Source organism: Vigna unguiculata, chromosome 5, assembly GCF_004118075.2.
Source record: "Vigna unguiculata cultivar IT97K-499-35 chromosome 5, ASM411807v1, whole genome shotgun sequence".
In the NCBI taxonomy this organism is placed as follows: domain Eukaryota; kingdom Viridiplantae; phylum Streptophyta; class Magnoliopsida; order Fabales; family Fabaceae; genus Vigna; species Vigna unguiculata.
Genome location: NC_040283.1, coordinates 3,013,993 through 3,074,940, shown reverse-complemented (window position 1 = coordinate 3,074,940; position 60,948 = coordinate 3,013,993). Strand labels below are relative to the sequence as shown.

General features: G+C 33.7%; 10 protein-coding genes across 15 annotated transcripts; 4 read left to right on the top strand and 6 right to left on the bottom strand.

The window, feature by feature from the left end:
* Positions 1 to 912: 912 nt before the first annotated feature.
* LOC114183164 (protein IMPAIRED IN BABA-INDUCED STERILITY 1-like) lies at positions 913 to 7,362 on the bottom strand. 4 transcript variants are annotated; one of them, XM_028070079.1, is made up of 9 exons: positions 6,549 to 7,358; positions 5,168 to 5,452; positions 4,745 to 5,062; positions 4,284 to 4,511; positions 3,966 to 4,063; positions 3,449 to 3,560; positions 2,857 to 3,366; positions 2,123 to 2,255; positions 913 to 1,343 (listed from the first exon to the last, which is right to left on the bottom strand). In XM_028070079.1, exons 1-9 carry the CDS (start codon positions 6,867 to 6,869, stop codon positions 1,327 to 1,329), a joined length of 2,022 nt encoding a protein of 673 aa, XP_027925880.1. In that variant the 5' UTR covers positions 6,870 to 7,358; the 3' UTR covers positions 913 to 1,326. The 4 variants fall into 4 exon arrangements, with proteins under 4 accessions (XP_027925880.1, XP_027925882.1, XP_027925881.1 ...); XM_028070081.1 differs by lacking the exon at positions 913 to 1,343 and adding an exon at positions 1,403 to 1,941 and having other exon boundaries at positions 6,549 to 7,357; XM_028070080.1 differs by lacking the exon at positions 913 to 1,343 and having other exon boundaries at positions 1,948 to 2,255; positions 2,857 to 3,357; positions 6,549 to 7,362.
* Positions 7,363 to 9,681: 2,319 nt separating this feature from the next.
* LOC114184933 (probable WRKY transcription factor 3) lies at positions 9,682 to 14,482 on the bottom strand. Of its 2 annotated transcripts, none has more exons than XM_028072342.1 (4): positions 13,988 to 14,482; positions 12,276 to 13,003; positions 12,031 to 12,189; positions 9,682 to 10,293 (listed from the first exon to the last, which is right to left on the bottom strand). In XM_028072342.1, the coding sequence occupies exons 1-4, from the start codon at positions 14,372 to 14,374 to the stop codon at positions 10,011 to 10,013; spliced, it is 1,557 nt and encodes a 518-aa protein (XP_027928143.1). In that variant the 5' UTR covers positions 14,375 to 14,482; the 3' UTR covers positions 9,682 to 10,010. The 2 variants fall into 2 exon arrangements, with proteins under 2 accessions (XP_027928143.1, XP_027928144.1); XM_028072343.1 differs by lacking the exon at positions 13,988 to 14,482 and adding an exon at positions 13,500 to 13,965.
* A 16,321-nt stretch (positions 14,483 to 30,803) lies between these two features.
* Positions 30,804 to 32,785, top strand: LOC114184816 (pentatricopeptide repeat-containing protein At3g29230). Its single transcript, XM_028072127.1, has one exon. The coding sequence runs from the start codon at positions 30,944 to 30,946 to the stop codon at positions 32,756 to 32,758; it is 1,815 nt and encodes a 604-aa protein (XP_027927928.1). The 5' UTR covers positions 30,804 to 30,943; the 3' UTR covers positions 32,759 to 32,785.
* A 484-nt stretch (positions 32,786 to 33,269) lies between these two features.
* LOC114184822 lies at positions 33,270 to 37,916 on the bottom strand. Its single transcript, XM_028072135.1, has 2 exons — positions 37,829 to 37,916; positions 33,270 to 34,233 (listed from the first exon to the last, which is right to left on the bottom strand). The coding sequence occupies exon 2, from the start codon at positions 34,075 to 34,077 to the stop codon at positions 33,442 to 33,444; it is 636 nt and encodes a 211-aa protein (XP_027927936.1). The 5' UTR covers positions 34,078 to 34,233; positions 37,829 to 37,916; the 3' UTR covers positions 33,270 to 33,441.
* LOC114184820 (UPF0301 protein BF2109) lies at positions 36,346 to 37,513 on the top strand. Its single transcript, XM_028072133.1, has 2 exons — positions 36,346 to 36,594; positions 36,668 to 37,513. The coding sequence occupies exons 1-2, from the start codon at positions 36,447 to 36,449 to the stop codon at positions 37,435 to 37,437; spliced, it is 918 nt and encodes a 305-aa protein (XP_027927934.1). The 5' UTR covers positions 36,346 to 36,446; the 3' UTR covers positions 37,438 to 37,513.
* Positions 37,597 to 40,356, top strand: LOC114184817 (probable mitochondrial saccharopine dehydrogenase-like oxidoreductase At5g39410). The gene is made up of 2 exons (XM_028072129.1): positions 37,597 to 38,534; positions 39,439 to 40,356. Exons 1-2 carry the CDS (start codon positions 37,869 to 37,871, stop codon positions 40,129 to 40,131), a joined length of 1,359 nt encoding a protein of 452 aa, XP_027927930.1. The 5' UTR covers positions 37,597 to 37,868; the 3' UTR covers positions 40,132 to 40,356.
* Positions 40,324 to 42,354, bottom strand: LOC114184819 (isoliquiritigenin 2'-O-methyltransferase-like). Its single transcript, XM_028072132.1, has 4 exons — positions 41,882 to 42,354; positions 40,920 to 41,233; positions 40,770 to 40,834; positions 40,324 to 40,661 (listed from the first exon to the last, which is right to left on the bottom strand). The coding sequence occupies exons 1-4, from the start codon at positions 42,331 to 42,333 to the stop codon at positions 40,365 to 40,367; spliced, it is 1,128 nt and encodes a 375-aa protein (XP_027927933.1). The 5' UTR covers positions 42,334 to 42,354; the 3' UTR covers positions 40,324 to 40,364.
* A 74-nt stretch (positions 42,355 to 42,428) lies between these two features.
* LOC114184821 (tRNA (guanosine(18)-2'-O)-methyltransferase) lies at positions 42,429 to 45,784 on the top strand. Its single transcript, XM_028072134.1, has 5 exons — positions 42,429 to 43,152; positions 43,847 to 43,985; positions 44,277 to 44,338; positions 44,611 to 44,749; positions 45,341 to 45,784. Exons 1-5 carry the CDS (start codon positions 42,647 to 42,649, stop codon positions 45,467 to 45,469), a joined length of 975 nt encoding a protein of 324 aa, XP_027927935.1. The 5' UTR covers positions 42,429 to 42,646; the 3' UTR covers positions 45,470 to 45,784.
* Positions 45,785 to 45,825: 41 nt separating this feature from the next.
* Positions 45,826 to 50,787, bottom strand: LOC114184818 (phosphatidylinositol 3,4,5-trisphosphate 3-phosphatase and protein-tyrosine-phosphatase PTEN1). 2 transcript variants are annotated; one of them, XM_028072130.1, is made up of 8 exons: positions 50,405 to 50,787; positions 49,225 to 49,536; positions 48,422 to 48,598; positions 47,825 to 47,938; positions 47,400 to 47,594; positions 46,875 to 47,111; positions 46,566 to 46,667; positions 45,826 to 46,247 (listed from the first exon to the last, which is right to left on the bottom strand). In XM_028072130.1, exons 2-8 carry the CDS (start codon positions 49,498 to 49,500, stop codon positions 46,092 to 46,094), a joined length of 1,257 nt encoding a protein of 418 aa, XP_027927931.1. In that variant the 5' UTR covers positions 49,501 to 49,536; positions 50,405 to 50,787; the 3' UTR covers positions 45,826 to 46,091. The 2 variants fall into 2 exon arrangements, with proteins under 2 accessions (XP_027927931.1, XP_027927932.1); XM_028072131.1 differs by lacking the exons at positions 49,225 to 49,536; positions 50,405 to 50,787 and adding an exon at positions 48,881 to 49,124.
* A 597-nt stretch (positions 50,788 to 51,384) lies between these two features.
* LOC114186119 (cyclic nucleotide-gated ion channel 2) lies at positions 51,385 to 57,042 on the bottom strand. The gene is made up of 8 exons (XM_028074147.1): positions 56,641 to 57,042; positions 55,726 to 56,380; positions 53,592 to 53,807; positions 53,169 to 53,479; positions 52,782 to 52,893; positions 52,467 to 52,703; positions 52,218 to 52,304; positions 51,385 to 52,125 (listed from the first exon to the last, which is right to left on the bottom strand). The coding sequence occupies exons 1-8, from the start codon at positions 56,667 to 56,669 to the stop codon at positions 51,640 to 51,642; spliced, it is 2,133 nt and encodes a 710-aa protein (XP_027929948.1). The 5' UTR covers positions 56,670 to 57,042; the 3' UTR covers positions 51,385 to 51,639.
* Between the last annotated feature and the right edge of the window lie 3,906 nt (positions 57,043 to 60,948).

Below are 60,948 nucleotides of genomic sequence, written 5' to 3'. Positions count from 1 at the left end.
ATTGCAAAATCCAAAATAAATTTCGAAATCAGTTTTTAACTACTTAAAAAATTATTCATTTGGGACCGTAAATTTATCATTAAGAAATTGTAGTAATTGTCCAGTAGTTTACTCTTTGAGACATACACTGATAATTTCTTCGGTACCTTGTTTTCTTTGGATTATTTATAAATATAGGATGTGTTAGTAGTGATACATGAATCACTAGAAGAAAACACTTAAATAATAATGGGTCAAAGGGTAGAAAAGGTGTTGTATCTCCCCAGTAAAACTAAAATACTGTTTGCTGAATAATATTATTCGTGTGTATATTACTGTCTAAGTCCAATTACATAAGACATTGACATCATTCTCAATCCAAAACCTTAAGACAATGGGTTTATGTATCTTTATCCTTATATAATGCTTTACTTTCTCATTTTTAACCAATATGGGACTTAGACTCACACTTGAATTCCTAACACAGAAACAATTTTTCATAATTCGTCGTCACTACCAATGTTCATATAATAACTTCAATACATGGTTCTGTTTCTAAATGAACATGGACATCACTTATTTTTTCTTCCTTTTCTATTACTTTACTTCTTTCTCATCATCATAAATATGAATTCTCTTCATATGATCCTGCAGGACTTAAGAAAAGAATAAGTAGTTTTCTTACTATTATTCTACAGTATTTTTTTTTTTTTGAGTGACATTTTCTACTAATTCATAACCTTTTAAAACCTATAATCATAAACATAGAGTGCAGGCAGTAAATTTATACCATCAAATGTTTTAAATTACTAAAAAAAAACAAATTAACATTCAATAACTTTTATGCTTTTTATATGATAAATGCTTTTCACCACATGTTCATTGACCCATTTCCAAGCTTACTATGAAGTAGGGAGACCGATGACATTGCTGTTGAGAATTGCAATTTTATAATAAAAATAACCTTGTAAAATTTGTACATCTTCTAGAATATAAATCTAGAATGTTTCAAATAAGTACATGGGTTACACGTTCTGCAAAAGATATGTCGGCTTACGCATGTCAGAGAAAACATTCAATTTTAGTTTCCTGAATGATTTTCTTGGCATTGCGATTGAGAACATCATCTACATGGTCAATAACCTACTGATATTTTGAGTGCTTAAGTTATATCAAAACTACAATGGTGGCCGAAGCAATTTCCTACATAACCTTTGTACCTACGCCGACGCCAACGTGCTTCATGCAAACAATGATGTCGTCAATGAAGGACAAATTCCGACAAGCATGGCCACACCGTTAATGTGTTTGTTGTAGCCCAGAGGAGGAACATGGTGAATGAAGTTGTTATAGAATGAATAATCCTGAATAGTTAAAATATTTTCTTTTAGAATATTTCTGGAAACTGTGATCCAGAAAATTTTTAATACATTTTCGATTTCATAAAGAATGCACGAAGTAATCTCCTACAATATATGTAAGTGTTAGAACCACAAAGACCAGAAAAAATGTATAATTGCTTTGGTATAACTTCATTGTAGTACTTTGTATTGCCTATTTGCAAGAGAGCAAGAATATTTTTAGAATATCTGCAATGCAGCATATACAAGGGTTGAGGGAACATGATGAAATAAATAAATGAACAAATGAAGTAGAGGGTCACCAAGGTAAAAGAATTGTACTAGAAAAGTTAACTTTTCCTTAAGCATATCACCCAACAGTTGGGAGCTGCAATTTGTTACTGTAATCCTATGTATAATTCAGAGTTAGTCCTATATGTACACTTAACTCTGTAGTGAACAAAATATGGGTAGCTGTTGCCAAAATCAAGAAAGCTGAAGTACAAGTTATAATGGTTCAGATATCCATTAAGGATATCATCAATGGCCACAATGTTTTCTTAGCCATGCAGCCCTTGAAGATGTGGGATTAATCCTCTCCATCGATCCTTGTATCATTGGTCTGTAATACACAAATTGATATGCTGGTATTCATAACGAGTTATATTGTAATTTTGGTTTAAACAGCTTCTGATTTACCCTTAAAACTGCAGTTACAGACCAAAAATGTATACTGCAACATTATGCAACATTATGTTTGTTTCTTGTGTAACGTCACCTTTAGATAAAAGTAGTCTCTTTACCTCTTCCCGATGTTGACATACGAAGAGAATGACGCATATTATTTTCATTCCGCTGCAACAACTCATCCTTTTTATCTGATGAAATAATTTTTGGTGCTGATAGCTTCACAGGCTCACCATATTTTCTCTGGCCCTGTAAAAGTTTTGGCACATAAAATAAGATGCAACCTGATTAAAATAGAGCAGTACTTAAGTATTTTGATTCATATCAAGATTTCATATATGATCAACACTCGGTGAAAACAACACTACTAGATAAGAATGTCAATGAACAGTAAATAAAATAATAAAACAAACCTTCATTTTCATCATTGGAATATTCTAAGAACAATAATTTAGTTTACCAAAGATTATTAGACCAAATTGCTTCTCTGGTGTTAATTTGTAGGCATCAAAATAGTGCAAAGCTACTATTCACCAGGATCAAATTAGTCATTTGAGGACTAAATTTACCATTTGGAAATCATTGTGATGTTACTGATATTTGGAGGATTAAGTTATCTATAGCAAGGGAAGTTTTACAACCACTAATTAGTAAAAAAAATGTAAATCCATTAGAAATAGTTTAGGTCCAGCTATTAATGGAAAAACACCTGACGTATTTGTTACCAGATCTGACAGATCAGTTAATGTCATCAAAATTGGCATATATATTGTCCATGTCAGCAATGATAACATATCGTTTTGTTTGATCATAAAACGTGTTCAAATTCGCCTGAGGATTTCAAACTTACCTGATCTACTATCAGAGCATCCAATTTATCTGTGAAATCAAATTCCATGAAATAATTTGAGTTGTATTTATCAGCTAAATCGAATGATTTTTGATGAAAGCGAGGAGCCTGGTATATTGGTAATACATGGGTTAAAGTCCTGTCCTGATGTCTTGTGTTGAGACCATGTTTCCTTTCTGAAACTTCTATCCCTTGTTTTGTTAAATCATATGTGCCTTTTACAAAGATTGGATCCAGAGCACTGATTTTGCTTCTTGAACCATCAGACAATATGGATGAAGCTTCTGGTTTTCTCCTTTTAGCCCATGTAAAGCCACTGGATGCTGAGACATGTGCCGGTCCAGAGTACACACTGTTTCCATTGCAACCATTCACCACTTGGGCAGCCTCAAACTTTGCATCACATGAAAGCTTTGGTTGCTCTTTATGCAAAGCTCCTATTTTAACTTTTGCAACATGTGCCCTACCATCATCACCTGTGCAAACATTTTGAGAACTGTTCTGCATTTCCTTCACAAACAAGAAAGAGAAGTGAATAAAAAATAGTTATTTTCTTCAAGCAGCGTGGCACTGTTACTGAAAGCAAGAGTACCTCTTTCCAAGCTGGTTTGATGAAATTTATATGGTCATTGGAAACTTTTTGGACTCGTCTATTATTCCTTTTTGATGTTACAGTCTCTCTCCCTTTACCTAGCATCTTTTTCCTGTGTACAAGACAAAGATTTCAGTAACAGAAATTGGAAATAAATTAAGGATGTAGTTTCAATAGAAGCCATGATTAAGTTGAGTATCCATTTTACATAATTCGGTGGTTAAGATACTCAAGTTTGGACCTGGTGAATGATTTAAATGAATACTAAATGCTAACTTTTTTCACTTCAGACGTCTATTTCTCCAGCATAAGGTTTTGATATATAACATACGCGAATGTGACCAAAATTTAGGCCTTGGATTGAAGTTTTCGAAGATCAAGCAACCTTTAATTTTCATTCCCTATAGTAGTACTAATAATAAATAAGTTCATAAATAAGAGTCAAAGCAGGAGAAAAATGCAAATATAATATAGCTTTGCCATAATATATAGAAGAAAACACTGAAATGACATATACCTGCTAGCTTCTTCCCGATTTCTAGCATCCATTTCTTTGCTTGGTGGATACTTTGGCATGACTGATGGATCACAGGCATATGGCTTGGTGCTGAAATACTACAAAATGTCCAACATGAAACATAGAATCAGAAACATAATTACGTGCAATAGCCAAAAGCCAGCATGCGTGTCCTACTAAAACAGCAGTTTCAGAATAACAAGTATGAAAAATATTCATGGAACACAATCCTCATAGTTAACTAGTGAAGAGTCGATCTTTATGGTAAAGATAAATCTTATTGAAAAAGGAAGACATCAAAATGCATAAAGAATTCACCTCAGACTTGAGTGCAGAGGAGGCGGTCCCACGCTTGGAAGGATCAATGGAAAGTAAAGTCTCGAGTAGTTTTACAGCAGTTACAGGAACACCTTTACACCTCTCTTGAAGAGAGGCTTCGTAATTAGTCTGAGGCTTAAACATTGTGGCCAGAGGAAGCTTACTCTTTTTCCAGTATTCCTCAGGTGGAGACCCACAAAGCTTGAAAATTTTGTGTAATTGTTCAACCTGTAGATTAAATAAGAACACACAACAAATTAAGCCACCATAGATTTAGTGTTAGCCTCACAGATGAAATGATGCATTGATTATCCTTGGAAGGATGAATAAATTCTTGAATTTATCTCCCTGAAGGCAAAACAACATGACAATTTCAGGATCCAATTCATTAGTGTAATGTGGTGATAAGGTAAATTCTCATTGGAACAATGTTACAGTGTGTTGTTGAAAATGAAGATTACCTCAGTTCTCCCCTTAAGGATGGGCTTCCCCAGAAAAAATTCAGAAAATACACAGCCAACACTCCATATATCCACCGAAACTCCATAATTTGTTGCTCCCATTAAGAGTTCAGGAGGACGATACCATAGAGTCACCACTCGACTTGTTAAGGGTTGCTTGCTACTAGGACTAAGGGTATTTGCTAATCCAAAATCTGCTATCTTGAGAACACCTTCATTGTTCACTAGTATATTAGATACTTTAATGTCTCGATGCATAATACCTCGATGGTGACAATGCTCCATTCCACTTAATAACTGTCTCATGTAACACTTAATCTGTTGAGTAAGGTATGAAACAACAGTTAAGGTAACATCTAATGCACTAAGCTAAAGTAACCAACGTGGTGAGTCACAAAATTATGTTATAAAATGCAGACAAACCTGTGCTTCAGTGAACTTTATATCAGGAGAAGCCACTAGGCCAGCAAGGTCATGCTCCATGTATTCAAATACAAGGTATATGCTGTTTGATTGTTGTGAAGTAATTATACCATCCAATTTCATGATGTTTGGGTGGTCAAGTGAGCGAAGAATCACTATTTCTCTCGCCATGAACCTAATGCTATCAGCTTTAAGTTTGTCAAATCGTACCTTCTTCAGGGCAACCATCCTCCCAGTTTCAATTTCACGTGCTTGGAATACATTGCTATATGTACCTTGTCCAATCTACAGAAAAGAAAATGTTGTAAATAGATAAATGTAAAGAACATAATGACATTAATAAGCCATAATAAGGCCAAGAAATAGTGTCTCTGTTCTTTACAAGCTAGTTGCCAGTTCGTGAGAATCTAACATCAAATTTTCATCGAATCTTAGCAACATGATTTTGTCTTTTTGTTTTTTCTCCAATAGTTAAATGCAAAAACTTCAACATTTAATATCATTATGTTTGGTTAGAAGAATTGTTATTTAGCCTTGTTCTACGTAGGAGGACTCTTGAACGCAACTGAAGCTACCTCCAAAATTGAAAACTTTAAGTCTAAGAAAACAAATGGTCCACCACTCCCATCATTTATTTTCCACCAAATTATAAAAAGTCAAAAAACTGCCACCATCTCATACTATACGGCTCATCACACTACGAAGGTTATTGCCATCTTTAAACAAAATCATCATTGCAAAAATTGAAGCATACATGAACTTGGCCCAATCATCATTTACGCGTAATTAATTCCCACAAAGAATTCATTTTTTCAAGAACAAAAAAGTAAGATTGTTCTTATCCAAATTGGAGTTTCACCCAAATAATATAGGTTAACTTTCAACACATGCCTCTATTAATTATGTGAACTACCAAGTTAAAAGTCAAATTCTAATCGAAAAAGGTAGATTTAATTCCTCGCATACTTTTGATATTATTTTCTAATAATTCATCGCAACAATATGATTGATAAAGGTTTATTAAATATTACCATGGGTGAAACTTTATTACATGATGAAAAGCAACACTACAAAATCATCTCATTAAATTGCTAGTAAGTTTTATCCTTTTCTGCGTTAAATTACAACTACAAATAGAATTGTTTGATTTTCATTATACGTGATCATGTTTAATAGAATATTAAAGGAGAATATATAATACAAGATAAAATTGAATGCACAAATCTCTATTAACTTCTAAGCATTAAACATCCACGTCTATTTTCTATTGTCAAATTATAGGCATTGAATACCTTTGACGTATAATTTGGTATTTGAGATGTCATAAATAAATTATTTTTGAACTTGAATATGAATGTATTGATTAAATGGTGTTGAGTACCTTATCCAATCTCTCGAAAGAATCGGTTTTGAGAGGGACCCACCCTTGAATGGCTTCCGCTGCAACAGAGGTAAGCCATTGTGGCCACCCAGCGGCATTCTGCTCAGCCTCCACAAACCTCAACGACACCGGACCTCTCAAGCTCCCCTTCTTCCACTCCTTCTCCTCCTCCTCCAATCCCGCGTCCAACTCACGCGCCTCCACGACGCCGTTTCGCCTCTTCCCATTGCACCTTTTCCGCGAGCTCGATTGCAACGATAGCAGTCCCGGCGGAGTGAAATCGACTCCCGCAAGAGCTTGCCTCGAGCTCGCGCAACCCATTTGCCGGGATTCGACCCGGCTAGGAAACGGGTCACGAAAACGCCTCCGGAGAAAAACGAAACGATCAGAGAGAAAACGGAGAGAACCCCAGAAAGAAAAGCATTAGGAGAGGAGGAAAAACGGATGCTTTGTTGCTCCTACCTCGCTCCTTTCGCTCCGTTTTTTCTCTCCTCCGGAAATGACACAATCCAGTAATCAATATCCAACCCTCGTCTTTCTCTCTGTCTGTCGCGAGATCTGCGGAGGATTTTCGAGGATGTCGCGAACGGTCGTGAGACATTCGCGGGTCCCAAGGGTGCATATCTCTTTTTGGTGTTCTAATGTAGGAGAAAGAAAGAAAAGAGAGAGAAAAAGGTGTAATGTAACGGTTCGAATAATGCGTTATTGTTTTCTGTTTGTTTGTCGCTTTGGTTGGATACACAGAGAAGTACAAAGAGAAAGAGAAAAAGACAGTGTGTTGTAATGCCACGGTGAACGATTGCTACATGCCAACTCCTAACAGCACCAATGCACCATTCAAACGCGTGATGGAATTAGTTGATTTGGGTTGGAATAATAATTTGATCCACACACATTCTTTTTCTATCATTACATTATAGTAAAAAAAATTAAAATTTAGTTTTTTTTTTCGTTGTTCAAATGTCAGATGTATATATTTGTAATCCGACAGTTCTTTTAGTCATGAGTTGCTGTCCAATTGTGACCTGACACCTCACTGGACTTGATTGGATAATTTACATGTTCAGTGAGTGATTGTGGTTATGATGTTCTTTCTTTCAAACTATTCATCACTACGTGGGTCATGATTGTTTCTAGTTTTGATTGTATTTTGATTATATGACTAAAGTTATGTACTACATGTGTTGGAGCTTTTTGTGTATCATTTCTTGCATGATTTTGTTTCTCTGTTTAAAGAACACAACATACATGTTTGATATGTACTAGAGACCGTGCAAAAAGTTTCACTATAGTTGTGTCTGTATCGCATACACAGTATTAATCATAAAAGATTGTAATAGATGGTGAGTTAAGGTTTTAATTTTCATTAAAATGAGTGTTTATGTTTAATGCTGAACCATTTTTTAATAATGTTCTCTTCCAAAAGAAAAAATGGGAGAAACTTATAATTTAAGCATCAATAATTGTTGTGTAATGCTCACATCTACATCTTGTACTCGAAAATGATTTAATGTCATGCTCAAACACTCAATAAATACTTTATGATGTTGACACATAATAATTGTTATTTGTGGCTATAAATATATAAAATTTATATTATTCTGCTGAGAGGGTGATATTAGTTATTTGTTCTTCAAAAACTACTAAAAGTTACATAGTGGTTAAAATAATTTTCCTGTTGATAAGATTCCTTGACACGGGTAAAGTGACTAAAAAAAGGAGAAAAGAAAAATGAGTTAAATTAAATAAGTCTAAACTTTAATGTTTTGACCATCTTTAGAAAATAATAAAGGTAGCAGCAGATGGGTGTTTCCTTTCTCTACTTTGTCAAGATCAAATTATATTTTGCATTCTTTTATTACGATTAACATTTTTTTTATTCCAATTTAGTTTTTAAATTAATTAATCATTATAGTCAAGTCTTCTTTATGTAGAACTGATATGCTTTTCTTTAAGAAAAATCAAATAATTACATATTTAAAATGGACTTGAAAAGAATTTTTTAAAATGTTGGATGAAATAGGATGCTTTAATTGATGGGTGGTTTTATGTTGAGGAAAGGTCGAAATGGTTTAATGAATTCAATCTTTTGTAATAAATGAGAATTCGTTGGATGTAAAAGAAAAAAAAAAGATTAATTTTCGATAAAGATTATTAAAATATCAACATCACATCTTACTTATAAATAAAAATTAACTAAACATTTTTCGACTAGAATTTATTTTCTTTCAAGTATTAAAAGAACAAAATCAATATCCACAATTGTTTATGGGGTGCCTAACACCAAGGAGCAAAGTCTGACACTAAAGTACTCTAAATAAAAGTTGTAACTGGAGCTATACTTTCTCAGTTACACATTATCCATTCCAAATCTAAATATGATCCTGCTAAAACATCCAGAGAAAATGAAAATTTTACATAAGAATATTCCAGTTTAATAAATTTGAGAAAGTTAGCTCTGAAATGAAAATTGACAGACAATAGAAACTACTTTTAATCAAACATTTTTTTATTTTTTTGGCAATTTATAAAACAAGTCAAAAATGTTTGATGAAAGGAAAATGGAGAATTTGTTCGAGGAAAGAGAAATTTAATACAAGATAGAAATAAATGTGTATGAAAAATAATACAATATACTCCATTATTTTAAAAGTTAATTCTGTATTATTTCTTTTATTACAAACACACAAAATTCTTTTCATCTATCTCCATCTCTTACCTACCAAATATGCATTAATTTCTACTTTATGTCTCATCTATTTTCATTCAATTTTTTATTTTCATCCCATCAATTTCTCAAGACCTTTGTCACACAGATCCTAGATACAAATTCAGTGTGTTGTCCACAGTAGACAAGACCTCAAGTACTTCATTCATTAAGCACAAAGCAGTTGAAAGTAGTGACAAATTTTTTGTTAGATTTAACTTCACCACCTATCTCATGTGAACAATAATGAGGTAAACATTATTCAACAACTCCACCTTACTAGAATCTTAACAATACCAGTTTACATGGTTATGATAAAAAAATATCTAAGCGCTGTCCCACTTAGTGGGGACGGCTATATAAGATAAATCCATTCAGATGATTGAAGTTATCAAAGTCATTCTTTAAACTTCCATAACATACAAAAAGGAACTCAATACAAGCTTTTCAATTATTTGTACTCTCTAGAAGTGGCCTTACAGCTTACAAGGAGTATTTTATAAATTATATAATAATGTTCGTACATTAGTTTAAATGATCTTCATACCTGTAAACGATATCTTATACAACCAATTCCATAATTTAGATGTACAAAAGAAGGTGTTACATACAGTGAAAATAGAAAACAATAAACAAGCACTAACCATTGCCAACTCTGACTAGTGACTACACCTTCATATTATCCATTTCATCTTCTAGACAACTTCATTCTGTACTTTAGGTGGAATGAGTAGTCATGTCATGACACCACACTTTTATACTATGATTTGCTCTTCTTTCAAGCGCAAATGTACAGGTCTCTGGTCATTGCTTCCAAAATCCATATCTTTAAGCAAAGGGTGCTTCTCTGGTACCACGTTGTGCGGTTTTAATGGCATTGAATTGCTATTAGCTGTGTTGTGGCTGCTATTTCTAGCAGCAGGAACATCATGATTATGCTTACCCTCGTACGTGGTTATCACAGCTTTGGGGTCCGTTGAAGCTCTTTCAACATGCTTACGCACGTTACATCCTGCACTTGTGCATTTGTAATAACTCCTGTCCATAGAAATTCAGTACCAGACAAGTTAAAAGTATTCCAAAACATTATACATTTATCGAGTTGTTGTCAGATTGAAAGAATGAGTGGCTGTGTCCTCATACACATTAACCAAAGTAAGTGTGTATATATCTAAGGGAAACAGTCATGCATCAAAAGATGAGAACACACTAGCTGCAAGGAAACCAAAGAAAGAAACATTTTCTATCGAACACAACAGTACAGCAAAAAAAGAGTGAAAACACTATAGAATCAAAGGAGCACACACAATGTAAGAATAAAGAGAACTCCTTATGTGTACCAAGATATTTTTTTTTATTAAATTATAAAACAACAAAGTTCTCTAATTTTAAATTTAAAAACTTGGATAGAAACTGAATTAACAACTACAATATGTTAAAAAGCTCTGTGGAAAGTAAGTAAATAGTTTAGTTTTAGTTACCGTATTCTTTTCGACAACTTTGCAAATTGTATTCCAAATTTACCACTAACTAGATTCATTTAAAGAAAGCCTTCAAAATAATATGAAAAGTGACAAAAATAACATACTTGTTCCTGGCGGCTATTAGTGGCCACCGTCGAGATAAAATGTCAAGTTTCTACCAATTTTCCCGTAAAAAATTGTCAAGCGCAACATTTGGGGTTATAGTCCACAATCCCATTGCTTATAGAAGCTGACAGATAAAATTCTATAATAGAGTCCGAAGCAGAAGCCGACATTCCGACACAGAAAATCATTTGTACAGAGAAATGAAAAGCCATAAATCAAGGATGGGTGAAAGCAAATTTCTAAGCGAATACTTTTATTACTCAATATGAAGAAAACTAAAAGCACGTGAAGTTAATTTAGCAGTAAGACGGAAAGATAATACTTGCTCCTTCTCAAAACATTACAGAAGAAATCTTGTTTCATTTTATCTGTTACTTAGGAAACTACGATTCTACGAAGATGTCTATTAATCTCTCTAACTTCATCCTTATCTCTTGATATCTCCCACTGAATGAAACGATAGCAAAACATCAAGAAGTACATGGGAAATATTGTCAAATTATCAAATACTCTTTATTAAAGATGTTCATAATCCAAAACAAAATGATATTTTTGAAAGAGGCAGAATCACTCAACACAGATTTGTACGTGGGTATATTACATTGACCTCCTTGAGGTATAAGAAAACACATGCAAACTCCCTCTTAAGTTTCAGAAATACACTGATAATAAAATTGTCATATTAGACGAATAACCCTAGCATAAAGGTTAGAAGTTTTGCAAAGACATACCTATTGTGTTATATTTGTTCAGGAATATGGTACCCATTTAAAATCAACTAAAGTGAATGCATAATGTACAAATAGATAAAGTGATTTCACAGTACAAATTACCACACATTACACACAATTAGCACAGACTGGACTTTGTGTAAGCAAAATCAAACCTAAACTTCTTATAACCTCATACCACTGATTCATCTTATACCATTAAATTCGCTGCTTGCTAATTAATTTGTCTTCGATATTTTTATAGTAGAACTCAAAAGAAGATACAGAATACATAATGAAGGACTCTTGTATCTATGATTAATATCATATCTATTAAGCTAATCAAACTCTATACAATTAGCTACATGATTCCAAAGCGATATACTGTTTAAGAATTAAAAACATTCTGAATTTTTAGAAATATGGATATACTAGTCTTTTAGAAGATATATTGTAGCAAAGAGTTAAAGAATCACCTCGGATGAGGATTTCCCTTCACCACTTTCTGACCATACTTTCTCCACCTGTAACCATCATCCAAAAGATCAACTTCGCTTCTTGTTTGCACAATAATTTTGGGTTCTGTGACAGTCTTCTGAGAAAGAGGTACTTCAGAAACCGCAAGATCAGTATTCCTGAAAAGCAGAAAATTTAGCCTATATTCTGAAGAATTATAGAGGTGCATAGCTGTATGATAAAGGATCAACATAAATAAACTTGCCTTCTCTTGGGGTTTGGCTCAATGTCATCTGCCTCTTCCCTATTATCTACATCACCAACTTCCTCGCTCCCACTTGACCCAGGTAGTAGTTGCCTAGGTGCCCCTTGATTGGAGATCTGGTCACTTTCAGGAACTGAACAATCAGGAATGTTTTCACTAAACTTGTTTACTTGTTGTCCAACCCAACCTTGTGAGTTTGACTCGGACTTAGGCTGAACATTTGCACTTCCATTTGAATCACCATTATCCTTGACACGTCTATTTGCCTGAGGCTTTTCATGGTTATGCTGACCTTTATAGATAATTTCAGTAATGTGTCCATCAGGGGCACGCTCAACTTTTTTCTTCACTAGGCAATTCAGATGGGTACATTTGTAGTAGCTTCTTGGATACTCGCTGCCTTTAACCTGCTTCTGCCCATACTTGCGCCAGTTGTAGCCATCATCTGCAGGCTTGTCAATGGCCTGGGAAGCCGGCTGATATTTCTTATCAGCCTGTGAGATATCCGAAGTTTCTAGTTGAGTATTTTTAGCTTCTGATACAGATGGAACTATTTGCTGCTCTGAAGCTTCGTTTAGAGCAAAAGATGGCTGTTGTACTGGTGGTTCAGTAGGAGCAGTTACTGCATGCATCTGGTAATCAGCTTGCATGTGCATATGAGATTGCGCTAGGACAGCTTGAGCTGTAACCTGTGCTAAAGCCTGTTGGTGAGACATCCCAAAGGGGCTCTGTATACAACAAATTGAAGAGATGGTGAGAACCTCCAACAAGTATATCCACCATCCCAAGGCAAAAATATCACATTAAATAATAATAATGATGATGATGATGAATAAACACCCCAACAGCAGGACCAGCAAAATGTGTAATATAATGCATGCATAACCATGCACATTTATCCAGAAATAAAAAAGACAAATTTTTAAGGGCAAAACCAATCTTCAACTACATTTACCATGTAGTAATGAACAAGTAGAATGGAAAGCTAAAACACCCGTTAATAGAAGACAAATAAACCCAATCATTGAGTTCCTTGGTCAACATAGACATGGACAACGAAAATATCTCGATTATTTTCACTGTCGAGTGACTCACGGAGATCGCATTTTTCAGCCACGAATTTTGTCTTCATTTCGGTTATTGCCAAAAAAAACATATCAAAACTATCACTGAGGAATCAGGGTAATGCAACCAAAAACCATTTTTTACTTTGACACATAATACCTCTAAAACTTTTGACATTTTGAAAAGGTGTGATCTAAATCCCACTGGCTTCACTAGAGCAACGCATCCAACAACACCAACTTCGTAATTGTATTACTCCAAATTAATATTTTTCGCGCAGTTGAATGCGCTAAAAAATCGTCCCCTTGTCTGAAAATCCACACATACAACTCCACAACCCAGAAATCCTTCGACACCAGTGAAGTAGTCCGCTGAAAAACATAACACACGACGCTATACAATTGCAATAAAATCTAGATCAAATCTGAACTGTGGAGAGTACTATACTACAATCACAGTCCACAAGCACTTCCCTACAGACACACTGATAACCCCAAAAACACCAAACTCCAATCCGCCATACCCATCAACCGATCCCACACCCTTCTTTCAAAAAAACCACATCTTCACAAAAACACCACACCCCTTCTGAAATTCATCCTCACAACACACCTTCAGGAAGCGCTATCACGAATGAAATTAATCACCTGAGGGGAAAAGAAGCCAGGGGAATTAAGAAACCCAGAAGGGCTCAACCCGGGTGGGACAGTGAAGACAGGTGAACGAGCAATGACCAAATTCATGGGTCTGCTCTGCTTGAAGCCCTTGTGGGGCCCATCGTCGTCCTTGCCGGAGTTGTCGGCCACGGCGGTGGAGAAGGCCATCGGGGAGGCCATGGCGCCAGCAAGAAGCTGGGAGAAGGAGCGGCAGTCGGCGGCGGCATCAGAACCGAAGAAGCTAGACACGAGGGTCATGGGACCGGGGCTAGCGCCGCCAGCGGCGGAGAAAAAGGCCTCCGCGGAGGGACGCGGAGGGAGTGTGATGGTGGGGCGCTGATGCGGCGCCGTGCCGGAGTCGGCGTTGGGAGTGGACATGGATGGTGGGTGAGAAAATTATGGAAGAGAAAATAAAATGGATAGATAGCGCGAGAAAGGCACGAAACTATGGTTTCGTTTATTTTCGTTTTGTGTAGTGTTATCTTCAACACTCAGCGCAAAGTCCAATTTGTGTCGTGCAAAACTCAATAATAAATAATAATAACTATTATTATTGGATAAAAATTACGTATTTTATTAAACAAAAATAATTTATTAAAAAAAATATCTTTTTCATATAATAATATATAATATGATATAAATTACTGGTTAATTGTTCTTATCTCTTTTTTAACTTAATATAATGCGTTTTTGTGTTTGCTTTCTTTTCTTTTTGTTTTACTAAGTTCACATTTCTTTTCGTCTATCTTGCAGCTCTCATTAATGTAATCGGATTGATAAAATTAACAAATTAATTAATATGGTCAGTAGAATTAAATTTATTAATAATCTATATAATTTTCTTTTTCAATTCATTAATTTGTGTAGGTAGCTTTTTTTTACTTAAAAGGAATGTGAGTTAATTTTATTAGTTTATTTTTTGTCTATTGACTATACAAATCATAAAGGTTTAAAAATATTTTGTTAAATAATTAAAATAAGAGACGGTTTGAATAACTATTTTCCATTCAATTAATTAATATGTTTGCTATTTCTTGCGAATTCTGAGAGAAATTGAGTTTACCTTGTTAATTAAAATTTATTGTTTATTGACTACAAAAAAATAAACAGTCAAAAACTGCTACTATTAATATTAAAGACAGATTAAAATAAATTATATAAAGAGATGAATAATGTTAGTAAATATTTAACTATAAAATAGATACTTTAGATACAGGAATGGAGATAGTATACATGCAATTTTAATAAATATTTAATTATTCAAAAGAGAGTCAATGATTGATGGAATTTTAATATATACATAGATTTACTTTCATTAAATATTTCTCTTTATTCATATTTTTAAACCTTGAAAAAACCCAGAAATGTGTTATTGTGCAGAAGTTTCTAAATGAAGAGATCAATCTTTTACTCTAACCTTAAAAAAGGTAAAATAAAAAACCCTTTGTTTACTATTTATTTTCTTTCTTTCTTAAACAACAAAAGAGAAAATAGTTTTGATTATATCTAACGTGTGAGCATGATGAACAGAGTGGGACACCATGCTTTGAAATTTCTGAAACAGATATTGCTTATGCTGTTACCCTTCTTTCAACATTTTTCAACTATAAAATTCGTAACTTCATTGAAGGGTCCCATTTGGCACAGACAAAATGAACCCTTTCTAAAGATATTCTTTCACTTCTTCTACATAAAGATCTTGTTTAAATCTTCAAAGTAATTTAGTTTTTTCCACACTTTTTTCAGGTACAAAAAGAATATCCCACTCATTTTATATTATTTATTCAAATATATTAGTTAAATTTATTATTAATTAATTAAAGTGAATTTAGTAACTTGGTTGCTGCAAATGATATCTATAGTGTTTTACAGTTTCAATTATGGACCAATTGTGTTAGAAACTTTGTATAGTTATTTAAGAATTTTTAAACATCTAAAATTTATAAGTAATTGGGCCTGATTTTTTTTAAATTGAAATATATTTTAGATTTGATTTATTAGGACTATTAAAATAATTTTTAATAATGAATTTTTCAACCTAGATTTAAATTTACTTTTCAGGACTTGGTGACATTTGAAGTTCATGGTTCCTCCATAAAGATATATTTTTTAAAGAGTTATGATAGGTTAATAAAGTTTTTAACAAAGTTTTTGACAAAATTTCTTATTTAAGTAAAAAAACATTATTTTATTATGTTATTTTAATTAAAAAATGAAAGTTTAATCTGTTTTAATTCTATTTTTAGAAATTTTGTTAAATTTGTCAAAAGTTTTTTTCTCTTGTCAAGAGGTAATTTTTCTTTTTTAAAAGGTTTAGGTCTTCCCTACAAAATATGGTACTGTCAACTGAACTATCTATTAAATTCAATTTATTTTGTTCTCTTTAATTGTGCAACTTGAATTTTTTATGTAACATGTATAAATGGTTTAAATTGTAGATAAGAAAGTTTTCTTAATACTTTTTAGGCAACAAAGATATACCAGAGTAATAATACTGATAAATTGTTTATTATCTATTTACTTTTTTTTATAATTGATTACGATTTGTGTCTCCTAACATACTACTCTCTTTTTTAAATTATAATTTTTTTATGTAACATTATGTTAATTATATGTTATGTGTAAATACGAGATAATAATTTGCTTACATATTTTGAAGGCAAAATTTTAAAAAATATAGTACAAATCATCATCGTTTTAAAAATGCAATAATAATTTTTAAATCATATCTATAAAAAAATAGTTTTTTAATAATTTGTAGGTATAATTGTTGATTTGATTTTTTAATATTTTGACTTGATTCAATTTAGTTCTTGAATTTTTAAAAAATTTAATGTAGTATCCTTATTTTTTAAAATGGATCATCAGTTTAGTACTTTCATATAAATAATTATCTATGTTTACCTTACACATTGACAGCTCAACATAGAATATAATGAAAGTATTAAATTGAAATGCTTTAAAAAAATAAAGGTACTAAATTGAATCTTTTAAAAATTTGAGAACCAAATTAAATTGATTTAAAAAATTAGAAACCAAATCAATAATTATGTGTAATTTTTAAATGAAATTATTGTTCTTTACATATTTAGACAATACTTTATACATGTTGGCAAGCTCAATATTATACAAAATAAAAGTAATAAACTGAAATACTTTAAAAAAATAAAGGTATCAAATTGAATCTTTTAAAAATTTAAGAACCAAATTGAACCAATTCAAAAAATTGGAGACCAAATTAATAATTATGTGTAATTTTTAAATGAAGTTATTGTTATTTACATATTTAGACGATATTGTATACGCGTTTGCAAGTTCAGTATTAACTAAATTGAAAAATAATATACTAAAGTAAAAAAATGATATAATGCTCGATTGTGGTAAAAAGATATATCTAAATGATTGAATTCCTCTGTTTTCACTAAACCTAAACCAGATTAAAAATGTAAAACTAAATGAATATATTAATTTTGGATAAAAACCATTTCATTTAATTTGCAGGAGAAGTAATGTTCTAAGCACCTGGAATATAGTTTAGTTTGATAGGTGTACGTGGAGCAAGTTAAACCATGCATCAATTCAACGTTCTGCAAAGATCGTTGCCTTCATCAAATTCACAAATCAAATCAAATAAATAACTCACACCAAGTTGAAGACCAAACACATGCTAAAAAAGAAGTCTTTTATCTGAAAACGAAATGTGCTATTTATGATATAAAATCACTCTTTGATGCTTTACAAGGGAAGTTATATACTTCTATAGTTCACAAAATTTTATCATCTAAGTTTAATTACATTTCTTTAACTATAAAATATGAATTGAATAAACTAAAGTGGCAATAAAGAAGTAATCTAACTAAAGTAGCAATAAATAGCAATGCCAGCTAAAGGGAAGAAAGAAGGAGAGTGGGTCCTGAATAAAGGAGCAAGTGGCCTAAATTTTAAAGGCACATTAAATTTGAGTTCATTATCATGCACTATGAATGGAAGGACAAAGTGCTCCTTAGCAAGTGACTCATTTCACATTCTGAGTTGACCTTTTTAATCTATCAATTCTAGTTGGTTTACCAACGGATTAAAGAGTTTAGATTTTTCTAATTAAACTTAAAATAAAAAATAATTAAAATTTATATATTTTATCATTTAAAAAAATACAAAAATACTTTTAAATTTGACGATTTTTTCAAAAGAAAAATACAACATTAATAAAATATTAGTCTAATCTACATAAGATATGGACATCACTTTCTATCTAAAAATATTAAAGTGATAATTTTTTCAATTTTATTACTTATAGGGTTAAATATGTTTTTGATTTCTTAATTTTTAATGAAAATTGGAATTGGTCCCTTTTGAAAATTTTTGCCTAATTTAGTCTTTCATCTTTTAAAATGTGTTGATTTAGTTCTTTTAACTGAACTTTTATTAAGTTTATTTGATGTTTCAAATGTGTTTCATAATCGCATTTGAGTTATTTACATTGTTTGACACATTTTCGCTTCAATGTTAGTTGAAATGTTATAATGAAACACATTTGAAACGTTAAATAAACGTAACAAAATGTAGTTAAAATGATTAAATTCACGTATTTTTAAAATTGAAAGACTTAATTGATCTAAAATTTTGAAAAAAAAAACTAATTCTAATTTTCTCTTAAAGTCAAGGACCAAAAACATATTTAACTCTTACTCATGTATCACTAAACAATTTCACTTTACTCTATATCAAACAATAAATATTCTTTGCTAGAAACCTGAAGCATGATTCGTGTTCAATGGAGAATCACTCCAATTTTTTTTAATCTATACATATTTATTTATCCTCAGATGCATTATAATAGTAAAATAATAAAGTAGAGTTGATAGTGTATAAAGAATGTGTGCAGCACATGAAAGTTTATTGAATGAAAGTAGAGAAGTGAAGTGAGTGGATTAAGAATGTTTTTATTTGTGGTTTGAGATATGAATGTGAAAGTGTGAGATAGTTTGGTATAAAGCAAGTTGAGTTTGGTGAGTTGGTGAAATGGCATGACACAGCCACTTGCTAATAATACATGTACAATTGGCATTTGGCAGCAACTATATGCAAACGTGCTTCTAACCAACTTGCCAAATGCTTCTATCCCTTTAAGACACTTTCATTGTCAACATATTAAGTTTTTTTTTTTTTCTGAAGATATTAGTTTTATATATAAATCTAGGTTGGTCTACTTCGTAGACTTGTGGGTCAGACTCTTTTTTCAACTAATAATTATATAATTGAAAAAGTACTGTTTTATTAAACTGTATAAAATAATTTAATATAAAAAAATTTGATTCTATTATTGAGGTTTGTTTCGGGTACAGAGACCGAATGTCTATTTAAAATACTCGCTTAACCTCATTTTCTTTGTTGTTACTTGATTCTTCTTTTCTCCTCTTGCTCGGTATTCTTTTTTTTTTTTCCCGTTCGATCATTTAGATGATTAGGATACCTGTCAAAGTCGTTCAGTCGATGCGGGCGGCCTTCGGCCACTTATTCTTGGATTGTTTGGTTGTTAAGCTATTAATAACACTTCAGAGAAATTATCACATCAACAAGTCACGATTTAAATTGTCCGTTTGTAGCGAGCGGTCAAAGGCCGCTTATCCTTGAGTTGTCCGGTTAGAGATGTTGATCGGCCCTATGATACAAGATTTAAATTTTAAATATTTTTTACTTTTAATTTGTTAAACAAATTAAAATAGTTGGTTGATGTAAATTGAGTTTATGTATCATTAAATTATAGATTAAACTTACCATTTGTTTATGTATGAAGGAAATGTAAAAATAGATTGGACGAAAATAAAAGAGATAAGAAATAAAATAAGATTTAAATGTATTTGATTAATATATTAATATTATATGTATATTAATTTATTTTTTCATGTCAAGTAATTTATTTTAATTTCATCATCTCTTACTTCTTAACTCTTAACTAAGGACACCATTAATCTTAAATTTTTTCTTTTCAGTTTTTTAAGCAGTTCTTAGACGGAAAAATTGTAAGATCCTTATCATGGTTAAAAACTCGTTAAAAATAAAAGAATTGAATTTAAAACGCTGAAGTTATAATTATTAACATATAAAAATCATCACCGAAACTTCATTAAGACTAAAACTCACTGTTTTCTTTCAAAGAGAATAATGTTGAATTTGGATCTTTTACATATTTTTTTAGTGTTATTTTTCTATTCTGTCAAAATAATATTAATTTTAATATTTTAAATATAATTTTTAATCTATTAAAATTAATATATTTTTAAAACACGATAAGAAACAAATTAAAAATTCAATTGAAAATATGGTTCAAAAAATTAGAATGATGATGAAATTATATTTTTACTTTCATATTTTTTGTTCTTAAAAGAAACTTGGTTAATCCGTTTTCATAGGATTTGATTGAGTTATTGGGACAATGAGAAGTGTGTTGCGCAAATTATTCCTCTAATGATATGTTATTATTTAGTAATCGTCATCAATAGTATTAATCTATTATGTGTATATAAAGTTAACTAATTAACGTTTTTCTTTCCTTGTACATGAAAGTGATTTATAAGAATCGACACGTTAAGAAACTTGGTTGTTTCTCTCAAGCAATATTTGGCTGTTTAAGAAACGTGTTCTATCCATTTTAAATTATTTATAATTTAAGATAGTATATACTTGTAAGAAAATTATTAGTTAAATAAAATACTATTTTGTTATGAAAAAATAAAAAGATAATAAATAATAATAGTTTTTATACTTAATGATAAATATGCAAAAAAATAAAATTTTATTTCAAAACTCATTGCAGTACATTCGAATACAAGGAGTCAATATACTATATTGTTTAAAATTCAAGAAAGTTTAAGTTGAATAATAAATTAACTAATAAGTTAGGATCATTTTAGTTTTGTCGATAAGTATCAAGCAAGACCAAAAAGTATCAAATAAGGTTAATAAATGCAGACAAGACTAAAAAGCACGAGGTAAGGATGAGAAGTAAGGTCGAAAAGTACTACCTTACTAAAAAGTAACAAGTAAGTTCGATGAAGCTTACAAATATCAAACAAGAACGAGAAGTGCAACTCTTATCAATAAGTATTAGGCAAAGCTAAGAACACCTCAACACAATGTTTAAAATTATAATAAACATCTAAAATAAATCATCATGACTAAGCTCGACTAAATTAAGATTAAAAATGACATAGATTTGTCTTCAAAGTTTATTCAAGTCTATTAAGAATGGTATAAATAGTTAAGTACCTCAAATGTGTTAGGACATGAACATAGTTATTGATCCTATCATTGCATTATTATCTGCACACTTTAACTTAAGGGTGTGTTTGGATTTGAAGATGGATTTAAAAAAGTGGATTTAAGAGAAAAATGAGGTGAATGTGATATTATTTGGATTAAGAGTTGTGTGATTTAAGTAGGTTTGTGTATGACGTGATGAGTATGATAGATTAAAAAAATATTGGCTTAATTACCATTTTGGTCCCCTAATTTGTTGGGTTGGTTCATTTTGGTCTCCTTATTATTTTTTGGTTCAATTTGGTCCTCTAATTTTTTTTAAAGGTTTAATTTGGTCCCTACCATTAAGTCTACGTTAACACCGTCTTCGTACATGCCACATGTCATTTTGTGGAATTTTCAAAAAAAAATTATTTTCTTTTAATTTTTTTAAAAAAATTAAACTGCCACGTGTCACCTTATGGTTGTGACACGTGTCAATTTGAGATTTTTTTGTTTAAAAAATGTACTGCCACATGGCAGGTCACGATTCTGCCACGTGTCAAGCTAACATTGGTTGTTTTCAATTTAGTCCCTCTATTTACAATTTTGATTCAATTTAGTCCCCCAATTTTTTAAAATGATTCAATTTTGTCCTCTCCAATTTGAGACCAAATTAATAATTAAGCTTAATTACAATTTATATATTCATGTTAAAATAATTTTTTACCATTTATACATCAAATCACTCCTTAAATACTCATGTTATTTCATTTTTTACATTTTTCACTTGTAATTTTTTACACTTGAAATTTTCTATACATGTAAAAAAAAAATAATTTGAATAGTTAGATGGAGTAATTTAATCTATAAATATAATAAAAATTATTTTAACATGTATATATAAGTTGTAATTAAGCTTAATTACTAATTTGGTATCAAATTAGAGAGGATAAAATTGAATTATTTTAAAAAATTGGGGGACTAAATTGAATCAAAATTGTAAATAGAGGGACTAAATTGAAAACAACCAATGTTAGCTTGACACGTGGCAGAATCGTGACCTGTCACGTGGCAATACATTTTTTAAACAAAAAAATCTCAAATTGACATGTGGCACAATCGTGACCTGCCACGTGGCAGTACATTTTTTTAAATAAAAAATCTCAAATTGACATGTGTCACAATCATAAGGTGACACGTGGCAGTTTAATTTTTTTTTTAAAAAATTTAAAAAAATTTTAAAAAATTTTAAAAAAATTTTAAAAAGATTTTAAAAAAAAAATTAAAAATTGAAAATTCCACAAAATGACACATGGCATGTACGGAGACGGTGTTAAAGTTGACTTAGCGGCAGGGACCAAATTGAACCTTTTAAAGAATTAGAGGACCAAATTGAACCAAAAAATAATAAGGGGACCAAAATGAACCAACTTAACAAATTAGGGGACCAAAATGATAATTAAGCCAAAAATATTTTAATAGATAAAATTAAATGATTATCATTTTTCCCTTGAAAATAAATGTGATATAAAATGACATTTTAAAAGTGATAGTAACTTAAAAATAGTGAGACTAGATTATTATAATATTAAGAGGTTTTAATATAAATAGTTTTGTTATAAATGAACTTCGTTATTTTAAAACACACTATCTATCTATAAATTATTTTTTAGAGTTCCCTGACTTCTTTCTTGGAGTTTTCATCTTCTGTTCATTTGTTTGGAGATCGGAGACCGCTAGGGTGATCCTCTTCCTTTTTGTTTGATTAGTTTATTCAATCATGTAAGTTGAATTTTTGCTAGTTTTCCTGTGGGTCTTCTCTGTTCTGGCTCGCATGTGACTCTCCTTTGGTTGCATTTGAGGTTTAAACCCTCCTTATGAGTCTCTTTTGGTAAGTGATCATAATGGCAGGTCCTGATCATTTTTGTGTCATTCCTAGATATAAATAAAGCATCGTGGGGACCTAAGGTGTTTTGATGTTCTTAGAGTTGTTTGAGTCTGCTTAATTGTTTTGCCAGGTGAGGGGAATAATTCGTCTTGGTTTTTAATAAATATGTGTTGCATGTTGTAAATCGATCCATGAAATGGGTTGAATTGTTGTGGTGTGTGATTATGAACCTTAGGTACCAAGATTAGGGTGGAAATGTGCTATTTTTGCTCAAGCAAGAGGAATCCCACTTAGGTGACAATAGCCTAGAATTCCACTTTACTCTTTGTTCGAGTTGTCCTTCAAGCGACAACTCGCTCAAGCGATAGGCTTCTTGCTCAGACGATAAAGCCATTACTTATTTTGCTTTTGTAAAATTTTAGCTCAAGTGAAAATTTTGTTGCTAAAGTGAGAGCGTTTGTCGCACAGATGATAATGCTCTAGAGTTTATTCTAGTTTCTGTATAAAATGTCTCTCAGGCGATATGATCTCGCCCAAGTGAAACCCTGGCTGTTGTAATTTTTTATTTTCCAACGTGATTGAATATGATATTATTATAATATGAGGTATGACTTATGTATGATTGATGCTGGTATACTAAGACTTGACTTGATATGTAATTGTATAATATGAAAATGTGATTATACATGATTGTGAAAGTATTGTTGTGAAATTGTGATGATAATGTGTTTGTTAATATATACGAGCATTGTATGTGTTTGACGTAATTCCATGAGTCTTATGAGAAGATTTTATGGTGGTGTTATTTTAGTGTATGCATTCTAGTAATCATTCATACTCAAATAGAGTATAATGAGTCATGTGGTGAGAGTATGGAAAGGCCTAGTCTATGACAGGATAATGACCTTAGATAATGATGGATTAACGTTGTGTGTGGTACGGTGAAACTTATTGACAATGGCTCTGCAAAGCAATAGAGACCACCACATGTGCAAGTCTTCAGTGATTATGATTCCAAATGCATGTAACTGGATAATTGAGTTTAGTGTCAATTGTCTTTATGCAATTATGTGAATTATTGTAATTTGTCCATGCATGACTTATTATTTTTATGTTTTAAATGGTCTTAACGTAATCTTTTGTATATTAGCTTATTCTTGCACTTTGTGGTCTTGTGTTATTTTTCTCTTCTGCGATGATTACCATTTTGGTGGGAGCATATGAATATGCAGATTTAGTGACACCTCTGAACGATGAGAAATTCGTAGTTAGAGTTGTGAGATTGTAGCAGATGTATGAGTGATTGTATATTTTTTATGAAAAATAATATTTTATTACATTGAGAAATTAATTAAGAAGTTATAAATAGTAAGTATGGATTATAGATGATATAAAAGTTGAATTACGACAATTAAAAATGTCGTAGTATAATTCAAATAATGGTAGTTCAAACTGACGCTTTTCACATTGATTTTGTTTCCCACTAATTAAATTATGACGGTTTTAGCCGCCTTATTTTACATCCCAAAATTGTCATTTTATACATTGCAAAATATGGTAGTGTGCGTGACAATTAAATTAAAATCGCCACATTTTGCTTTGTGGCAACACGAAATACGAAGGTTTCTGAAACCACTACAAACATAAATTACAACGGTCAAAACCGTCATATTATACAAAAATAACCACCACAATTTACATGATTTTTTTTTAGTGAAATATTTTTATTGTCTATACTCTTAAAGGACTGTATTAATATATTTTTTATTTTGTTAATCTACCTTTGAATATTATTATGAAATATCTTATTTTATTAGTTTTTTATCATTAAAATGGAATGTTACAATATAAATTTAAAGGTAAATACTATTATTATTATTATTATTATTATTTTTTAATTTTTTTTACATGAGATCCGAGTATGTAAAGAGTGAATCAATTATGTGGTTACGATGAGAGAGGGAGAATCGATTCGGTTCAAATATTTGAATTTTTTTAAAAGAGAGCATCATTTCTCTCATTCTTATAATTCATTTCCAACCCTAATCTTCATCACTTTTCTCCTTCAAAACCTTCTTCCATAAACCATTGGCACTCCTCCATCACTTATCTCACCAACAACAGGTTCACCAATTGCAAGCTCATAGATACATTAAAATTAGAGGATCAAATAAATAATGTTATCTACTTGATGTGGTTTTTCTTTTATCTTCTCACTTTTGTGGGTAATCCTAAGAATAGTTACTCGCAAATCCACTTATTCAAACAACATTGTTAGAAGTGGGCTTTAAGCCTAACTTAACCTGGCTCTGATATCATGTTAGAAGTGGATTGCCTAACTCAATCCCACAAAACCAGCTTGTAAGATGAGGTTTGCACCTCACTTATATATTATGAATTAACCTTATCTCTAGTTGATGTGAGACTTCCAACAAACATTGACACTAATCTTCCATCCAAATATAGCACGAGTGTTGAAACATTATTGCAAATACCTCCACATATGATAAGAAGACTTTCAAAATCCATTGAGATATAGAGACCAAGACTTTCAAATACATAAACCAAACCCAAAGTCCAAGACTTTCAAATTTGTGAAGTGATCGTGAACAAAAAAAGTTTCAAATACCAAGATTAACCAGGAAAAAAATAGTTCACAAGAACCATTGTAAAAACAATTTTAATTTGTCAAAAATATTTTTTAAATGAATATATATATATTATGTCCATAAATTTAAAAAATTAAGTATCCAGTAAGAAAGTATTGGAGTTGGAAAATAATTTAGATTCTGCTACTATAAAAGAATGGCAGAATGAACTGCAAATTTTTTAAAATCACATAATCACTTAAAAACTTCCGTGAATTATTATTACATGATTTGATCTTTGTAAGTCATAATAATATCGTATAGTCAATATTTATATCTCAATTTAGTAAAAATATATTAGTTTTTTCATTTGTTTATTTCTGCAACCTGTAATGAGTCAGTTAGTCATTTATTTCTGCACCCTGTAATCTCGATCTGTATCCACGTGAGGTGGGATGATAAAATGATCAATTTGTCTTTGTTTTTTTCCTTTTCCCTATGCACTCATTTCTTTCATTCTTCCTTGAATTTTGTTTCTGGCACAAGTTGGATGAAGGGGTTAGTTTCCGTAACTATTTTTGTGTATATATTCATTTTGAAAAATGATTTTTTATTATTAAATTTTAACAACTTTCTCTTATAATTTTAGGTGTCATTTTTTAAGTGGGTTTTTATTTTTCATTTTTTTCATTCTCAATTTTCCAAAACCACTTAAAAGATGACACATAATGTTGTAAGAAAAAGTTGTCAAAATTTAGTAGTCAAAATATTATTTTCCATTCATTTTAAAAGATATTTGAATTTTTTATAATTTTAAATTTATTTTAAACTTTGTATACATTTTATATTATATAATTTAATTTTGTTTATTTTATAACGTGAAATTAGAAATTTGATTTTGTGTTTTTAAATGTTCAGTACAAAATATAAATTTATATGTATCGAATTACACATTTTAAAACATAAATTTATATTCTAAAATACAAATTTATATTTCATTAATAGAATAGATAATTACTTATGTTTAATGTTCTATATTTTACAATGCAAAACGCCTCTCAATTACATTGGGAATTGAAACTAAAAATTCCAAACTACAGAATGCAATTTAATTTTAAATGAGATTGTACATTCTATAATATCTTCAGATTGTATATTCTACAACTTAAAAAAATAAATAAAAAATAAAAGGTAAAATTGTAATTTTCAAATGTATTGGAATGATGAAAATATGAAAGTTCATGAAAGTGTTAGTTAGGAAATGGGCTTTGTCAACAAAAATGGGTCTATCTGAATCATTTCAGCATTTTCTTCCTGCACCCCACAAAAGTTGTAATTCCCAAACTATTTTTACTACAATTAAAATAAAAATCATTAAATATCATTATTCTTTATACTTTTCATAGTGGGTGTTGTCTCAACTAGCTATGCAAGGGGAGAGGAGACTCAAAGGTAAAATGGAATATTTGAATTTAGGGGGTGCGGGGACAAAAAATGGGGGTGCATGAAGAACAACCCATTTCAGCAATTTATAAACATCTCTACGGGGCCTTCTCCCTGCACCTCCAACAGTTCTTCTGTACTCCCAAAAAAGACCTTTATACCCTTATTTATCATTCGCGCGAGAGTGGGTGAAACTCGTTGGGACGCAGTAAATTTCATTTACTGCGTCACCAACCTCCTGCACCCCCAAAACTTCACTCTTAGTATTTTTCTCGCGTTTCGTTGTTCTCCATCTCAGTGCTTTTGCTCTCATTCTCTTCTCCGTGGTCCCTTAGAGTTTTTTGTCCTTCATTCATTCTGTGGTCCTTGTCCTTCATTCATTCGTTCATTGTGGTGGTGGTCCCCTCTGGTTTGTATCACTTTTATTTCTTTTTTCAAGGAATGATGTTTATTTTGTCCATATCTTTACTGGAAACGGATTATAGAATCCGTTTCATACACTGTGAAACGGATTCTGTAATCTGTTTCTTAAAAAAATTTGCAAATTTTTTTAGGAAACGGATTACAGAATCCGTTTCACAGTGTATGAGACGGATTCTGTAATCCGTTTCCTAAAAAAAAAATTTTTTTAAGAAACGGATTACAGAATCCGTTTCACAGTGTATGAAACGGATTCTGTAATCCATTTTCCATAAATATACAGACAAAGTGAAAAATGTGCGTGCACCACCTTGGATGAGAGATAAACAAGAAAATGTTGTAAACATAACAATTCTCTATATTACGAGTTAAGGATTAATAATATATCTATTAGTATATTACAGTGCTCATACCATTAGCAGTGCCACAAATGGAAGATCGGGAATCTATTGTAGCAGTGATGGTGGAATGCTTGGGAGTGAGGTTTTGGGAAGAAAAAGGATCTGTCAGTCCACAAGTTGAAAATGAAGTCATAGCATCCTGCAATTACAGACGAATATGGTTAAGCTAGCTGAATTTTCATACATCATTTTAGTCACTAAAACTATCTTTTTCCCTTTTTTTATCACTTTGTCCTTGCAGAGTTTTTTTTTTATTCCTTTTCTTCTTTACATGCAAAACAGCAATGGAGCACATGCACTAAAAATAAGCCACAGGAAATAACAAAGCAATATTCCAACAACTCACAAGCTTCAAAACCGGGTCCACTGAGATAGAGGCAATAATATCAAAGCTTTATAAAAAAGATCTTTGTACTTGTGCTTTTGAAGAAAATTATGACGCCATTCTATTAATAAAAAGAAGAAAGTGTTTAATAAAAAAAATTAAAAAAAAATCAAACGGATTTCACAATCCGTTTTAAAATAAAAAATAAAAAAAGGAAACGGATTAAAAAAAAAAAAAGCCAAACGGATTTCACAATCCGTTTTTCAAAAAAAATAAATAAAAAAAGGAAACGAATTACACAATCCGTTTTCCAAAAAAAAAAATAGCCAAACGGATTTCACAATCCGTTTTTGAAAAAAATAAAATAAAAAAAAGGAAACGGATTACACAATCCGTTTCAAAAAAAAAAAAAAGTCAAACGGATTTCACAATCCGTTTGTGAAAAAAAAAAGGAAACGGATTCCACAATCCGTTTCCAAACAAAAATAAATAAAAAACCCAAACGGATTCCACAATCCGTTTTGTAAAAAAAATAATAAAAAAAAAATAGGGGAAACGGATTCCACAATCCGTTTCCTAAAGCAAAGAAAAAAAAAACTCGAAAACCATCTCTCAAATACACAGACATCAACACAACACACCTTCCAAACTATTTCCGAAGCAGGTTCAAGACAAAACAGCGAAGATGTACACATTCAAACCTACAACTAAAATCAAAATACACACGTACCGTGAAAAATGGAGAAGCGGCGGGAAGAGATGAAACGCGGTTGCCTGGGGAGAAGAATGGTGTGTGGAGAAGAGAAAAGGATGGCGTCGGGAGAAGAGGGAGAAGAGGGAGAAGGTGGGTGCTGTGTTGTGTGTGTGGGAGAAGAGGGAGAAGTGGGATAAGGGGGATAGTGTGTGGAGGATGGAGGCCCTGTACCTTAAAAAAGCTTAAGGTCAAAGATTCCAAGGGCAGGGGGTGCAGAGAGTGCAGGGAATCTGCTTTTGGGGGTGCAGTGCGGTGAGGCACGGGGATATTTGGAGTGCACTGCAATAAAAAAAATAGTAACTCATTTTTTAACCATGGCCAAAGATAAAATTAAAATAAATTTTGGGAGTACAGGAAAAATCATTGGAGGTGCAGGGAGAAACCCCCATCTCTATTCAACTGGTCAAGACGACAGAAAGAACATTTATTTTGAAATCCATTCAAAACTGTTCCACCTATTACCTTTAAAACAATATTATTGAAAAAATAAAAATAAAACTCTACATTTATAATCCCTTCATGCCCACAAGTTTTAACCTTTTCTTCTACTCTTATCTTGATTCTTTCTTCAACCTGTATCAAACATATCCAACAATTCACTGGAAAATAATTATGGTTGAATACATTTATTATAAGGAATTGATTTGAAGAAGATTTTTTTTTTCTTAAAAAGGTATTTTCAGGTCAATTGGAGAAATAATAGACTTGAATATATATATATATATATATATATATATATATATATATATATATATATATATATTGATTTGACAGAATTGTTGAATTTTGATGGTTCTTTTTTTAGTAGCAGATGAAAATTGTTTTTAAAAGTATTTTTTACAATACAAATGCCTTTGTTAGACGGATTAGTTGACAACATAAAAATGGGTTATTTCTTAAAAAGTATTAATAATTTTAAAACTATTTATTAATTTTTAATAACAATTATAAAAATAAAGAAAACTTCATTAAATATATTTATTTAAAAGAAAATCAAATATTAGGTATACAAATGAATTAATAAATTATTAAACAATCTTCACAAATTCACTCATACCTCATTCATCTCATATTATACTTTCTTTTCCAAAACTACTTTTCTACGTGTCGTCATAAATTACTAAATCAACTATTCATAGTCCTAACAAATCATCCTAAAACAATTCTCACAAGCATCTATACATTTCACACAAATTATGAATGTCTTAGGAAATTTAAAATACTTCACTTCTTTCTATATATATTCTCTACATTTTAAAATGACTATTTTTATTTTATTTTATCTGATATTAATATAATATTAATTATTCTTTTCCTATTCTTTTATAAGTAAATTTCATCAGCATTTTTTATTTATAACGAATAAAAAATTACATTTACTGAGAGGGTAAAAGTAATTTTGTAAAATTATTTCAGTAGGTAATATATTCATTATTACTCTTATAGAAATCAATTCCATTTATTTATTTTTTATAAGAAATGATTGAAAATAAGTTTATCCGTGACTTTAAAGAAAGAATAAAGTATCGCAAGCTTTGTCACTGTATTAATATTCAGGTAGCTAGTGCCATTACTAGTACTATGGACAATGACCTATATATGTCGAATAATTCATCTAACACCATCCTAATTTGAGCTTAAGGATTAATTTAGGTTTACGAAATTGATTTATGGAAAACATTGATTGCATATGCAATAGATGTAAAATATTTACATATAAATTTTAAAAGATATAGTTTAATTCATATTAATTTGACAGATTCTTTCTTTAGTTACAAGATTCTTTATATTTATATGAAATTTCATATTGTAATTTAAGGATATGGTGATGGTGGAACCTGGAAGTGTAGGAACTATTATTTGCTGCATACAGTGTTTGAGTGGCAATGCAAATGCAAATTCCGGTGGGAGGGAGAGTGCCCACATGGTTTTCTCGCCGGAGATTACTGGAAGAGAAGCTCTGCTACCTCCACAAGTGCACCAACCTCAACCATGTCAACCAAATCCTTGCCCAAATTCTCAAAGCCAATCTCCACCGTGACCTCTTCGTCGCTCCCAAACTCATCGCCGCCTTCTCCCTCTGCCGCCACCTCACTGCCGCCGTCAACGTCTTCAACCAGCTCCCCCACCCCAACGTCCACCTCTACAACTGCATCATCAGAGCTCACGCCAACAACCACTCACACCCCTCTCTACCCTTCAACGCTTTCCTCCAAATGCAGAAAAGCGGTCTCTTCCCTGATAACTTCACCTACCCTTCTCTCCTTAAGGCTTGTATCGACTCTTCCTCGCTCCCCTTGGTCCGAATGATTCATGCCCATGTTGAAAAATTCGGTCTTTACGGGGATATTTTCGTGCCCAATTCACTCATTGATTCGTACTCCAGGTGCGGGAGTTCCGGGCTTGATGCGGCCATGAGCTTGTTTTTGGCCATGGAGGAAAGGGATGTGGTCACTTGGAACTCCATGATTGGTGGGTTGGTCCGATGTGGGGAATTGGAGTGTGCGTGCAAGCTGTTTGATGAAATGCCTGAAAGGGATATGGTTAGTTGGAACATAATGTTGGATGGGTACACCAAGGCGGGGGAGATGGAGAAGGCGTTTGAGCTGTTTGAGAGAATGCCTGAGAGGAATGTTGTTTCATGGTCGACTATGGTTTGTGGGTATAGTAAGGCTGGTGACATGGACATGGCGAGGGTGCTGTTTGATAGGTGTCCGGGGAAGAATGTGGTGCTTTGGACGACGATAATAGCGGGGTATGCAGAGAAGGGGAATGCGAGGGAGGCGACGGAGTTATATGGGAAAATGGAGGAGGCTGGGTTGAGGCCTGATGATGGGTTTTTGTTCAGTATTTTGGCGGCCTGTGCTGAATCTGGAATGCTTGAGTTAGGGAGGAGAATTCACACGTCTGTGAAGAAGTGGAGGTTTAGATGTAGCAGTAAGGTGTTGAATGCGTTTATTGATATGTACGCCAAGTGTGGTTGTTTGGATGCTGCGTCTGAAGTCTTTACTGGAATGATGGCGAAGAGAGATGTGGTGTCTTGGAATTCCATGATCCAGGGGTTTGCCATGCACGGACATGGCAAGAAAGCGCTTGAGCTTTTCTCTAGGATGGTAGACGAAGGTTTTGAGCCAGATAGATGTACATTTATTGGCCTCTTGTGTGCTTGCACCCATGCAGGACTTGTTGACGAAGGGCGCAAATGCTTTTACTCAATGGAGAAAGTGTACGGGATTGTTCCTGAAATTGAGCATTATGGTTGCATGGTGGACCTTCTTGGACGTGGGGGACACCTAGAAGAAGCTTTCACGCTTCTGCGCAGCATGCCTATGAAACCAAATGCCATTATATTGGGTACTCTTTTGAATGCTTGTCGGATGCATAATGATGTAGATCTTGCAAGAGCGGTGTGTGAACAACTGTTTAAGTTGGAGCCATCAGATGCTGGGAATTACTCCCTTCTGTCAAATATTTATGCTCAAGCAGGAGATTGGATGAATGTGGCCAATGTAAGGTTACAAATGAAGAACACAGGAAGGCAAAAGCCTTCAGGGGCTAGTTTCATAGAGGTAGAGCAAGAAGTGCACGAATTTACTGTATTTGATCAGTCACACCCTAAATCTGATGATATATATCGGATGATTGATAGATTGGTTGAGGACCTCCAGCAGGTTGGATTTGTTCCAATGACACACCAATAGAGGCTAATGAAATCATTGGTTGCATTAGTATGCACAGCACAGCTGATTTGATGCTTCAAGAAATGTACATGATTATTTAGCTGCGCTCAGGACATTGCTTGTTTGCCAAAAACGAGTATACAAATCGTGTTATTGGTTGCAACCACTGGTTCTGTTAGGTGCAACTTCTCGAGCCATTGAATTTGGGTCTATTTTAAGGTTTTCATGTACTGTTCATTGTGTTCGAGCCAACCGGGAAAGATACTATGAAGTTCTTAGATCAGATGTAAAGACCCAGGGAGAGAAAAAAAGCACAAGACCAAAATCCATGGTTACAAGACTTTCCTAAAAATTTCATTATGTCAATAGTGACATTTACACTAAGGATAACTAAGTTTTTGCAGATTATATTTATAATCCTAAGCACATTAGAAGCCCAGCCACTTAGCATAAGCAGTGTAGCACACCACCTTAGTCCAGACTGCTTCATCAGAGGTACTAATTAAAGAAGTTCATATAATGGAAGACTGTATAAATTGTGTAAAATCACTTCTTTCTCCTATCCTATGTTGGTATTTACAGGACCAATCATGAGTGTAATATTTTACAAGAATTGGTGAACTCTTGCATATAACAAGATCAGCAGAAGAATCTACAAACATGATCTAGAAACTCGTTAAAAAAGATATCATACTTGGTTTCTCCTACCATTTCACATCCAGTGTAAGAGGTTCTTGAGGAAGAAAAACGGGTCTCAACTTTGTATATGACATATTCGACATCAAATTGGCCCACGAAACCGAAACAGATCCAGTAAAAGGTTTTACCTTCGTGATTAAAAGAGGCTTGAGCCTGTTTTCCTCAACTCTGGCCAGTATCTCAAACAAAAACCTTTCAAAACTAGGCTTTGTTCTCCAATCAGGAATCGTACGATTAAGAGTGACATTATTCCTTATGTCTCTTTCTAATTCTATGTGGAACCTTACAACAGCTGATGCTTTAATATTTGCTTTGAGAAGGCCAAAAAGCTGACCTTGAAGTATCTTACGACCAAGAAGACTCTTCAAAACTTTCTCCAACATACTTAATTTCAAACTTAAGGAATCAATTGGACATGCTCGCTTTTTAAACATACGACCATGGTAACATTTTTCTGGAAGCAGCTCAATAACATCCTCTGAAATCAATGTAGTTTCTATGTGTGCATAGGGATTTCGAGCTCTATAAGCAACCAAAGATGCAGACCCTGATATGCGAATAGGAATCAGAGCCATGCAAGTTGAATGCAGAAAGGGCCAAATGTCACTCTTCCCTCCACTACACTTGGCACTTCCATTCATTGGTAGATCGATATCAGAAGAGTAAAAAAGAGAGATTTCTTGAGCTCCTTTAACTTCTACTGTAATACCCTCACCAACAAGGATTTGTTTCAAACCAGGGGAAATTTGGAGTTTTTAAACGTCCTCCCATTGCTGGCAAGCCTTTCAAACATGACACTGCATGAAAATATGAGTTAAGGCATGTTAATAGGTTGAATGCTCAGATAAGAACTCCAAAGTATTGAAGTCTATAAGGATGGGAGAGGCCGAAACTCAACCTTTGCGAGATTCGAATGACAGAATTCCCAATTTCATCGATGTTTAAAAATCTTAATCCTAATTTAACTTAACTATTATTTGAAAATAAAAATTCTCCTTTTATGTTACTGTACTCTGTTCCTCGTCATAGTTCCACCACTAGTCAACTTTATCATATCACTGTTCAGTTAACGTCGTCTAGTCCAACTTAACATAAATGACACATTTGAGACATTTTAACAGAAAAAGGATCAAATTGAGACTTTTAGAAATAAGGGTACTAAATTGAGATTTTGCCTACAAAATGGGGAGCAAAGTCATGAGATTTTTTTATTTTTATCCCTGTTAATTTCTCTTGATGGCCAAATGATCTCATGAAGACACTCTGAACAGTTAGTAGCTTGAAACCCCTTTCTTTTTCTTCAGTAAACGTTATTCCATACACTGGTTGCTGATCCTACTAAGTAGACTTTTGATTCTGAATTATTTTTCTTTGGGTAGTGGTATGTTTGGGCTAGCTTATTTCTAGCTTTTTGTTTTCTTTTCAGGAAAAAGCTGTGCCAAATAAAAAGGAGTTTCATCGTAATTTTGACGAATCCTCAGAAAGTGTCAGCTTAATTTATTAAAAAAATGTGAAGGTTCTTGTGAATTTCAATTTGGGTTTGCCAAATATATACACTTAATTGAGTCATGGCTTCGAGATTCAAAAGATCATGTTAAAAAAAAAAAGTTTAGTACTGTTAATTTATTAGATACTAATATGTTTTAAATAATCATCTATATTAGGTGATATAAACAAAATTAATCAACCTAGCTAGCTCTTTATTTTAATTTCATGTTGGGCCAGTAGGTGGGTAGACTCTGCACATGTTATGTGAGGGTCTGAAAGCAGGAATAATTTTGGTAATGAGTGAGATATAATGTAGTAGTATAGTATGTGGGATCTTGAAGTTTCATCTTGCTATATTAGTTAAATCCAATTTAAAGTATACCAACCCTTCTATTAAGAAAGCCTCATGAATAAATGCAAGCATAATTTTCTATAATCATCTTATCATGCAACTGAATTGTTATGAAAGATAATGTTTTGAATGATAAATCATGTTGGCTATTGCATAATATAAGTTGATTTTGATAGATTTTAAATTATAAAATATGTAGAATGTATTCATATTTGTCTTACCATAATGTATAATGTATTTATACCATTTTATAAATGATGTAATTTTGATCAGATAATTATATCTTTTATTATTTAAAAATAACGATATAATTTCTTAACTTCAAAAGTAATAATATAATTTCTTCACTCCCTTTCTTATAAAATCATTTGTGTTATATGCTTTAAAATTATGTTATTTTAATAAAGATGCGGATATACTCACATAATAATATTTTGCATAACACAGTCTTATATTAACACAATTTCTATATATATCTTAATTTTGCTTACATAAATTATGTTGAGTTTGATCTGACAGGCATATCATCTAACTTTGATAGAATTCAATTCAAGTTTGAATAAATACTTTTATTGAAATATCGTAAGTGAATAAAAATTTGGTCTTAAAACGTTTGATCAACGCCTAGTCAAATGATAAACTTTCTCATCATCATCATCAGCATTAATGTTGTCAAATTGATCCATTCCGTGGTCTCGGGTACTTAACTATGATAAGGGATAAATTTCAGTCTAATCCAACACTAATATTCCACTCTTTTTAATGCTTTAATGCTACCTACGTCCTTCTCTTTTTATCTTTTGAATCCTACGTGTACTTCTCTATGACAGTTTCCAGCGTCCACAAGTTGTGAACATTTTCAAAGTTGAAAGTTGGTGTAGTAACAAGTTAGTGGCAAAGAGCATGACACATAGCCAAAAAAGGGTTGATCCATCCAAAACTCCCAAATAAAGTTCTGGGGAACCCTACGTGTTTGTCAAAGTCTATCCAATGGCCCATACTTCAGAGACACCCAACTTGGATTAGATGCCATTTTCAAAAATAAAAATAAAAAAGACGTAGATGCCGTACAAAAAAACTCTGTGGTGCACATTAAGCCTCGTTCTACATTTATACACATTCCACCAAATTCTCATCACTTCATTTCATTTCACTCTTATCTGTCCAAAAATGGAAGCATGTTTTCTCTCCCACAATTCCTTCGCCATATCCACAGATCAACTCATCCCCACTATCAGAAACGCCTCTCTATCACACTCCAAGCGATCTTCTCAACCTTTCCACTGCAGAAAAGTTAGAACCCCATTTCCCATATCATGTAAGTTCCTCACACTAACATCATGCTCTTAATACAATGTTTTTGATTTTAAAAGCTTGGAATCTGATGACAGGTTGCCACATGTCATCATCATCATCACCGTTGTATGACGATGAGAAGCCCAGGCTAAGCGGTGACTGGCGATCTTTCCGTGCAAAACTGGTGGCAGGAGAGCAATTGCAAAGGCCGGAGGAGGTTTCTAAGGTGAATGATCTGGACACTGTGGTGGATCATCCTCCACTCGTCACCATTGCCGATAAATGGGCCCACGTAATCCACGAGCCCGAAAAGGGGTGCTTGCTAATTGCCACCGAAAAGCTGGATGGGGTCCACATCTTCGAGCGGACGGTGATCCTTCTGCTGTCAACTGGGCCCATAGGGCCATCAGGGATCATCCTGAATAGACCGTCCCTGATGTCCATCAAGGAGACGAGATCAACGGCGTTGGATGTGGAGGGGACGTTTTCCAACAGTCCCTTGTTCTTTGGGGGACCCTTGGAAGAAGGGCTGTTTCTATTGAGTCCAAAAGAGGGTGAGGGTGGTGATGACGGGGTGGCGAAGAGTGGGGTGTTTGAGGAAGTGATGAAGGGGTTGTATTATGGGTCAAAAGAGAGTGTGGGTTGTGCTGCGGAAATGGTGAAGAGGAATGTGGTTGGGCTTGGGGAGTTTAGGTTCTTTGATGGCTACTGTGGCTGGGAGAGAGAGCAACTGAGAGATGAGATAAGGGCTGGTTATTGGACTGTGGCTGCCTGCAGCCCAAGTGTTGTTGGGCTTGGGAGAGTCGGAAGTGTTGGGCTTTGGGATGAAGTTCTCGGGCTTATGTCCAGAAGAAAGGTCATGTGAAATGTGACAGTTACTATCTGTCGGCGTTGTAAATTATAATTATTTTCCTAATTATATTCTCTTATGATATGATTAACTGTCCAAATTTTTGCTTTGTTGGAAGGGGAAATATATGTTCGGAAAAGCAATGAATCTCCATTAATGGACTTCAATGGAACCTAATCTAACTCAACTACCAAAAACAACCACTCAATTTACACAATTCCTAAATCTATTACCATCACCATAATAAACATCGTAAAAGGGCAAGTATTGCATATTCAAAAACAATTATTGAAGAAATGAAGAATAATCACACATAATCATAATAAATACGTATATATTGGAGGAACCACCGAAACCAGAGGAAAACAGTTCCGTGAGAAGAGAAGAGTGTGGTGTGGTTACTTACTTGTTGTGGTTGTTAATTTTCTCTACTCTGTGTTGAAGAAATGGAGGAAGAACGAAACGGTGGTCGTTTCGATGTTGTAATACTGGGGGCGTCGGGCTTCACAGGCAAATACGTTCTCCGAGAAGCCCTCAAATTCCTGAACACTCCATCCTCGCCGCTCAAGTCCATCGCCATAGCGGGCCGAAGCCCACGAAAGCTTTCCCAGGCCCTGGAATGGGCCTCCCGGCCCAATCCTCCACTCTCTCTCCCCATCCTCACCGCCGACACCGCCGACCCGTCCTCCCTCCGCGCCCTCTGCGCCCGCACGCGCCTCCTCCTCAACTGTGTCGGACCCTTCCGCCTCCACGGCGAGCCTGTCGTCGCTGCCTGCGCGGCCGCCGGCTGTGACTACCTTGACATCTCCGGCGAGCCCGAGTTCATGGAGCGCGTCGAGGCCACGCACCACGACCGCGCGAAGGAGAGCGGCGCGCTTGTGATCTCCGCTTGCGGCTTCGACTCCGTGCCCGCGGAGCTCGGCCTGATGTTCAACTCGAGGCAGTGGGTGGAGCCCGCGGCGCCGAACCGCGTGGAGGCTTACGTGGCGCTCGAATCGGAGAAGAGGATTGTGGGAAACTTTGCCACTTACGAATCCGCGGTTCTCGGCGTTGCCAATGCGCATAAGTTACAGCAACTCAGAAGGTCGCGGCCTAGAAAACCTAGGCCTCAGGTGACACTAACGCTTCTTGTTCTTTTTTTTTTCTTGACATTTTTGTTTTCTTGGATTCATAAATAACATAACCACAGAAGGTCATGGATGTGATGAAGCTGAAACTGAAACTAAAAACGAGGAATAGGAAAAGATCTGTAAAACTTTAGCAGTGATGAATGTGATATTAAAGAACTTGTATTTGAATTTTAATGTTTGGTTACTTCAAGACTTAAACTAGTTTATTTCCTTGATTTTATTGGTATACATGTATATTTTGCTTGAGATGTTTAACTTTTTATTGTTAATAATTATGAATATTTTATGGATTTTGACTTTTTTTTTTCAACTTTTCAGCATCTATAGTAATAATTATTGAATATGAAAACAAATTTAAAATAGTAGCCATCTTGCTGGATGCTATCTCACTACAGTGTTTTGGATTCACCTCCTGCCCTACCACTATCTGTGAATGACGGCTATGGAAATAACAGTTATAGGTATAGATTGTCAGAACAATAGAAGTTCATTTAGTTATTATTAGAAATCTGTTCGAAGGCTCTCTCCTAGAGTTGTACAAGGTATATATGAATGAGAATTTTGGACAGGTATTATATGTAAATGTTGTTTTCGATTATTGTTACCTGTGCAAATTCTTGTTAACGGAAAGTATCCTGTTGTGTAAAACTATGCTTCTTAGTTCTTACTTTCATAGTGGATGATATATTGTCTATTTTTTCCTAAGATCTATAATTACTTGAGGACACTATCACCCTTTTCCCTTCTTCTTTCTTGCTTATCTTTTTTAATTTAATCACTATGTCTTTGACTGAGATTAACTCAAGTTATTGTTTATAGTGTCCACTACTAACTCGTTATTGTTTAAGATTGTGAAGTTTATGAACTTATATTTTCATGGCTGTAGATCCCTGGACCTCCTCCTTCAAAAGGAGAAACTATAGAGAACCAGAAGAAAATTGGCCTTTGGGCAGTGAAGCTACCTTCAGCAGATTCAATAGTAGTTCGAAGAACTCTGTCACTTCTAACAGAAAACCCACATGGTCTCCCTGGGCTGAATGAGAGTGCTGAAATGGTTGAGAAAAGAGAAGCCTTCTGGCCAACTGTGAAACCAGCTCATTTTGGTGTGAAAATAGGCACAAAATCTTTGTTGGGCATTCTCCGAATCATCATGGTTGGAGTTTTCATTGGTCTTTTCGGAAGCACTAGTTTCGGAAGGTGGCTTCTTTTGAAATTTCCTGAAATATTCAGCCTTGGATGGTTCAGGAAGAAGGGCCCCTCCGAAGAGGAGGTGGAAAGTGCTTCCTTCAAGATGTGGTTTGTTGGACATGGTTTTAGTGATAGGACTATTGCTGTTCAGGGAAACACAAAACCTGACATGGAGATTGTAACAAGGGTAATGGGACCTGAAATTGGATATCTAACTACACCAATAATTCTCATTCAGTGTGCTCTCATTCTTCTCAGCCAACGCAAGAACCTTCCTAAAGGAGGAGTTTACCCTCCTGGGATTATCTTTGGTCCAACTGATCTTCAGGAAAAACTTCAAGAAAATGGAATATCCTTTGATGTCATCTCAAAAAGCAGTATTTCTTCTTGACTCTTGCTGTTTCATAGAAATGCATTCCTTAAAACTGAACTGTTATACCTACTCATTTACTTTTGTCTAGTGATAATTCAAACAATGGCATAATAACGTTAAGCAGAAGATAAAAACATATGTATCAAAAGATGTTTATATTTTACTTATTATGTGGTGCAATAGTGGCATAAGGGAATTCATGTTCCCTTTATTCGAATTTGAAATGCCATATTATTACTGTCATGGTTTACTTATTTGTAAAATTCCATCAGCGCCATGGTAGAGAAAGCACGACAGACAACTTCAAATCTAGAAAATCCAGAACTCTTGCCCAGAGTATCAAATTCTTTCTCAGTTCTTTCCCTTCCACCAGGAGTAATAAACATGATGTTATCAAGAATTGAAATCATTTTATGCTCATTTGTGGGTTCTGGATCTTCTGGCAGTATGAAATCCCCAACAATGACCTTTCCCTTTGGTGGCAAAGCTTTGTGACAATTGCTCAAAAGTTCTATGACTTTTTCATCGGACCAGTTATGGGTTATAGCCTGGAACAATGTTAGCCAAGTACAAACACAGAAAATAAAAACTGGTTAGTCTTCATCAGACATCTGATAGAAAAAGATCATTGAAGTTTAGGTAATATGTTTACTAACCTTAAGCATGATTGCGTCACCCTGTGGAACACCTTCAAACATATTCCCCCCAACATGCTCAACCCCTAAATGAACTAGCCGTTATAGTTACAGTAAAAGGTGATTAATCAATTTCTTGCCCAGAAATAAATATTTTTATTGATTGATTACCTGGAATGGGTGGTGAGTTTTCAATTACATGTGGGAGGTCAAAATTAATTCCCTTAATTAAAGGGTATTTGGAGATGATCATTTTGAGACACTGTCCAGTTCCACCTCCTACATCAACCAAAGTTGATATGCCCTCGTATCCTGTGTATACTTCAAGTATTTTTTTCATGTGGGTGGTGCAAATGTCATGCATTGCTGTGTTAAATACGTGGTTTATTTCAGGATATTTCCCAAAGTATTCGAACTTGGACATTCCATGAACCTTCTTGAATAGGTCAATCTCAGGATCAATAACCACTTCCTTAAAATTCAGCCTATATTACGACAAAGTCAGCATTTCTAAATCATATTTCTTCTTATTTTAATATGAAAATGTTGCAAAAGCTTTTAGGTCACTCCAATGATAAGATTCAGGCTTACATTACGAGTGTTAAATCAACTCATCACAATGATCTTTTAAACCAGAGCATTTTCCATAGCACGCATTCAGAGAATTCAGGATGAGTCTCACTAATTAATCTCACATTTACACAATCCACTCTAATAATGTAATGTCTAAGAACGTAAGTTTTATTTATTTTTATCAATAGACAATTTGTTTTTACCTTAAAATATAATTATTTTCAATCAGGAAGTTAATTTTTCATTCTTGAAATCATCTCTAAGAGTTGCCTGTAGTATTCTTAAAACTAAAAATACATTTTTATTCAATTTTTTTACCATTAGAACAATTAATGTGGTAAATTCTTACAAGAATTATTGCTTATATATGCATTGGTTTTCAAAAACTGAGATAATAGTAAAGATTAATTTAGTTTTTAAAGGTTAGACTGTTTGACAGAAAACTTATTGATATTGTTTGGTTATTTTATACTTATCTGATATTTTAATAAATTTGTGCTGTTCAATTTATACAAATATATCTTGCAAATGGTGATATTAAGACGCATGAAAACACTTACCACACTCCGGATAATGCAGGGTGACACAGAAACGAAGTGAAAGAAGCGAGGTAACCATCACCATTTTCATCACGCACGAAGTATTTACCCGATGCTGACACCCCATAAACTCTCACGCTGCCACCATCTCCGTCGCTGCGAGAAGAAACAGTGAGAAGAGAGTAGCTAGCAAGCAATCGCAGCAAACGCTCCAGTCGATTGGTCAAATCACGGTGGTGTTGTTGCTGTGTTGGTATTAATAACTTAGAAGAGATTTCAGAAGGTGACATGAACCCATCACTCTCCGCTGAACCTTCCTTCGCAATTATGTCAAACACGTTGAGCTCAATTGCAGCGTTTAGAGCCGCCGGAAACACCACGTTGGAACCCAGCACCATGGCACGGAGGGTGGCTTCAGTGTCGGTTTTTTCCACCACAACATGGTTCTCTTTCTCTGAAAAACACGATCCCATGTTAATCTTGGTTAATGTATGTTCTGTTTTCTATGTTTTGGTTTCCTTATCTACGTGCTGTTTTTATAGCCACTTCAACACCTGTGGGGTAGCGTATAGTTTTGCTTTTAGCTCTTCCCCATTCTGATATTTCCAAACTGTTGTCAATTAAATAAAATAATGATTTTTAAATTGCAATCATGTTTTACCCTATGAATACTACCAAAAGTAATATTTAGCCCTAATTTTAAATTTGTTGCCTCTGTCTCCTACTATCTTTCTTTTTCTTATCAACGGAAAACGAGAATCCTGTGGTTGAACTCTGCAACTGCTAATGAGTGCTTGCAAAACCCTCACGTGTTTTCCACTCTCTTCTTCTTCTTCCTTCTTCAAACGAACCTTTATCCTCCCACATCAACGTCTAACACTAACTCGGAAATGTTCCACGTCAGCCCTAACCGCCGAAGAATCCGAACTCCAATATCCGACCGTCCAGCACCTCCTCACCAGCCCCGACGGTGTCTCCACGCTCATGAAGATGGACCGCAAGCCTCTTCTCCCTCACCAATCTCATGCGCCTCGCTGGTTTCCCTACCTCGACGCCTTCCGCTGTCAAAACGGCACCGTTTTGACTAGCGCCGAGGTCGTCGAGGTCCTCGCACCCTGCATCTCCGAGGACCGGTGGCGGAGGTTTGGGAGCGTGGTTCGGAACCGGAGCTATTCCGTCTGCCTTGTCGTCGAAGGGCTCTGCGACTTCGGCAACGTGTCTGCGGCGTTCCGGTCCGCCGACGCGCTCGGCGTTCAGTCCGTCCACGTCGTGTCGTGTGACACCAACAAAAGGTGTTGTTGACATTGTAGAGGTGAAATTTTAGGAGCACTCTCGTTTCACTCTCAGATAGGTTTAGCTTTTCTACTTAGATTTGATGTATCATAGAGTAATCATATAATTCATAGTGAGTAGTCTTGATTTCAATCAGCAATGCGGATATTTTAGCTTCGATTAGAGAGAGTGAAGCATCGTTTTAGTTACTGAAAGGATATACTGTTACATTAGTTTAGATAACATTAATCCATCAGTAAGTGCAATCTATCAATAACATTAATCCAAAATTAAAAAAATAAAGTGATTACATAATAATATCAACGTATGTTTTGGGGATTAACAAGACAGTAAGTTGTTAGGGATTAACATGACGTATGTTTCAGACTTCATTGGAATTTTCTTAGGTTTAGGGACTAATCTGATGCAACTGTGCCCCTTTTGGGACTAAATGGTGATTATTCTTAGATTTTTTTCGGTCCATGGTCTTGTTAGATATTATGAAACTGATGTCAAGCATCAAGTTTCGGGAATATTTTAAGGCATTATTATTATGAATTCTGAATTGTGTTGTTTATTCATTATTGAAACTGCTGATGTTATTTCTGGTGATTATGGGATGGGTCTTAGGTTATGATTTCGTTATTATCCAGTACAACTGAAGTTAGGAGACCCTTTTTGGTTGAAATGTTTTTTATGGCTTCCTTGTTGCAGGTATAAGGATAATCGACATGTAAGCATGGGTGCAGAGAAATGGTTGGACATTGAACTGTGGGACTCTACGAAGGAGTGCTTTAAAATGTTAAAATCACGTGGTTATCGAATTGCCACAACTCATGTGGGAATGGATGCGGTATGATTTGCTTATACTATATTTCTTTGCCTATTGTGCTTTGTTTCAAATATTTATATATATGATCCCAAGTACGGATAAAGGTGCGTGTTGTGTTACGTAAAAGTTAAAACTTTGTTGAATCTCTAACATGGGTATTTCCAGAGATATTGTGTACCCTGTAATCATAGTATATATTAGTGCCTTGCATTCATTGTTGATTTTCATTATCATAAGTCCTTAAACTAAATGTTGAAAATTTTCAATTGATATGTCAGTTTATGTTACTAACATTTTTCTTGTTGTGTACAGGTTTCTATTCATGACTTAGACTGGTCGCACCCAACTGCAATCGTGGTTGGAAATGAAAATAGGTTAATTCGTGCCTTTTCTTTATGTGCTATACTTAATTTTATAAACCATTGGATATAGAAAATTCCGTGTAATACTTTACACAACGCAAATGGGAGCCCGATGTATTGTCATTTATTCTTGTTGGCTTAAAATATTAACTGGTGGTCAGGGAATCACCAACAATCTTGACTTTGAAAGAAAATGTTAAATTGTTGTTATATTTCCTGTGACTTGGGTTCTACTTTTGCTCAGGTTTTGTATGTATTTAACAATGATTATGTTCACGTTGCAGGGGTATTAGTGATGAGGCATTGGAGTTGTCAGATTTGCACTGCAGTATTCCAATGGCAGGAATGGTGGACTCTTTCAATGTTTCAGTCGCTGCAGGAATCCTCATGCATCATGCTGTTTGTAATAGAATATCTCGCATGGTAATTATTTTAGTTATGTATGTGGTGATCAATGAAGACTCGTACGTATATTTGAATCTTATATCTGGATTTTGTCATTTTAATAGTGATTTTGCGGTGAATACTTATGGCAAATCTTTATTCTTAACACTCTCCATCTGATGAATTAAAGAGCATCTTTCATTTTGTCTGAAGTCAAGGAATTGAAAAAGCTGCTTCTCAGTTTTGTACTTCTAAATTTGATTAATCCTGAAAACCGGTAGATTAATTTATTTAATTTATCATGGAATTTTTTTGTTTTAAAGAAGGAATTGATAGAATCGGTAGAAGGTACAATTGTGCAAATGGGGTGAGGGGAAATCAGGTATCCTGAACTAAAAGAAAACAGTGAGCCAAAAAGGATCATAAAATTACATCAGAGCTGTTTAATCCCTGCATATACAAATAGGAAATAGAACCTCTTTTGAAATATTTGTGAGCAAAACACAATTGATTTTTCGTGTAAATAAAGATATAAACAAGATATACTGTTCAAACAATTTTTTATGCCATTGTCAAAGTTTGCTGCATGCCTTGACATCTTAGGGGATGAATTTTCTGCAACATATGCAGGGCCGTCATGGTGATCTGACTGTAGAAGAATGCCAGATTCTACTTGCAGAGTTTTCACTCCGCCATAGCAAGAGTTCGATCAGTATTGTCGAGGATTATGCAACGCGTAAAGCAGCAACATTTACCTAACAGCAACAACAGGAAGTCAAACTTCTTCTGATTGTGTGTTTGGCTGCTTCTTTGTCCTCGACAAGGAGACAAACCAGAGACTATATTGTTCTGATTGATTCCGACAAAGTAGCTTAAGCTGAAACATGGTGTGCAAGGCTCGCAGATTACCAACTACCCAGCTTCTGTTTAAGAGTATAGATTATTTCCTTAACCAATGTACTTAGAAACGGGGAATGATGTCATCCAAATTGTAATGGTATTTTCTTTATGTGGATTTTTCCGGGCATTAGATAAAAATGTTGTTATCAAACTCTTGATGTATTTTTACACGAATGGATGATTCTTTAATTTGTTTTAACATTGAAACTAAATCCGACAAGAAAACTGGTGAAATTTTGCATTAAAAGGCTCACAACCTCATCTTCAGCAAAATGCTACTCGATCACTAACATAATACAAAAATTACACTCACTGCCCAAGCCTTTCGCCAATGAAAATTTACACGGCAAGACAGTTGGAGGAATGAATGCACTTGCTACATCGCACTGTGAGGGACTAATGGTTGGGGGATCATTTGCAGCAATACGTTACACCAGTTAATTGGATATGAACTTTTCATATTATGTAAAAAACTTTATTATTATAACAAAGAATCATCACTAGAATGTTCATCATTGGATATATTTGATGACGAATATCCTGTATTAGCAGGACCAAACAATAATTCTAGGCAGAAGTCAGGACCACATATTGAACTTCCCTTCTTCCCAACTTTGTCCAACTCTTGTACTGTGAGCTACAAAATACAAAAGGGAACACTGTCAACACACTGGATTCCTTACTTAATTGTACATGACATGCCATATGAAGTTCATTTCATATTCACAGTTGCATTTCTAAAATAATATCGTGTAGTTAAAATCTTGATAACTTAGTTTGTTTTGTCTACTCGCTTATATCTACTCGCTTATATTTCCTTGTTTATTAGTATAATGTCAGTGTTTAATAAGCCTCACGTTCAAAAGATTTTCCATGAAAAAGGACATAAAGGATGCGATGAGTGTATCAGCAAACAAAACTAAACTACCAAGAATAAAGGATGCGATTAGATTACCTGTAGCAAGCTGTTCTTAATAAAAGCTGTATTAAAACAACAGTAGAAAAGACGACCACCTATCATTTTCTCATAGAATATGACACGTACATCTCCAGTTACCTGTCCAAATATTTAAAGTGAAATCAGAACATTTGCTGGTAGAAGTGAAAATGGATATTAGTAAAAGAATTCCAATACTTCTTGAGGTTGTGCAGTTTCATATTCTTTTTTCACAATTTGTAAAACATAAATGAGCAAAACCAATACAAGGGTGATAGGAAAGAAACTGATTACAAAAGGACTAAATCCTCCTCATTGATTACTTACTTGTATAGGTTTATCAAAGTAATGGTCCAAACATGACTTCTGGTATATAACAGGACTCTCTGTGTCCATTTGAACTACAATGCGAGGTTCTTCTGTTTCTGATTGCTTTCCATCACTATCCTCTTCAAGAACAGATATATAATAGCGAGGGCTGTTGTTTCTCTGATACCCTTTCTTAATCTGTCTACAGCTGCTACGGTAAGCTTCCACTGGTGGACGATACACCTGATCAGGAATCTGTGAACAAATAGGAACCCATCTTGATGAGTATAAAAACCAAGTCTTATATCTAATACATTATTTAGGGATGTTCATATATCCTACAGATGTGTTGGGAAATACTAATAATCAGCTCAATTACCAGTTTTGTACAAGTATTCCAACCTAAATCAGACTATTAACGTGTAAATAATCCAAATTAGCATGCCAACAAGAAAATAAATATAATGTGTCCTTTATAAACCATTCTAGAAAGATAATTCAGTATTCCAATCATTGTTGCATCATAGATAGTGGTGAACTAGCCTCTTGTAACTCTGAGATGACAAAGAATATAGTGTCAATGTTGACTGTATCATAAAGCCTGATTCGCCGCAATTCTCTGCCAAACGGTTGAGGCAACTTCACTTGTGGTGTTCCATTTCCAGTTCCTCTTGGAACACAATTAGAAAGTAGACTATCCCAATATGCCACATAACGTCTTTGACTTGGTATTGATACCTGATCCCACATAGGCAATAACATTTAGTGAACTTAGTTCTTTGATTAATTTCCTTGAGTTGAAAGAAAGTACATATTATTTTCACTTTCAGACCCATTTCATTTCTTATCAGTTTACCATTAGTGGATAGTCATTGCTTTTTTGAAAATGATAAACATTAGCAAAAACTTTTGTTAGTGAAGATAGATTTACTTTTAAAATTGTTGGAACTATACCTAATTTAACTTACTCCTTCATTATTGGTTGTTCGCCTATCTGCATATAGTTGAAGAGCCTCATCTGCTGACATACCGCAATAAGTTAAGTATGCACACACCATTAATCCAGTTCTACCTTTTCCTGCCTGCATGATACCAAAGAATACAAATAAGAACAAAATATACTAGTTATAGTTTGATGTGCTAGAGTATTCTCTTCTTTGTATCAAACTAATTAATCTTGGAAGCATCCAACCAAAATTTCGCTTACTTTTAAGTTACATTGATATATAAGAGGGCTCGGATTTATACATAGTTTAAAGTGAAAAAATCTGCACAATCTTTATGAAATATCAAATATAAGCTTCTAGGATCATTAAGAGTGAATAGCCATAAGTCCATAAGAACTTAAGTCCATTTGTGGCAAACTTTCAAACAACTTTAAAACTAATTTAGATAAGTGAAGGCTTCATTCTGAAGATGAAGTGAAGTCCATAACAACTTAATCCCATTTGTAGCATACTATAATATTTATTGAGTTATTTATTTCCCCAAAATTTAATGTGATGAATTCTAAATCTTATTTGAAATTTGCTAAAGATTCTAACAGGAAGTGTGACCTCTCATACCATGCAATGAATAACAGCAATATTTTTGGGGTCACTTGACAGCCATGAATCCACACTTTCACAGAAATCTCTGATCATTTGAAGAGATGGCACATGGTTATCATCAAAGGGGTATGCTTCCACACGTCCATAAAAGTGAGCAGGATCATAACTTTCTTCTATACAGAGATTATAGATCTGAAAATTTTAGAAGTGGTATACATTAGCTATAACAATGAGTGATAGTGGGATAGGTACAAACAACAGCCTCTACAACTGTCATTTGTCGACCTTGATAACTAGTCAGAAGATCGAACAAGAAAAAAATTCCTGATTAGTCTTCACAGTAAACATATGATAAAATAGATAATAATAGTGTCATTCACTTTCATGAATATGTAAGTTATATCAGAGAAATGAAGAAAAGTAGATATCAGTAACAAGAAATGAAAAACGAAAATCATATAACCCACAAGCGACCTCTATGTCTGACAAGTACACAAATAATTGGCCTGAACTCAGGGGATAAGTCTGGAGGTTTTCATCAAGTAAATATAACATCAGTTCCATTTGAAAGATTGCTACAAGAAACTAACGACTGCCATGCCCAAGACTAGATTAAATAACAAAGACACACTAAAAGAAATTCTGAATTTAAAGAAAAAAACATCCAATGATTGATATCCAAAAAATGTACAGTTCAATAGACATACACATTAGAGCACAACTATACAAGTATGTATAATCATGATGAATTTCTAATACATTGAAGGTAGACAAGATCAATGATATGCAGTATACATGACTATGAGTTGAAGGTGCACCTTATAATGCTCATAATGTCTCATGTCCAACACAGATTTAACCTGCCAGAGAGGATTTCGATACATTGCTCGCATTCGTTGAGAAGGAAATGACATTGCTAATACTCTATCGGTGATATATGACATGTCAAGATCATAACCAGCTATAAGCATTCTCCTCCGTTGCTTAGATACCAAGTTACGAATAAAATTCTTGGTTAGGTAATTGATCATGTGATGATGTATACTTAGGTCCTCAGCTTTGGGTGGTTCCTGCTTTGTAAGTTTCAACCCCATCAGGTTGATATGTCAGGTTCGCCACTGACAAGTAACCTATGACAAAATAAAGAAGTTTGTAAAATACAGAGTGCTAAGGTTAGATGCACAATCAAAAAGAAAAAGAAAAGAAAAACAGTGAACCGCTTAAAAGGGAAGTGAGATAATGTCACCAATAAATAAATATTTACAAAGTTGTTGAGAAAGATAAACATAAAACAAAAATGTTGAGAAACTTGACTTATTTTAAGCCATTATTGATCATTAATTCATGAAGCTTTATAGTACAATTTCTACTCTATTGCAGGGTGCACAATTATTCATGGAAGAAACAAAAGCTTATAGGAAAATAATATCCATTCTCAACCAACTCAAAAAACAAGGAAGCATTACAAGTGTTTGTCAGGTACTTTTTTTCATATTATACTAAGAATTAAATACAATTCAAACAACATTATATAGAAGCTGCGATTATACTAATCATTTAACAGAAATTATAGGTTTCAGGCAACATCAGGTTGTTAAAGGTTTTAAACCACAGTCTTTGATATTATGGTTTTGAGGTCTCCACAACGCAACGTCGTCATATTTGTCCGCAATTTACCATAATGTTGATAATTGTGACACCATATCACAGCAATAAGCAAGAGATTACATCCTCCAAAGTATAAATTATAAATTGCATTTATGATCCATAGTAAAAGCTGAACAAACGATCTGGCTAAAGTTATCAAATTTTGTATATTTTTTGTTGTAAGATTTCCTTTTCAAAAAGTTAAAACATTTGCGCATAAATTTTCCGTCCCAGATCACTACAGTAAAACAAATATGTGATTTTCACAGCCACATTATCCAACAAAGAAAAAATGAAAACAAAAGACAGAGAGGGAAAGAGAGAGAAAGTGGTTGTGATGAATGATGATACTTAATTAAGCGGAACATGTAGCTGCAGATCGGGGCTCTGAAACTGGAATAGCATAAAACAGCAAAACCTAGGGCTCCAAAGGAAAGTAGGAGACCCTAGAGAAGCTGATGAGGAGGTGAAATGAGGAGGACCTCCATGACCCATGTTGTGATAGGTTAGGTTGGTAACAAAAGAGAGAAAAATTTGGGAATGGGATTGGCAGAAATGATTTGCCATATTTAGAGGTAATGATAACCTCATTTCATCACAATATCGCCAAATTTGGACACAACACAGCCGAAAACATAGGAAAGGCTCTGTTTTTTTTCTGTTCTGTCCTGTCTTAACTCTGTTCTTCCCCACTAGTTTTTCTCTCTTCTGTTATAAGGCATTTCACAAGGAACCAAACCACTTTACGCTCTTCGTTCACTTCACTCATATATGACTTTACAATTTTTTCTGTTCGTAGAATTTATTATGAAATGCATAATTTCTCCTGGTTTCCAAAATTGTCATTTTTTTTATAGATTAAGGTCTTACAAGTCATGTGAGAGACATGCATTGAATTAAAACTTTAATGGTTTTTCAAATATTTAAATAATTTAATATTATTCTCAAACAATTAGAAATCATAAATATGAAATTTGGGCAATCTGTATGTACATTGTATAAATTAAATTCACATTTAAATTCCTGTATGGTATGACCTCAATTTAGTCTGTACTGTGAAATCAAATAATTACTCGAACATGATTAGTTTACTCACTAAAATCCATTTTCCTCCTTTTTTTTTTCTTATGTGATCTCATATTTAGAGTTTTTGACTTCTTGGTTAGATCTTAAAGAACTCCATAAATATTGCATCAAGTGTGAGACTTGGTCCCTTCTAAAGTTCACTGTCTCACTCTCTAAACATGAACTTCGTAAGAATGGAACCTAAGTCACCCTTTTGTATAGCAGGGAAATTCTCGTACAATAATGTAACTAAATCTGACTAGTTCTTCTCAATCAGTTATTCATTTTGCTCAAGATGCAAATCCCATGAAAAAAATCACTGTCAAACTTACAATAAAATGAACAAACAGGGCACAGATGATTTTGCAATTACTCACACTTTCTTGCTTTCTAGTATACATTTCATGAATAATTCCATGGCTTCCACAACAACTTCAAAAATCATACGGTTTAATGGAGTTGAGACAGTTTTATTGAGGATGAGGAAGCAACAACAATATGAAGAACATGGATAGAAGCTTTCATTCAAGATGGTCATGTGGCCTTATTGACATGAACATTGCAGCATATTGCAAGAGCCTGCGCTCAGTGCCTCCACTCTCTCTTACAGGGGTCACCGGACCTCTAGTCCTCTGCCTGTAACGTCTCCAAGCAAATTGAATGTTGACAGCAGCCCAGGTTCTCCAATTGGATGAGTAATATCTTGCTGTTCTCTTCAGCCTCTCGTTGGCAAACTTGTACCTGAAGTGATCGGTGATGTACCTCAAGTGCTCTGCATCAAGGCCAAAGGCTTCTGCTGATTCAAGGCACACAAATGTGGCTGAGGACGCCGGAAGTCTGTCGATAAACGGCCGGCGAAGGCACCATGAAAGTAGCTCGTCCCCCAAAAACCCTCCTGGCTCAAGGATGCTTGAGGCCACCATGCCTTTGCTCAGACTTTGGCTGCGTTTTATGCGTCCTCTCACGATGAACACCATCCTTGGTACAGGATCACCTTCTCTGATTATCTGTTTAACAAGAGCATTAACAACATCATGATCTTTTGCACATGGAAGAAAATTTGGTATCAGATGATGTCAATTGTTTACATGACTAATACCTTTTCATCTTTAGAGAACACCAAGGGCCTCACCCTGTCACAGATGTTGTCAAGAATAAGTTCATCCAAGTTGTGGAACAAAGGAACCTGTCAAACAGAATAAGTTCAATGCTTCAACAACATTCTTATTAATAACAAAATGTTTGGTTAATTAATGTTTTACTACATAGGAGCTTCTTTCGTTTGTTTTTCTTGGTTTAACATCTAAGGATACTACTGTTTTACTTTTCGGGAGTGAATATTACTGACCTTTCTAATGAGGTCGAGGCAAAGATGGCGCTTGATGTCCCTCCTCAGCCCCTCAGGCAAGTCTTTGATCATTTCCATTTCATCTTCTCCTCCCATGGCAGCCCATCTCTGACGTTCAAAATGGCGAACTCTTTGCCTTAATCGTGACGGCAACTGCCTCCTCCTCATCCACCACTCCATATCTCGACATCTCAGCTGCATCTTTCTCTTCTTTGCCATCACAGCATGTAAGAATACCTGGGAATGACCCCATTTGTTACACCATGTTTCAGTGTGAGCATCTTTTCATACTCAACAATAATGGTTTTTGCATACCTGAATGTTACCAATCAACAATGTGAAAAGCAATAGTCCACTGAGTACGATGCATATGCTGAAAATTACTTCCAGCCAGTTACTTGTGGGTTCAAGATCATTTCCGAAAGTGCTGCAAGAACAGTAGGGATTATTCAAACAGGCGAGAAGCTTTATGGCATTTGGATACATCTCAATCAAACGCATTAGGGAAACATTTTTTTGCATGAACCCAAATCTAATCTATTGTCTGAATTCATTAAAAAACTACCAACTAGCTAAAACAATGCTAGATGTTTCTGTTTAACTGATTAACTCTATGGTATTTAGATATTCTAACATGAACAATTACGAACTTGTTGACTTGAAAAATACTAACATAAACAGTCTGGTTATTAACCAAATTACCTGAGGGTCATCAAACCCCAAAAAATGGGATAAAGAATCTTTACAGCCAAAGAGTTGCTTGATATGACTGGAAGTGCCCATTGGTAGATCCCATATTTGAAAGGTCCTTCAACATCTAAGCAATAAGGCTTTTTCAACGCTACTGTTGAGTTTCCACCACAAGAATCTCCTATTGCGCCTGACAAAGACTGGTAGCATACCTCCTCTGAGCACGACACAGAAAGATTGCATCCATTAGTTCTCTCACACTGCTGCCGAAGGCATGACGCAACTCGTTGAATTGCAAGGACGTACCAGCACCCTCCAGCAACCTACAAATTAACCACGAGGGAAAAGACAAAAATGTTCACATTTTTAGCAATGAATTCAGTGACAACTTCATCATAGAAAGGCTCAAACTTTAGTTATAGGGGGTTTACTTACATGGGAAGCAATAAAATAAGCTATGAGATTGAGACCAAAGCCCCACCAAATGGTTCCAAAGATGTAGCCCGTGACTTTTTGCATTCTCCTCATCATGCAGATGCTGTGGTAAACCTTGGGGAGAAATTGGAACAAAAAAATCAATAGCATTATGGTCATAATGATTTTGATTCGCTCTTCTCTTATCAATTTTGGCACTATCAACCAAAACACAGCCTGCAAACAGAAGGAGAATGTAGTTAAAAGCGAGTTGACATCCTTTAAACAGGAAGAGACACAACACGCAATAGGGTATCTGTTAATTTTATTGGCCTTTTTAAGTATATTCTATTAACAATGTGACAACATTTGGATGAAGACAAAGGTGTTTGTGACTGTGAAACATTGACACACTGTTAATAAATATATTTCACTGTGCTACTGACCATGTGAGATGTCTATGGTTTGTAGTCCTGTAACACTCGATGGAATGTAGCAGACAGTGAAATCAAACATTCAACACTGTATGCAGAGTGCTTGAATTTGAAATGAATTTTAGTTTAACTGTATCTAAAAAGTTGTCAAAGATGTTAACACAATATTCAATAACTATTGTTTTCACTTCAGGCAAACTTCCAATTTGGTCACTTCAATTATTATGTATAAAACTATTATAAAATAATGAGTGATATGTTAAAATAGCACATGTTATATATGCTACAAAGAAAATGGATAAATAAGATTACACAGAAAAATGTATCAATTACACTTTTGTTTCCTTTAATTTAGATTATGAACAGTTCGCTCTTCCAATCTCTTTTTCTTGAACATAATCTAGTCCCCGTGTTTAAACTAAGCAAATTTGGTTCCTGTTGAGGTTTTAGTCTAACTGAAATCCCTAAATTCTCCTTTTTACATTCCTACACTTCACAAATGGAATCGATCGAATTGTTTTCAACCTTTTTCCACTCAAAATATAATAAATTTTCCATCTACAAACCCTAATTTCACATCCTGCAAATATTATTAACTTTTCACAAAAAAAATTACAACTTCTAAAATTAGAAATTGTTTAATAATAGTTAAAGATTAACAAGTTTATCCAAATTTACTAGTTAAGTATTTCAAACTTCAACATTTTTTAAAAGAGTGCAAATGACATTCCTTACCATTATTTTCATTATAATATGAATTTGAATTTCTCCTTAATTTAAAAAAAATATATTTTTTTACCTATATCATAGTCTGTATCATTATATAAAGTGGATATATTATTTTATAAGACAATTTTATTCTTTTAAGAGAAGGAAATTTTTTTTAACTACCTATATCGTCGTTACATATAATTATGCAATTTTTCCACCAAATATAATCATTTAACTTTCACAAGGTAAAATAACATAAATGAATAATATTTTTAATTTTTAAATCATTCTTTTGAAATTACAAACTATTTTATATTGTATTATTCAAATTAAAAAAAAAAATACAAATATACACCTTAAAAGTCCATATGTTTCCTCTCATCATTATATATCATTATATTAAGGAGATGATTTTTTTAACTTCCTTTAATGTTATTTTTTATTATTTAACAATTTTATCCTTTAGTAAAAAGATAGATATGTTTTTCTTAACTACTTCTATTGTCACTGTATAAAACTATTTAACTTTTTTTACCCAATATAATTGCCTAGCTTTTCTGTTTAAAATAATATAAACTTAAATTTTTAAATTTTTAAATTATCATTTTAGCATTCTATATTTTTTAATTGTATTATTTAAATTTAAAAATACGGATGAGTGTAGGGATGTGTCTCCCATAACTTTTTTAATTCTTTTATCATTACAGAATCTATAGATAAATTATCTGTTTGCAAGTGTGGATAGAAAGCAAATAAGAGAAAAAAAAAATTCAATTTCACTTAATTAGAAATTGTAAGTAGAAGAAATTAATTTTCTTCCACTTTTTTTTCAACCAAAAAAAAAAATCCCTATTGATATTATTTTATTTTGTATGAATTTTTCTTACACTGACTCACCCAAAGCCTGGAATATTGTTATTGTGCGTGAGCAAAAATGGAGATAGAAGAAGGATGAAGTGAGTGTGGTGTGAAGAAAGGAAAAAGCAGAAAATTTCGAAAAATCCTCTCACCTGGGGAACTGGGAGGATCACGAATGCGTCGAACCAGAACCCCTTCAACGACCGCAGGTAATGCGACGCAATCTCACGCGCGTCCCACACCAGTTTCCCACACCCCACAACCAGCGACTCGCGCGACACGTACGCCAGCCTGAACTGCAGCCACACGTGCAAGAGGTGCACCGCGTCCACGCAAGTCCGCGCCACCGTCACCATCGCCGCCAGCCCTCCGTCCATGTACAGGCACGGCGAACCCTCCCTGCCGATCGAAAGCGAGTAGAAGAACAGCGGGTCAATCGCCAACGCCACACCACGCGCCAGCAGCAGCGCGCGGTTCCACTTTTGGACGCGCTTGCTCCGCGGATCCAAAACCCGCCCAAACGGTCCAATATTCGAACCGGACGCAGCCCGAAACCGGAGAACCTTATTGGGCCGATTCTGAATCGGAACCAGGGAGGACCCGGCCGAAGCCTCCCATTGCGGCTGGTTAAAACTGTCGCAGCTGGTGGAGTGAAACACCGGCACGCCAACCTGCGTGCAAGCGTAACACTCTACCGTGCTGCCAAACGGGTTATCATCCACAACAACGGCACCGCCAACGTTGTCGTTGTTCCCACTCTCCCCATTACTATCCGTGTTCCTTCTTCGCAACTTTTTACCAATCCACCTGCCAAAACGCACACACACACACACAATATTAAAATCACGCTAAAACAAACCTTATAGCCCAGTTATCACAGAAACATGTGACATAATTTGTAAACATAGAATGTCTTGGAATATCTATCCCCAATTCATGAATTTTACCGCAAACAAAAATTTGAATGGTGCCCATTTTTATAGTGTATTTGAAAATTTGTTAAGGGTGAAGAAATGACATTTTGGGCATAGAAAGTGAAATGAAAGACGGTAAGAGTGTGAGATTACCAGAAGAGAGAGGAGAAGGTGTTGGGCATGGTTGACGATGGAGAGAAACCATGGGAGGAGGGGGCGTTAGAAGGAGAAAAGTTGAAGTGGGGTTGAAGTGTGTCAGTGGAGGCACATGGAAGAAGAGTATATAAGAAAGAGCATTGGAAGAAGATGATGAATTTGCATGTGAAGAGGGAAATGGAGCTTACGGTTACGCAACGTTGAGGGAGTGATGGTGGGGTTGGTTGGTACTACTCTCTCTCTCTGTGAATGTCTATTACGTGGTTCGACCCAACCCTCTGTTTGCTCTTTACCCTTTTCTCCCACCTTTGGGACCACCATCTTTGTTTCTTCCCTCTCTTCCCTATGCCATTCCCTACTTCATCTTACACATACACACTCCCACTCCTCTTTCTTCTTATCTCTTCCCATTTTAATCATTCACGATTCGGCAACCCTAATCATATATATGTCACTCATAGAGATAATACACAGGCACAACTTGTTTTCTCTTCAGCATTGCAAAATATTGAGATGCTTCTATCAATGATGATGGCATGAGATTATTTGAAAAAATTAATATTTTCATTGTGTGTTTTTGAAATGTATGTCAAATGTTGAATGATTTGAAAACATGAAAACATTCTACCAATCTCCCCACTCCAGCTGGCTTGTCTTCCTGCTCGATCAATAAAAACAAACTTCATTAAATGACACGTATTGTTTGAATCCAAACATTTCTGCGATCACATATTTTATATGCTGTCTGTACAAGGATATTGTTAATTAATATATGCACCGTTTTATTTTATTTTATTTTGAGTATGTAGCATTTTTGTTGAAAATTTACTTTCTATTCGGTCTCAACGATCTTGAACCCAAAATGTGATATTAATGTAATGGTGGAACCATCTTGTGATCTAATTTTACTTATTTTCGAATCGATTAAATTGACATAAGATCAAACTTTGAAATATTGATGAGACAGGTTCATAAAAAAAAACATTTTTTGTTTGAAAATAAATAAGATTAGTTTTGAATTATTAGCTACTATTCTATACCTGCTTCATTTCATTTATATTTCAAACAATTTGTTTCGGAAAAAAGAATCTAATTAACTATTTTAATTTTACAAATTATAACTTATTTTCATTAATTAAAATTTTGATAAGATTCTGATAAATTAATTAAAAATCCGTCATATTTTCCTTATTTTAAAAAAATATTTTTCTTACTTTTGGTTCGTGTGATTAATGTGAAATACTCGATAATTTTATAAATGATTAATCCCTAAAGAAAATCACTAATTTCATACATGTAAATAAAATATTTATTTAATAAAATTAATTCCATATATAGTACATGTCCACAACACAACATTAAGACCATGTCCATGTAAAAAACTAGTATAATATATTACATTGAGGGAATAGTGTTAAAGTTTTGTATAGTTTATACTAATAGTAATGTATTATGTCCTTGATATATCTCACACAGACACACACACACTTTTTCCTACATTCATGATTATTATAAATTAATTTTTACTGTATTAATTAAAAGCCTAAATTTCAACATTTAATAACCATATATTATGCTTCTAATAATACCATACAATCCCTCTCTCTCTCTCTCTCTCTCTCTCTCTCCTCTCTCTCTCTCTCTCTCTCTCTCTCTCTCTCTCTCTCTCTCTCTCTCTCTCTCTCTCTCTCTCTCTCTCTCTCTCTCTCTCTCTCTCTCTCTCTCTCTCTCTCTCTCTCTCTCTCTCTCTCTCTCTCTCTCTCTCTCTCTCTCCTCTCTCTCTCTCTCTCTCTCTCTCTCTCTCTCTCTCTCTCTCTCTCTCTCTCTCTCTCTCTCTCTCTCTCTCTCTCTCTCTCTCTCTCTCTCCTCTCTCTCTCTCTCTCTCTCTCTCTCTCTCTCTCTCTCTCTCTCTCTCTCTCTCTCTCTCTCTCTCTCTCTCTCTCTCTCTCTCTCTCTCTCTCTCTCTCTCTCTCTCTCTCTCTCTCTCTCTCTCTCTCTCTCTCTCTCTCTCTCTCTCTCTCTCATAATATATAGAGGTTTGTTTTTAGTTAGGAAACTGTCTTTTCTAGAAAATATTTAGTTTAAAAATACATGATAAATACTCTCTATTTTTCTAGATATTTTTCATATGATAATTTCACAAAGAAAAAAGTTAACTTACGAAAAAATTGAAGTATTTGTGGCACTAAGAGTAGGGATGTCAAAAAAATCTGTACCAGCGGATATTCATGAATAAAATCCGCAACGGATAGAAAATGGATATTGTAAATGGATACCCGCGAGTAACGATTACGGGTATTTTTAATACCTGCATGTTAATGTGACGGGTACGAGTATTATAGTATCTATACCCGTGGATACTCGTACCGACTTTACTTTAATTTAAAAAAAGTAAAAAATATGATTAAAATATTAACATATTGATTTTGAATGAGTTATTTTTTATCAATTAGTTTTAAAAAAATCATTTCTTTGTAAACTGTCATTCAACACTAATTAAATGGGTTATTTGGACTTTGTTTAAAAGTTATGTATTGTATTTTATTTGAATTTACGATTAAAATGTGTTGCTAAATATTTATTTTTGTCTTTTTGTAAATATCCGCGAGTACTCGTGAATATCCGTGAATATTAAAAATTATGCAAATACTCACATAACAGATATCCAATGGATATCGGATAAGTACGGAAGAACTACTACCTATATCTATCCGTCCAGATCACATCCCTAACTAAGAGATAATGACAGAATCAAAGCAATATTTTGCTAAAGAAATGATTTAAATATTATAAAGTTAAGTTAGAATTTTTTTTTTAAATTAATATTAATAAAATATATACAAACTAATCCCTGAAGAAATCCAAGCTACTGTCATTCGGAGCACGGTCCTTTCTTTTTCAATCCACAGTGGAGCAAATGGCTTATTCATAATTATGAAACCATGCAAGATATTTTATTAACTAAATCGTGTGATCTATATAATTGTGTGTTTTGTGATTTATTAAAAAAAATTAATAAAAGATAATAAAATATTATTAAGAATAGCTAAAATCCAATTAGTTTTAACGGGGCAATTACGATTACGATTTGGCTTTGAGAAAGTAAATCGGTTCTTCTTTTCTTTCTTATAAGCTATGGTTGCTTTCAAAGTGACGTGACGGGTGATTAATAAAGGGACTCGGAAATTGAGTGGTTGATTTAATTAGTTATTTTTCATTAGCATGAACTTAAACTAGGTTACTTAGAATTGAATCATGATGGAAATTATAATATATTTAAGAATGAAAGACAAAATGGGAAAGTGGAAGTGTTAGAATTAACAGTATAGGATTTGTTGTGGAAGGACATCACCACGTGCTTCTATTAACTAAAATATACAACTATTTTAGCATTTCACTTTCACTATGATGGATATTTAGTTATTACAAAACATTTTTGTGCTATTACCTTCCAACTATTCTTTGAGACACCTAAGTGAAACGTAGAAGTTGCATAATCAAATATGATTAGGGTTGGAATGAAAGTTTGAGAAAATGACACCATCGTTAAGACCAGAGGAAAATGGTGAAAGAATGAATAGTGATAGCAAAATAATTTCATAAAACAAAATAGGGTTAAATATGTTTTTGATCTTTTAACTTTCAGTGAATTTTGGAATTATTTCATTTTGACACTTTAGACCAATTTAGTCCTTCATTTTTTCAAAATACGTGGATTTAGTCATTTAATCAAATTTTATTGAATTTATTAGATGTTTTGTACGTATTTCAGAATTTTATTTGAGTTGTTTACACTATTTGATATATTTTTACTTTAATGTTAAGTCAAACACTATTATAAAATACGTTTGAAATGTCAAATAAACTTAAAAAATTTTATTAAAATGACTAAATCTACGTATTTCGAAAGATAAATAATTAAATTGGTCCAAAATTTGAAATAGACTAATTCAAAAATTCATTGAAAGTTAAACAACCAAAAACATATTTAACCCAACAAAATAAATATGATTTACATGTTTTCTTTATCAATATATATAATAATAACAATAAGAAATGAAACTTTATTGCGACGCAAGAAGCAATGGCCCCTCATTTGCTTTGGTGTTTGTGAATAAACCAATATTTTCTATCACATAATATGCTTTAGTTTTATCTTGTCGTATTAACCTTGTTTTTCTTATTGTCTATAACTAAAAGGATAAGGAATGCTAAATATATATACAATTACTATGATTTGTCAGTTAACAAATTTGTATAATCTTAAATTTTTGTTATTATAATAAAAATAGAAAAATAAAATTT

Excerpts from the sequence above, each read along its gene's own strand:
- LOC114183164 (XM_028070078.1), bottom strand. The coding sequence starts at position 6,869 with ATGGGTTGCGCGAGCTCGAGGCAAGCTCTTGCGGGAGTCGATTTCACT. Across the intron at positions 4,064-4,283 it reads CCTCTGCACTCAAGTCTGAG|TATTTCAGCACCAAGCCATA; the intron begins GTGAATTCTTTA and ends GACATTTTGTAG. Across the intron at positions 3,561-3,965 it reads AATCGGGAAGAAGCTAGCAG|GAAAAAGATGCTAGGTAAAG; the intron begins GTATATGTCATT and ends TCTTGTACACAG.
- LOC114184933 (XM_028072342.1), bottom strand. The coding sequence starts at position 14,374 with ATGTCCACTCCCAACGCCGACTCCGGCACGGCGCCGCATCAGCGCCCC. Across the intron at positions 12,190-12,275 it reads GAGCCAAACCCCAAGAGAAG|GAATACTGATCTTGCGGTTT; the intron begins GCAAGTTTATTT and ends TCTGCTTTTCAG. Across the intron at positions 10,294-12,030 it reads AAGGGAAATCCTCATCCGAG|GAGTTATTACAAATGCACAA; the intron begins GTGATTCTTTAA and ends TTCTATGGACAG.
- LOC114184816 (XM_028072127.1), top strand. The coding sequence starts at position 30,944 with ATGCAAATGCAAATTCCGGTGGGAGGGAGAGTGCCCACATGGTTTTCT.
- LOC114184822 (XM_028072135.1), bottom strand. The coding sequence starts at position 34,077 with ATGAATGGAAGTGCCAAGTGTAGTGGAGGGAAGAGTGACATTTGGCCC.
- LOC114184820 (XM_028072133.1), top strand. The coding sequence starts at position 36,447 with ATGGAAGCATGTTTTCTCTCCCACAATTCCTTCGCCATATCCACAGAT. Across the intron at positions 36,595-36,667 it reads AACCCCATTTCCCATATCAT|GTTGCCACATGTCATCATCA; the intron begins GTAAGTTCCTCA and ends ATCTGATGACAG.
- LOC114184817 (XM_028072129.1), top strand. The coding sequence starts at position 37,869 with ATGGAGGAAGAACGAAACGGTGGTCGTTTCGATGTTGTAATACTGGGG. Across the intron at positions 38,535-39,438 it reads CTAGAAAACCTAGGCCTCAG|ATCCCTGGACCTCCTCCTTC; the intron begins GTGACACTAACG and ends TCATGGCTGTAG.
- LOC114184819 (XM_028072132.1), bottom strand. The coding sequence starts at position 42,333 with ATGGGATCGTGTTTTTCAGAGAAAGAGAACCATGTTGTGGTGGAAAAA. Across the intron at positions 41,234-41,881 it reads CCTGCATTATCCGGAGTGTG|GCTGAATTTTAAGGAAGTGG; the intron begins GTAAGTGTTTTC and ends GTCGTAATATAG. Across the intron at positions 40,662-40,769 it reads GTGACGCAATCATGCTTAAG|GCTATAACCCATAACTGGTC; the intron begins GTTAGTAAACAT and ends ACATTGTTCCAG.
- LOC114184821 (XM_028072134.1), top strand. The coding sequence starts at position 42,647 with ATGAGTGCTTGCAAAACCCTCACGTGTTTTCCACTCTCTTCTTCTTCT. Across the intron at positions 43,986-44,276 it reads CTCATGTGGGAATGGATGCG|GTTTCTATTCATGACTTAGA; the intron begins GTATGATTTGCT and ends TGTTGTGTACAG. Across the intron at positions 44,750-45,340 it reads GTAATAGAATATCTCGCATG|GGCCGTCATGGTGATCTGAC; the intron begins GTAATTATTTTA and ends CAACATATGCAG.
- LOC114184818 (XM_028072130.1), bottom strand. The coding sequence starts at position 49,500 with ATGGGGTTGAAACTTACAAAGCAGGAACCACCCAAAGCTGAGGACCTA. Across the intron at positions 47,595-47,824 it reads GAACAACCAATAATGAAGGA|GTATCAATACCAAGTCAAAG; the intron begins GTAAGTTAAATT and ends ATGTGGGATCAG. Across the intron at positions 47,112-47,399 it reads TCATCTCAGAGTTACAAGAG|ATTCCTGATCAGGTGTATCG; the intron begins GCTAGTTCACCA and ends ATTTGTTCACAG.
- LOC114186119 (XM_028074147.1), bottom strand. The coding sequence starts at position 56,669 with ATGCCCAACACCTTCTCCTCTCTCTTCTG. Across the intron at positions 53,808-55,725 it reads TGATCCTCCCAGTTCCCCAG|GCTGTGTTTTGGTTGATAGT; the intron begins GTGAGAGGATTT and ends TTCTGTTTGCAG. Across the intron at positions 52,704-52,781 it reads TGTTGATTGGTAACATTCAG|GTATTCTTACATGCTGTGAT; the intron begins GTATGCAAAAAC and ends GGTCATTCCCAG.